At 51.6% G+C, this 68,105-nt stretch overlaps 3 protein-coding genes and 2 long non-coding RNA genes across 7 annotated transcripts; 2 read left to right on the plus strand and 3 right to left on the minus strand.

Moving 5' to 3' along the window:
• Positions 1–526: 526 nt before the first annotated feature.
• LOC131821867 (long-wave-sensitive opsin 1) lies at positions 527–12,734 on the plus strand. The gene is made up of 6 exons (XM_059158210.1): positions 527–638; positions 4,596–4,892; positions 7,285–7,453; positions 8,657–8,822; positions 9,775–10,014; positions 12,429–12,734. The coding sequence occupies exons 1-6, from the start codon at positions 527–529 to the stop codon at positions 12,537–12,539; spliced, it is 1,095 nt and encodes a 364-aa protein (XP_059014193.1). The 3' UTR covers positions 12,540–12,734.
• Positions 12,735–12,994: 260 nt separating this feature from the next.
• On the minus strand, positions 12,995–24,676 carry TEX28 (testis expressed 28). Its single transcript, XM_059158209.1, has 4 exons — positions 24,581–24,676; positions 20,338–21,092; positions 13,946–14,081; positions 12,995–13,351 (listed from the first exon to the last, which is right to left on the minus strand). The coding sequence occupies exons 1-4, from the start codon at positions 24,590–24,592 to the stop codon at positions 12,995–12,997; spliced, it is 1,260 nt and encodes a 419-aa protein (XP_059014192.1). The 5' UTR covers positions 24,593–24,676.
• A 5,404-nt stretch (positions 24,677–30,080) lies between these two features.
• On the plus strand, positions 30,081–56,112 carry TKTL1 (transketolase like 1). The gene is made up of 13 exons (XM_059157388.1): positions 30,081–30,294; positions 36,195–36,312; positions 39,960–40,057; positions 41,427–41,618; positions 41,702–41,829; positions 43,031–43,224; positions 47,257–47,421; positions 47,924–48,080; positions 49,190–49,320; positions 51,231–51,314; positions 53,804–53,900; positions 54,034–54,153; positions 55,555–56,112. Exons 1-13 carry the CDS (start codon positions 30,158–30,160, stop codon positions 55,725–55,727), a joined length of 1,794 nt encoding a protein of 597 aa, XP_059013371.1. The 5' UTR covers positions 30,081–30,157; the 3' UTR covers positions 55,728–56,112.
• On the minus strand, positions 46,893–51,232 carry LOC131821343 (uncharacterized). Its single transcript, XR_009349882.1, has 2 exons — positions 50,963–51,232; positions 46,893–48,119 (listed from the first exon to the last, which is right to left on the minus strand). It is a non-coding gene; the product is annotated as an uncharacterized LOC131821343 (long non-coding RNA).
• LOC131821342 (uncharacterized) lies at positions 55,522–58,225 on the minus strand. 3 transcript variants are annotated; one of them, XR_009349879.1, is made up of 3 exons: positions 58,095–58,222; positions 56,109–56,244; positions 55,522–55,658 (listed from the first exon to the last, which is right to left on the minus strand). It is a non-coding gene; the product is annotated as an uncharacterized LOC131821342 (long non-coding RNA). The 3 variants fall into 3 exon arrangements; XR_009349880.1 differs by having other exon boundaries at positions 55,525–55,661; positions 58,095–58,224; XR_009349881.1 differs by having other exon boundaries at positions 55,601–55,723; positions 58,095–58,225.
• Between the last annotated feature and the right edge of the window lie 9,880 nt (positions 58,226–68,105).

Here is a 68,105-nt window from a genome sequence, read left to right on the forward strand (position 1 = left end):
CAGCACAGCTTGCATCCACTTGAGTCCTCGAGATGGCCTGACCCTCAGGGGGCCCCCCTTCCAGGCCTCAGCACTGCACCTCCCAGGGCTCTGCGGCAAATCAGGCAGGGAAGGCAGGTCGAGGCTCTGGGCTGCTTCCTACCCCACGCCCCAATCTGGAGGTCTTGAAGCTTGAGTCCAGCTGACCTAAGAGCGAGTGCCAGACAGTAGGGAGGAAAGGGAGTGTGAACACGGGTGAGGGCCCACAGCAGCTCCCACAGCCACCTGCGCAAGCTGGGGGCTCCGAGTTGGGTTCCCAGAAAATCCTTCTGAGCCGCCCTTGCAGGCTCATCTTAGGAGCCAGGAGGCAAGGGGTGGGGGAGGAGGAGGTCTAAGTCCCAGGCCCAATTAAGAGATCAGGTGGGGAAGGGTTTGGGAGCTTTTAAGGTGAGGAAGCCTGGGCTGATCCCATGGGCGGGTATAAAGCGCCATGACCCCCAGGCAGCACCAGGGCTAGCAGGCACTGAGGACAGGGCTTTCTGGAGCCATGACCCAGCGGTGGGGCCCCCAAAGGCTTGCAGGTGGGCACCCGCAGCCCAGCTATGAGGACAGCACCCAGGCGAGCATCTTCACCTACACCAACAGCAATGTCACCCGAGGTGAGCGAGCAGGTGCTGTGAAGGCCGGGTCACACTGGCTGGAGCAGCCTTCCAGGGACACTGAGCCTTAGTGGCCACACAGAGGGCCACTGGCCACCCAGCCCCGTTGTGAGACTTCTCTTCCACACATCGTCCTCAGCCGAGATGGTCTTCTCGCTTAATCTTTATGATGACGTGAAATGGGGGGGGGGGGTGGGCCTTCTGATCATAAAAGGACACCACAATATGGAAGCGGCATTTTCAAACCACACAGACTTCCCAGACCTTTTGAGAATCCCTGTCCCAGGGACACCCTATTTCGCTGCGGTCCCAAGCTACTAACAAGCGCTCATTTCGTTCAGTTCTGGTGCGTCTGTCTGGATGCACTGCCCTGAGCTTCCTGGGGAAGAGGCTGGGTCTGCCTCGTTTTTGCATCTCCCGAAGCCAAAAGGAGGCAAACAGTGGGAGCGGGAGGCTGGGCAGCTGACCCGGAGGCGGGTGAGTGACTTCTCCAAGCTTAGGGTTCGAAGGGACAGCAGCAGTCATCTTGTCCAACAGTGCGCCCGGCGCCCGCAGCCTTTGGCTGCGCATTCTTGGGGAGGGGGCTCGCGTGGCTCCCAGGGCAGCTCTTCCGCTGCAGGGGCGGCATGAATTATGCCCCGGGAGTGGGCCAGTCCAAAAGCTTTGCATGCAAGCCCTGGAAAGAGCTGAGGACACCGGTGACCCCTAGCCCCTGGCCCCCCTTCCCCAGTCGCTCCTCCAAACCAAAGACCATCTGTTCCTTCGGGAATGTCTCACATGCCGTGGTGTCCAGAAGCCACACCAGCTCCTTGACAGCCAGGGTTCCCGGGCCAAACTAACTGAGACCCCCGGAGTTTGCTCTGACCCGATTGTCCACATCCTGTCATGTCCTCGGTGGACATGCAAACAGTGCTCTCCCCGGAGGACCCTAGGGCTTCACTGAGGCCTGAGGTTCCGTTTTGTCCTCCCCCCAAACTCAAGTACCAACTGAAGCGGAGGCCAGTGTGTAACACCCCCCACCCCGATTTCTGGAAGCAGGTCTGAGATATCACACCTTCAGCACCATTGTCACACCTAGAAAGTAACGTTGCCTTAGTATCATCCAATCTCCTAGTCGGTATTGAAAGAAAAGTCACACATTTTGTTCTCCCTTTGCCTGAGCCACGCTCAGATTGACCGCTCTGTTCTCATCCCCTTTGAATTTCAAGGCTCCCCTCTCCCTCCTTGTAACTGATTTGTCGAAGGAAGGGGGTCACTCGTCCCTGGGCTCGTCCACTTCAGACTTCGCCGGCGGTTCCCCACAGGTGGCTTTCCCCCACCTCGTTTGTCATTACATTGGTGCAAATTGGTAGTTGCTCGGAAGATCTGCTTGGAGGTCAGTTGGATCCGCTGGGTGTTTTGGCAACAGCTCTCCACTAGGACGGCGGCGGCCCTTTTCCTGGGGAGTTGGCAGCTGCTGTCATTTTGGTTCCTTTACCTCCCACGTGCATCCATAGCTATTTCCCTCTGGCAAAGAGGGAACAATGCCCTCATCGACTCTTGGGTTCCCCAGGGGCACAGTGTGTATAGCAAAGGCGAGAGAAATGCCCCTTCTTTCTTTTTATTGCTCCGATTCCAAAGTGATGATTTGGTTTCCCAGCAGAGCCAGCTGGGGTTGACCTCGGTGTCTCCTTTCCTCCCACTCGGAATCCTGTCCTCAAGGGCTTTGCCTGGAAGAATTAGAATATCATTTAATTACTCATTTGTTTGATCTCAAAGACACTCACAACGGTCTCAGAATAAGGACACCAACACTACCATCAACAATGTGATTACCCAAAACTTAGCTGTTGGACAGGTCTATTTATCTAGTGTCTTTCCAAGTCCTTTAGAATAATCTAATGTTCCAGTTCCAGTTCAAGTCCTTTAGAATACTCCCTTCCTATGTGATTATGCCTCTGAGTGGATATGCATTTAGTTTCTTTTGTTTTATTTTGGATTTTCTGGGATTGCTTTTAAAAAAAAAAAATGTTGTTTTTATTTTTATTTTTTAAGGATTTTATTTATTTATTTGACACAAAGAGGGAGGTCACAAGTAGGCAGAGAGAGACAGGGGGAAGCAGGCTCCCTGCTGAGCAGAGAGCCCGATGCGGGGCTCGATCCCACAACCCTGGGATCATGATCTGAGCCGAAGGCAGAGGCTTTAATCCACTGAGCCACCTGGGCACCTTAAAATTTAATGTTGTTTTTAAATTATGTAATAAAATACTTACAAGATTGCACATTAAAATCTAGAGAACAAGGTCTATTCAAGGAAATCTTGCTTCCTTGTCTGCTCCCCACACCTAATTCCCTCCCCGCAGAGTTTTCTTTAGAACCTGTTCTCCTGGTCAAAAAATTAAAAAAAAAAAAAAAAAGAACCTGTTCTCCTGTGAGTTCACTGTGATACCCATTTGTGTACGAAATTCTTTCTGTAGACGACCCTCCTCTGTCTTCCCACCTTCAGAGCCCTCCTCTCCCCTCCCCCACTGCACACTGCCCTGTCCCCTCTTGTCCCTGCCCTGCCCAATTTGGACTCCATGGGCTATCTGGGAAGGGTGCTCTGGCGGCCTCATTTTGAAATTATCCCCAAGCCAGAGTGTTCCAAACACCTCCTAGTTCCAGCTGCTGTTCTCAAACTGACCTGCTGTAGTTTCCGGGGACAGTGTGTTGGCAATTTGGTGGGGAATGGTCTCTGTTCCCCCGTCTATCAGCAACCCCATTGTTTCCCTCTGCTTCCTTCTGCACAGAGACTCGTACCACGCAGGCCTTTGGTACTCAGGGATCTGGTCCCAGGGAGCCATTGTTGCCGTGGGGTCCACTTGTGCTGGCGGGGGGAGCGAGATCTACCCCATTGCTCATAGCCAGGGGACCCAAGGAAGCCTTTTTCTTTTCTTTTTTTTACTAACATATAATGGATAGTTTGTTTCAGAGGTGCAGGTCTGGGATTCATCAGTCTTACACAATACACGGTGCTAAAACTGGTTTAAGTTGGGCTTTTGAAACACACCACGGAGTCGTCCTGGTAAACCTGGGGCTCCGCGTGGATGCTTTCCTAGGCGCTGCACGGCCCTGTTGGATGGTGGTGGGCACCAGCTTATAACCCCTTCCCCTATTCTGCCAAAAATGATGGTGGTGAAAAAGGTCCTTCCAAAACAGAGAGGTGCAGAGCTACTGTGTTGTAGTCAAGGGGAGCTAGCCCTTCTTTTCGATCGGTGTGCATTTCCTAGGGCCGCCTTGACCAAGGCCCCCACACCGAGTGGCTCAAACGAACAAAATCCCTTCCCTCACAGACCAGGGGGCCCGAAGTCCGAGATCCAGGTGTGGGCAGGCGTGGATCCTCCTGGCGGCTCTGAGGGACCGTCGGCTCTGGGCCTCTCCTCTAGTTTCTGGTGGTCACTGGCCATCAGTGGCGTTCCTGGGCTTGGGGAAACCTCACGTCGAGCTCTGTCCCCCTCCTCATGTGGCCTTCCCCTGCGTGCCCATCTCTGTATCCAAATGACCCCCTTTTAGAGGGACCCGGTCCCGTTGGCTCAGGGCCCCACCGTAACGACCTCATATAACTCGATGGCCTCTGGGTAGACCCTGTGTCCAGATAAGGTTACACTCGCACGTGCTGGCGGTCAGGACTCCGACATGTCTTTTTGGGGGGATACAATTCGACTCAAAACTCATTCATTCATTCTCCGAACACCGATTGTGTGCTGGCCCTGCGTGTGAGATGGAAAATGGGACGCGTGCATGGGTAGCTCTGATACCGGCTAGAAGGTCACAGAGGAGCGTGGAGACGGTGGTCCCGAGGGGCCAAGCTGCCTCTCAGCTCCCGGAGGACAAGCATCGCTCTGCCAAGGCAGAGAGGGCAGGGGAGGGCATAGCCGTGCCCCTGCCGTAATGCTGGTCCCCAGCTCCTGTCCCCACTCTGCACCTCCTGCCTTGCAGGCCCCTTCGAAGGCCCCAATTATCACATCGCTCCCAGGTGGGTGTACCACCTCACCAGCGCCTGGATGATCTTCGTGGTCTTTGCATCTGTTTTCACGAACGGGCTTGTGCTAGCAGCCACCATGAGGTTCAAGAAGTTGCGTCACCCCCTGAACTGGATCCTGGTGAACTTGGCAGTCGCTGACCTAGCAGAGACCATCATTGCCAGCACCATCAGCGTCGTGAACCAGATCTATGGCTACTTCGTGCTGGGCCACCCTCTGTGTGTCGTGGAGGGCTACACTGTCTCCTTGTGTGGTAAGCCAGGCTCGGGGTCCGCTCTGTGTAAAGGACACACTCATGCAGCAACCCCGGGGGTGTGCCCAGGGTACATATTTGAAGGGAGACGAACCTGCAGGGTGAACTGAGCTGGGATCATTATGGGGTGGGATGGTTCCCTTCCAGCAAGCAGGCCTCCCAAGTGCCTACCCTGAGACGGGCTTGTTTGTGCGGCTGGCATGGGAGGAGACAGCTACAGCTCCAGACAATCCCAGAATCGTGTGGGAGGGAAGGGCTCTGGTCACGGCAAACAGAACTTGTGCTCAGGTCAGAGACATGTGCCCTTTAGCTCACCTGTGCCAGCTTTCTCCAGGGAAGGAAGCACGTCCCATTCGAGCTCTTGGGATATTGGAACTAGATCCCAGATCCCCTTCCCCACCCCCAACGCTAACACCTCTGTGGGCCTTGGCTCTGTCCGGGTCGACATCCGACATCCGCAAAGAAGAGACCACGTGCTGGGCGCAAGAGTATAGGGACCCCGCTGGGAGGTCGTTCCAAGTCCTGGCAAGAGGGGTCGCTATCCCAGTTGTGATCACATGGCACCATCAGTTCTCTCAGAGGAGCTGGAGGAGACAATGGAGGGCCTGAATCTTAAGTCAGCCAGACAAGCAGGGAGCTGGGGCGAGACAGGAAGGAGAGCCCGGGGCCGCCGGCACGTGACAGAAGGAGGGGTGCGGAGGCTAGAGCGGGGGCTGGGCCTGCACACGTGGGGGTCCGGGCGGGGGGCTGCCATGAGGCCGGGTTTCTTTCTCTGGGGCCCACAAGGAACAGGAGGACAGGCAGGCCTGCTGAGGCTGAGATCCCCTCCGGGAGCTCTTGTGCCAGACCCCCATGAAAGAATGGAGGCCTGAGGGTTGCAGCTCGGTGCCCATCCAAGAAAACAGAGAGCCTAAGGGCCACGGGGCTTGGCACATGCAGCCCTGTGTCTCCGGGCCCCCGGCTGTCACACCAGCTCTTCTGTCTGAGAAGCTTCCCAGAACCATGGTCATCATTCCTGGGTCCTTGGTTCCCACATCCATCTTGGGTTTGCCTAATTGCTACATAAACTGATCTGCAGTCCGCATTCCGAGGAGGTGGAGATTAGAAGAGAAAACAAAGACACAGGACGGCAAGGGCCTGGGGAAGGGGGGGGGGGAGGGGTCCCTGGCCCCAGACTTGAATCCTTCACGCCGTGAATGCCACTGAATTAGGTTACCACACCACGCCTCCATTTTCCCATCTGTAAAATGGGGGCAGGACTTGGGGGCGAAGAGAAGCTCACAGTGCAGGGGTGGACGCTGTCCCCCTGTATCGAACTGCCTCTCATTACGGATGACAGCCCAGCACTCTCCCAAAGGTACAGACGGGGCTGCCCAGGGAAGGTGAAGCAGAGAAAAATCCATCCCCAGTTCCAAGTGCTCAGTGCACCTTTATCTCCACTTGGATCGGTCTCTGGTTCTGTCAGGAGTCCCCACTCGCTTCTGTCTCTGACTGAGGTCTGTTTTCGAGTCACAGAGGTGCCGAGGAGCCTGGGGACCCCTCCTCAGGAGAATGTTTACCAACGCGCGCAACAAGATGCATAGGATTACAAAGGAATCCAGTGATATTGAAATATAATCATCAAAGTATCAAATATTGATTAGTGGCATAGTCCTTCATTAAAATTATTAGCAAATGTATTATTTAGAAGTATGAATGATACCATTCTTTATTAAAGTACCAGATAACTGGATCTGGCCGGACAGCCCCTGCGATTGCCAAGTGGAAAGGAATGTAGTGATATTGGGAAATGTGTGCCGCCTCTGGAGAGTGACCAAGTCCCAGGCATTGCTGATGACGCGGTGCTAATAACGGAAGGAAATGCCCAGTGTCTGCTAGAGGTTGCCGCAAACAACGCTGTCTTTTTTCCTGCCCCAGTTCGTGGAGCCCTGAATGCTGCCCACAGACGTCCAGCGTGTAAGCAGGACAGAAGACACCATCTCCACCTGCCAGGTGGTGGGCAGTGGTGGGAGATCTGGGAGCCTAAACAAATGTGCAGAGTGGCAGAAAGGGCACAGGTCGCTGGACATGTCGTGTTTCCTTGCCCTTGGCCGGGACCACAGCACCTCAGTGCAGTCACGTGGGTGTGTCTGTGGCCATCGGGAGGGGCATCGGCGTCCGAAGAAGGGCTGGTGGCCAACGGGAAAAGAGCTAGGAAGCGGGGTGGCACTGGTCCGAGAGGGAAGAATGGGGAAAGGGAGGTGTCAGAGAAGTTGAGCAAGACACCCACTGCCCCCCGGACCCAAATACACTTCTGGGGAAAATTTGGTGTTGCAGGTAGGTGTCGGCTGGTCTGGATGGAAGGAGGGACTTTGGAGGCTCAAAGCCCTCATCTGCCTTCTGTCCCCTGCAGGGATCACGGGTCTCTGGTCCTTGGCCATCATTTCCTGGGAGAGGTGGATGGTAGTCTGCAAGCCCTTCGGCAACGTGAGGTTTGATGCCAAACTAGCCATCGCAGGCATTGCCTTTTCCTGGATCTGGGCTGCTGTGTGGACAGCCCCACCCATCTTTGGCTGGAGCAGGTGAGCTCGCTGGGAAGGCAGCTGCTTCAGGGCACAGGGTGAAGGACGGTGGGGGAGGGGCAGACTGCCGATTCCCTCTGGGAACTTGGGGCAAATTGCTTCCTGTTTCTGGGCCTCTGTGATCCCATGAGTAAAGCAAGGATGGACCCAGCTCTCCCTGGGACCCCTCTGAGGGTGCAGTGTCTACAAATGTATAAATCTGTCTGCCTGTGGTCTCAGAGGTTCTGGAAAGGTCTGTTTCCCCCAAGCGTGAACCGCTTGTGGGAGCACACAGAGAAAGGCAATGAGTTCGAGCCCTGGGAGGATCTGTAAGTAAAAGCAGGGCCCCTTAAACCACTCTGCCCCAGGCCTCTTCCTCAAACATTCCAAGGAGCCTCCCTTTCAGAGGCTTGCTTGGGTTGTCTGTATAGCTGGGCCTGTAGGTCATTGGTGTGTTGGCCGGGCCGTTTCTTTGGGGGCTCAGATGTTATGAGTACTTTACCACAATAAAAAAAAAGGGGGGGGGGTAGAGGTGCCTGGGTGGCTCAGTGGGTTAAAGCCTCTGCCTTCGGCTCAGGTCATGATCCCAGGGTCGTGGGATTGAGCCCCGCATGGGGCTCTCTGCTCAGCAGAGAGCCTGCTTCTCCCTCTCTCTCTGCCTGCTTCTCTGCCTACTTGTGATCTCTGTCAAATAAGTAAATAAAATCTTTAAAAAAAAAAAGAAGGGGTTATGAGACCTAGAACTGGACAAAGGTTTACCAAAATCCTACCCACAGGTTTCCTTTGGGGGCGATGAAGGTGCTGGAGAACTAGATAGAGGCGGTGATTCACAACACTGTGAATGTACCAGACACCACTGAACTGCTCGCTTCAAGAATGGTTCATTCATGTCATGTGAATTTGACCATAATTTTTGAAACCAAACAATCCAGGGGCGCCTGCCTGGCTCAGTCCGTTGAGCAGCCGACTCTCGGTTTTGGCTCAGGTCGTGGTCTCAGGCTCCCGGGATGGAACCCCGTGTTCCCCCTGCTATGAGCAGGGAGCTGCTTTAAGGATTCCATCTCCCTCTCCCTCTGCCCCTCCCCCCTCTCTAAAATAAATGGATGGAACTTTAAAAAAGCAAAACCCAGCCATCTTGCCACCCAGGTCGGTGGCGCGCCTGGCCTGAGGGGTTCCCAGGCCACCCTGCCTGCATCAGGACAGGCTGCCAGCCCTTCTCTGCAGGTACTGGCCCCATGGCCTGAAGACGTCGTGCGGCCCAGACGTGTTCAGTGGCAGCTCGTACCCAGGGGTGCAGTCCTACATGATCGTCCTGATGATCACGTGCTGTATCATCCCACTCAGCGTCATCATCCTCTGCTACCTCCAAGTGTGGCTGGCCATCCGCGCAGTAAGCCCCCAAACCCTCTAGGCTTCCCCGCACCCACCCCCCTGGCCTGGCAGGATCCTGAGGGCCAGAGAGCTTAGGGCTGGCACAGAGGATCACCCAGTCCTCTCTCCTGCCCTCAAACCACACAGGAGCCCTGCAGTTCCTTGGGAGCAGCCCCTGCAGCCCGGACTCCCTTATCCTTGCCCCTGCGAGATGGGCGGGAACAGCCCCCCTTCACGTGGGGTCCAATAAGGGAGCAGAGCTGCCTTTCCTCCCTGACCCAGGATGGTTCCCCTCTGGGGGGGGGGGAAGCCGGCCTTCCCCGGGGAGTCCCGTGCAGCCAGCTGTATCCACAAGCAAAACATGTATTCATAAGGTCTTTCTAGAGTGAAGGCCACAAGCTCCCTGCCTTCAGCCTGTGATGTGCCCCTGCCCCGCTTGCCCGCCCCCAGCCCCACTGGCAGGTGGGGATCAGAGGCAACCTAGCTGCCTCCCGCAGGAATCCAGCCATGGCTTGAACCGTGTTAGCTCTGGGCTGTGTCCTTGCCCACCGCAGGCAGTGTCCAGCCTCTGGGTCTCCTCACGCTCAGCCCGTCAGACCTGAGCACTGGAGGGGACACACTGGTAAGGGACCGCGTGAGGCTAAGAATGGCCTCCTTGGCTCCTTCCCAAACTCCTTTTGTGTGGCTTGGCCCTAATCCCCAGGGCCAGCTGTGTGCCGCCTCCAAGCCTCCCTCAAGGCCAGCCCTGTCCGGCCTAAGCCCGGCTGCGGCCTTCCTCAGGTGAGAGCTGGCTGCTGATCGGCACGGGGGGGGGGGGCCCATCGCCCTCTCTCCATCACTCCCCATCCCGGTGCTGACTCCTTGACTCACGGCCCAACAACAGCCACAGAGTCCCCGGGCTGCGGTGGGGGGATAGGAGCCCAGAGGGACTCCACTCCCCAGGTCCAGGCATGAATCTCTGTCTCCCCCAGGTGGCAAAGCAGCAAAAAGAATCTGAGTCCACCCAGAAGGCGGAGAAGGAGGTGACGCGCATGGTGGTGGTCATGATCTTTGCGTACTGTGTCTGCTGGGGGCCCTACACGTTCTTTGCATGCTTCGCCGCTGCCCATCCTGGCTACGCCTTCCACCCCTTGGTGGCTGCCCTGCCAGCCTACTTCGCCAAAAGTGCCACTATCTACAACCCCATAATCTATGTCTTTATGAACCGGCAGGTAAGTCACATCGTCGGCAGGACAAGCTAGAAATTGACTGCAGAAAAGCCCAGGGAGGGCCCCCACCTGGAATCATGTCTGGGGGACCCTGTTAATGACATCTAGGACAACAACCAGGGAAAGCTCAGCTAAGTCCCCGCTCTGGATTCTTCCAGGGTCTCGACCCAAGGGTGGCCGCCACAGGGCATCCTGTATGCTGCAACCGTCCCCTTCTGTTGGCCGTAGGGCCATCCTGGAGCTCGAACACGCAGGGAATGCCTGAATACGTTTACCCTGCCTGTGCCCGTTTTGCCTTTATAAGCACAACTCTCCTCTTGATTGTCATCTATCTGTCCGTCTTGAAAGCCTTCAAGAGGCCCTGCTTGGCTGTACTGACATGTGGCTTGGGTGACTTTATGGTTTAGTTCAGGGGAACATGCTGTGCCTGCCCAAGGCCTCGGCACACGGCGGCCACCAGGGGCTGGCACGTGGAGCCTCAGCAGTGAACCGCCCAGGACCCCTAGACCTCACGGTGGGTTACAGGGGACAACTGAGGCTCTGCGCCTTCTGAGTACGGTTTGCCCCATTCTTCCTTGAATCCATCAGATCTACTTCATTAAGGCACAGCTATGGGTGTGTGACTTGACGGTGACCAGAAAGGTCCATGGGCCAGAAACCACCCTCAAGGAGGTCTTGCATTCCACCAGACCCAACTCCCATTCCTCCCAAATGGCTCTTCTCTGTTCCTCCACTTCATGGTTGGGCCATGGCTCCACGCCCTCTGACCTGGCCCTGACTCCCTGTAGAGTTCATTGAGCACACACTCCTTGGGTCATGTTCAAATATTAAGTAGGACCAGTGCTGGAGTTGATTCCCCAGGACTCCACTGCTGGCCCCTCAATACCTCGAGTGTAGCTCTAGCCCTGACTCCTGTTTCCTGGCTTTCCCGAGGGTCTCTTGTTAAGTCTGGCTTTTGTTTATGAAAGCCTAGGCCATCTCGACTTGTACCGTGTTTGCTTGAGTCTTTCCGTCCTCCCCTTCCAGAACTCCCTCTCCTAGGCCAGACTTCTGCACTTCTGGACCCCTCCAGGCTTTCAAACTTTGCTTTCACCCTTTCCACATTGTCATCTCTTGCTGCTGCATTCAGAGAGAGTTTTCTGTAATGGTGCTCCATGGGACGGAGAACGTTCCTCTTTTTCTCCACTGCTGACCACCCCCCTGGGACACAGTCTGGCGCCGAGTGGGTACTCAGGAGGTGGATGTCGAATGAATTCCTCAGCTAAATGAATTCCGCTATTTGGCCCATTTCTTGTGTTATTGATTTCAGTAACTGTGTGTTTTCTTTGTGAGAGTTTTGATCTTGGAGGGAGCTGGAGGTAGCCAAGAATAAGCCTGGAATGTACAGGAGATGCCTCTGATCTGCATTCTCAAGGCACTGTGGTTAGCTCAGTGATGACATGAGACTTAATCTGAGAAATGAATACATTCCAGATCTCTTTATGGCCAAGCAGCAAAGATGGCGGCCCTCCTGATGCTGGAAGATTCTCATGGTTAAAGACATGAGATAGCGGCTAGACTGTTATCAGCCTAGTTCTGTGTGTCCTCAAAGCGGATGGAATGGAAACGAGATGACAATCGCATGCCTTTTCACTGAAATGGCTCCGAGTCTCTTCCCAGACATTCTGGAGGCAGGTCATCCTATGCAGGGGCCCCTTAGCTGGCATCATCGTTGGTTTCTGTACCAGCTTCCTGAGGCTCCCGTAACAAAGTGTCACACACTGGAGGGCTTAAACCAGCAGAACTCTTTTCTCACCCAGTTCTGAAGGCCGGAAGTCTGAGGTCAAGGTGTGGGCAAGGTTGGTTCCTTTTGAGGGCTCTGAGGGTGACCCTGGCTTCTGGCGGTGGCCAGTAACACTTGGTGCTCCTTGGCCTGTAGACAAGCCACCCTGATCTCTGCCTTCACCTCCACGTGACCTTCTCTCTGAGTCTGTGTCTAAATTCCCTTCTTCTAATGACGCTAGTCATTGGATTAGGGCCCACTTTACTCTAGCATGACCTCATGGTAATGTACATCTTAATCACATCTACAAGGATTCTATTTCCAAATAAGGTCATGTTCACAGGCTCTGGTTAGGACTCGAACATAGCTCTGGGACATGGGGAGCAGAGTCACAATCTGACCCGTGACAGTCACCGTCAGACTCTAAATTAAATGACTCAGATGAACGAACAGGCAGGAGTAGACCATCGCCACATGTAAGTGACAGCCTCGGGCTCCTCTACTCTCCGTACAGGGTTCGGAATAGTGGAAGAGAGGGTGTTCAGTCATCCAGGTGACCCTTATTGAACACCTTCCTCAGAATTCCCCAAGAATGACTTTTAGCAGAGTACATGGCTCTTTCTGCTCTGTTGAGTAACACTTTCTGTCCTGCCAGTTTCGAAACTGCATCTTGCAGCTTTTTGGGAAGAAGGTGGACGATAGCTCTGAACTCTCCAGCGCCTCCAAGACAGAGGCCTCGTCTGTGTCTTCAGTGTCACCTGCATGAGTGTCTCCCAGCCATGACAACAACAAGGTCTGCTCCCACCAGGAAACATAACCCCTGCCCCCACACCAGCACTTTCGCTGCCACCCCCTCCGCCACCCCTTCTTCTCTATCCCTGTGAAAGGAATGTAGTTTCTCTTTGCCAAAAGCAACAAAGTCATAGAGGCCACCACTGCAGCCTGGGGACACCGGAGCCTCTGAGGGTCTGGTCACTGGGTCACAAGAGGTCATGAGGGGGACGGAACTGCAGATCCCCAGTTCCCAGATCAGCCTCAGACACTTTAATATTTTCAAGACTTGTGTCTGCAGATGGTATTGAAGGGTCACGAGGAAGAGAAGGGCAAGGCAGGCGAGTGCTGATGGAATCAGAAAGGGGCAGCTGGGAAGTGGCTCTCTGGGTTGGGCTGGCTGGACGCCCTTGACACCCAGAAGGCGGTACGAGCCAGCAAACCCAGACTTTAAGTCCCGTCTGATAGAGGCTTGGAGTCCTTGGAAGACAGTCTCCATCTGGAGGGGACCCAGGCCTGCCAGTCTGCGGCAGGGAGGGCGTGCCACTTCTGCCAGGCCAGGGCCCCAAGACCGATGAGCATGAGTGTGGTGCACGTGCGCAGGCGAGAGGTCACCAGTGGCAGGGGACAGGCGCACACAGTGGAGACGAAGACCAGGAAGACGGCGGCCAGCGTGAGGAGCAGGCTCGCGCATCGCGACACAAACTTCTGGGGGCGGGTCCTGGAGCTCTCCATCATCTCCACTTGTGTGGCTCGTTGTAGCGTTTCAAGCTTAGATATGCGGTTCTTGAAAGTCTCCATGACCTCCTGCAGGTGACAAGAACGGCACCCCCACCCCATGAAGTGCAGTCACTCCCCTGAGTTCCTCAGGGGAGCACAGCAAACGTGGGCAAGCCGAAGACTTAGGAGGGAAGTCAAGAGCCTAGAGCTCTTCCATGCCAAGGGCCCTGTCCCTGCCCCGTAGCACCCGGTGTGGCTGAAGACTGAGAGGCTGGCCGGGCAGGAGCTCGCCAAGGACGGGAGTCCAGCTGAGGGTGCGGAAGACGGCGAGCCCAGTCGTCACAGGCGAGGGGAGCCCTACCCCGTGCTTGCTAACTCGGGCTCAAAAGCCACCCAGACGGAGCTCCCCGCACCAGAAGAAGCTGCCGTGACTCGCCAGCACCCCCCCCCCAGGTGGCCCCGAAGCACCCCCAAGTATGAGAACAGCAGAGCCCAAAGCCCCAGTCCAGCTCAGGGGCGCAGCGCGAGCCGAGAGACCGGATGCTGCCAGCGCGGACACACGTGCCAGTTGCGACTGGTCCGTCTCTCCTCAGTTTGCAGGGCTTATCACTCTGCTTCTCTCACCCCGACGTCCTTCTCCCTGGCCACTTCCTTAAAAGCCCTGCCCCTCGAGGTTCTCACCCATATCTCCTTGGCTCTCTCGTAGGACAGATAGGCCATTTTCTCCTCTGCGCTCGCCAGGCTCTGCCTGAGGCGGTAGATCTCATCCAGGCGCCCCTGCAGGTGCTGGTCCGCCTGCTCCTCCAGCAGCGCTTGTCTCGGAAGCAAAAGAGAAAGTAATCGTCGCATGCGCCCGGCCCACAGGCTGTGCTGGTGGTGAGCGGCCCTGAGTCAAGGCTGCAGCTGGGTTCCGACTGCTCGGTCATCCTCTGTCCTCCTCCAGGCCGTCCTCAGCACGCCGCGAATGCACAGCGGCCGCACGCACACGGACACACAGGTCTGTTTCGCAGACAGTTAGCATTCCGCAACAGCTGTCCAAAACCAGCCATAGACTAGAAGTTGGAGAATTAAAACTCTAAACTGTCCACGCCTGCTATTAAATTCTCTGTAAGCTCCCAGCACCAGTGTTTGGTAAGCAGTACTTATTCCAGAAAAGTCTGCAGCTTACAGGGATGGAGCAGTCACAAAAGACTACATATTGTATGATTCCATTGACATGAAATGTCCAGGGGCACCTGGGTGACTCAGTCAGTTAAGCATCCGCCTTTGGTTCTGGTCACGATCCCGGCGTCCTGAGATGGAGCCCCAAGTCGTGTTCCCTGCTCCGAGGGGAGTCTGCTTCGCCCTCTCCCTCTGACCCATCCCTGCTCATGCTCTCTCTCTAAAGAGATAAATAGATAAATCTAAAAAAAGAAAGAAAGAAAAAGAAAGAGATGTCCAGAATAGGCAAATCCATAGAGACAGAAACAGAGGAGCGGTTCCTGGTACTTGGTGGGGGGTGGGGGGTGGGGGGGAGTGACTGCTCATAACATCGGGTTTCTTTTTGGAGTGATGAGAATATTCTGTATTGAGAGAATGTGATGGTTGCACAGCTCTGTGAATATACTAAAAACCACTGATTGTAAATGGGTGAATTTTATGGGATGGGAATTATATTTCAATAAAGCCGTTATTAAAACAAAAACAGGAACACCTGGTGGCTCAGTCGATTAAGTGTCTGCCCTTGGCTCAGGTCATGATCCCAGGGTCCTGGATTCGAGTCCCACATTGGCTCCCCTCATTGGACTCCTTGCTCAGCAGTGATCCTGCTTCTCCCTCTCCCTCTGCCTGCTGGTCCCCCTGCTTGTGCGCACACTATCTGACAAATAAATAAATAAGATCTTAAAACAAAACAAAGAACTGTTGCATAACTTAGTAAATTTACTAATGATCATTGAAACATACAGTTAAAATGCTACATTTTATTGCATGTAACTTATACCTCAGTAAACCTCTTAAAAACCATGAACAGAACGTCACTAACCAGTATGTATTCAACCAGCCATGTATGTAAGTTGTAAAGCACCAATACACGCGTGGGAAGATGCGGGCCCACTGAGGACGGCAAGGTGGGCAGAAGGGGGCTGGGGTTGGGAAGGATTAGGGGCGCTGTGACAGCTTCACGCGAACTTTGTAATTACTTCTTAATAAAATCACATGTGAAGCACATATGGTAAATGCGAAGATTTAAGAGGCCCGCAGGTGGCTACATAGTCTTGATCATGTTATCCTCTACATTTTCCCCGGGTTTGGAATTTTTCATAGTTTATAAAACACTTTAAGGTTCTTCATTTGGGCACCAGGAAGGATGGGCTGGAGGCCAGAGGCCATGTGGCTTTTAGTGACGTCTTTTAGGGAAGAGCCAAAGACAGAAAGGCTGTCCCATGGGTGTGGAGTGAGAGGTGACGCTGCCGAAGCAGACAGGTGCCGGAGAGCCCTGGGGACACAGAAGGGCTGAGGCGTGGTGCCCAGTCAGATCACAGGGCTCCGGCACTCACAGGGCATAACCAGGGGTGCTGTCCCACAGACAGGAAATACGAGGCAAGGAGGTCAGTTTCGTCCTGCTTCAAGCACTTGACCGACACCCAAACGGAGTCATCGCCCAGGCACGTAATGAGCCGAACAATCAGGTAATATTCCATTGGGCTCTGCCCTACTCCTTATGGAGAAGAGACAATGCCCACGGATGGGGAGGCAGTACGGTGCCCCCTTGAAAGGACATTCTGCATACCCGTCTCTCCATTTACGTGAAGGATTCAGACACAAGAGCGTTCAAGTACATGTTCATGAATATACTCTTCACGGTTATGAAGTCACTGAAGTCAATGAATAGATTCTTCATTAACATATTTATACAAACTGACAAATATATTCTTCAGTGCGTTCTGGAATAGATTATTGAATGAGAAAATGTTGAGTCATGACAGTACTCTAGTAGTCTCCCCTTGCTTCCGGCCCCCAGCCTCCTTGGCTGTGGCACTGCTGACGCTCCTCTCCGTCCCTCCGTTAGTCAAGGACCTCTCGCTCTCCCACTCATACAGCTGCAGAGGCAAATGGACCACTCTAGAAAATGCCCTTCCAGGGGTGCTCGGGTGGCACAGTCAGTTAAGCATCCAGTTCTTGGCTTTGGCTCAGCTCGTGGTCTCAGAGTCATCGGATCAAGCCGTACAAGGTCCCGCACCAGGCTCGGCGCTCAGCACAGAGTCAGCTGTAGTTTCTCTCCTTCCCCCTACCCCTCCCCTCCACGTGCTTGCTCTCTCTCTCTGAAATAAATAAGTAAGTCTTTTTTAAAAAGAGAGAGAAAACACTCTTACAAAGACAAAATGACAACCAGCCAACAAAAATGCCCTCCAATCTTCCCAAACTGTGAAACCTTCCCTCGCCAACACGGAATGTCCTAAAGCTTATCACTGTTGAAGAAGCGTATTGTTCTCGATCATTCCTGAAAACTGGTCTTCAGTGCACTGAGCTTGAAGCTAGTGGCTTGCAACTTGAAGAAGTCTGAGATGGAGAAAGTGATGTAGGAGGGATCAAGCCCTATGGGCGGGGTGGGGGTGATGCGGTAGGGACAGAATCGGTCCTCCGGAGCAAACGTGCAGTCACACGCATGCCTACAGGAGGGAAGCAGAGGGAGCTTCTACACACAGAGGAGAGGCCCACAGGAAGACAGAACAGAGAGAGATGTGAAGATCGGAGTAATGTGACCACAATCTAAGGAGCCCGGCAGCCACCAGAAGCTGATGCAAGAACGTTCGTGGCGGCTTTATTCATCACAGCCCCAGCCTGGGGGGCTCAGTCGGTTGGGCGACCGCCTTTGGCTCAGGTCGTGATTCCAGCCTCCCAGGATCAAGTCCCACATCGGGCTCCCAGCTCAGCCAGGGGTCTGCTTCTCCCCCTGCCTTGCTCCCCTCTCATGCTTTCTCTGTCTTTCTCAAATAAATAAATAAAATATTAAAAAAGAAAAAGTTCCAACCAGCAGCAGGTGAATGTGTAAACTAACTGTGGTGCATCCATACAAGGGAACAGTGCTAAGCAAGAAAGAGGTAACTACTTCTCCATGCAACTCCGATGAATTTCAAAACTCTTTCACCAGTGCAAGAAAACAGACAGGGGTATACACTGTATGATTCCAATTACACGAAATACCCAGAAAAGCCAAGTGCAGAAAGACAGAAAGCACATTGGTGGTGACTGGGGGTTGGGGCAAAGTGGATGGGGAACGATGGGGTCTCTCTTCAGAGTGATGACAATGTGCTGGAACCAAATAGAGGCGGTGCTTGCACAGTACTGTGAATGTCCAAAATGCCACAGAATTGTCCACTTGAAGATGGAGGAGTTTGTTTTCTGAAAGTCTTCTCAATTCAGAAATAAAAAAGCAAGCCCTCTTGAAAGCAAATTCAGCTGTGAGAAGTGTCATAGGACTTTTCAGCTTGAAATCTCATCTTGTGACACACCAGAGGAGACATGACAATTACAGGGGTCTGAGCGGTGCCCACACCAGTGTGTCTACAAGGTGACGCTTCAGTGACTTCAACACATACGGCATGACCGCATCTAGCTCACAAAGAAGTTTTTTAAAAAGATTTGAAGGACGAGGGCGCCTGGGTGGCTCAGTGGGTTAAGCCGCTGCCTTCGGCTCAGGTCATGATCTCAGAGTCCTGGGATCGAGTCCCGCATCGGGCTCTCTGCTCGGCGGAGAGCCTGCTTCCCTCTCTCTCTCTCTGCCTGCCTCTCCATCTACTTGTGATTTCTCTCTGTCAAATAAATAAATAAAATCTTTAAAAAAAAAAAAAAAAAAAAAAAAAAGATTTGAAGGACGGGGCGCTTGGGTGGCTCAGTGGGTTAAGCCTCTGCCTTTGGCTCGGGTCGTGATCTCAGGGTCCTGGAATCGAGCCCAGAATCGGGCTCTCTGCTCAGCAGGGAGCCTGATTCCCCCTTTCTCTCTGCCTGCGCTTGACCTACTTGTGATCTCTGTCTGTCAAATAAATAAATAAAATCTTTTAAAAAAAGATTTGAAGGAGATGTATGTTTTGAAAATGGCATTGAGGGGCACCTGGGTGGCTCAGTGGGTTAAGCCGCTGCCTTCGGCTCAGGTCATGATCTCAGGGTCCTGGGATCGAGTCCTGCATCGGGCTCTCTGCTTAGCAGGGAGCCTGCTTCCCCCTCTCTCTCTCTGCCTGCCTCTCCATCTACTTGTGATTTCTCTCTGTCAAATAAATAAATAAAAATCTTTAAAATAAAAATGGCATTGAATTCCTGCACCCCCTTCACCTAGATCAGGAAGCCATGTGGCTGGGACATGTTGACATGCACTCAGGCTTGTGCCTCTCCAAAACTCCATTTCCCCATTGGTAAAGTGGGTGACTGAATGGTACAGGGAACAGGGGTACTTGCTCCCTGCTGTCACTGCTGTTATGTGAAGTCGTCTCCCACCCATTCTCTCCCTGTCTCCTGGTAAATCTGAGTCACACAGACCTGCTTCATCGCTTCTCGTGTATATTAATCAAGGTAGGCTGATTGCTGTAGCCAACAAGCTACTTCACACTCCTGTCACAGTCCAGTGGCAGTGGGGGCACTGTTCCAGAAGTGCAAGCTTGTAGAATTCATTGGGAATCCGGGAGTGGTAGGTGACCCTGCTGCCCCTCACTGCTGCTGGATTCTGATTTGCTAAGGGGTTATGAGCTTCCAAGAACAAAGCAGTCCTGTTGGCCAAGGCAGGATGGAAACTTACGGGGATTTGTGTAACTGCCACTGAGCTCTAGTCTTGCTTTGTATAAAGCTTGGAAATGAATGGTATTTTGGCAAAGGGGCATTAAGAGTCTCGACATTTAAGATTTGGTTGCCGTGTCCTACAAAAATCACATCCAAAAGAGATCTATAATTCTGATTCGTTATCTTATTTGACAGCGGGTTGCCCCGTAATACTTGTTTAAAGATTTATTTATTATTAGAGAGAGAGAGAGCATGAGCAGGAGGATCAGAGGGAGAGGGAGAGAGACTCTCAAACCGGCTCCTTGCTGATCACTGAGCCCATCGTGGGGCTCCATCCCACGACCCCAAGATCATGACATGACCAGAAACCAAGAGTCAGATGCTTAACCGATGGTGCCACCCACCCAAGCGCACAACCCCTGTCATAGTTTGTAGTTGTCCTTTCTAGATTTGTCAAGCAGTGTTAACGCAGGTAATGTTTTCCTGAGAAAACATTAGAGGACCGATTCCCAAGTTTCTTTCCGTGCACCACCCCCCCAACACACACACACAGAAGTACTAAGGGACTGTGAAGTTCTTACTTTACTGAGAATCTTGGTTCGTAAGTGAATCCCTCCCTCCACGGCCAGGCTGTTGGGAGGGTTAGAGCGAGCACAAGCAGCCCATGCCACAGACTGTGGACGTCAGGGGAGACTGTGGCGCCACTGAAGGCTGGCAGGACCCTCCAAGAGGTCCAGGTAGGCATGGGATGGGTCCTTCGAGAGACCGAGTATGCCTTTTTCTCCCTATTTGTGGGACCTAGTCTGGTCTTAGATGAAAATGAAGTTGACCCACCACACAGTGGGGAGAAAGCATTCCCCAGAAGACAAACATTTTCAGAATAAATATCCTATATGGGATCTTTGGCCCCAACTCAGCTACGAGCACAGGTGAAGGGACCGGGACTGGTGGGGCACCTGCTTCCCCTGCTCTATTATAGCAGGCGCCAGACCGCTCCCTGAAGGGCAGCGGGCATCTGCTGTGCTCCCCACCACCGCACCGTTGCGGAGCCCCCAGCTTCTGGGACCACCGAGCAGGACCCTGAGCTGGAACCACGCTGGCAGCAGATGATGCAGGCCCGAGTGCAACAGCGGGCCGGGATGAGCCCTCCCCACTGTGGGGGCATCCCACTGCCCAAAGAAATACTCACTGGCTTCGCCCCCCTTCCCCTCCCGTGACCCTCCAAGTTCACATCCTCGCTGCCCTTCACTCTCCTGCACACAGTCCTGGGAGGAGCGCTGTTCCCAGAGCTGGGGCAGCAGAGGGGAGGATCTCCCGCTCACCTGCATTTCTCTTCCCGAAGGGACACTAGAGACGCCTGCAGGTCCGTCCCATGCTTCTCCTTCAGGCTCTGATAGGACACCTGGAGGCTGAGGTGGAGCTCCCTGGCTGCCTTCAGGTCTTCCTTCATCTTCTGCAATAACAAGTTGCGCCGCTGGGCCACACACTTTGTCTCGGAGGGCTTCCCTGGCTGCGAGGCTCGGAAGTCACTCTCCAGGGGCACGTGTCTGACAACGTCAGACAGTTTGGTGGACAGGCCGTCTGGCCTGCTCGGCTTGGGAGGCTCAGAAAACGGGGTCTTCTCTCTGGGCTGCTTGCACTCGTCCAGGCTGCTCTTTGCCTTCAGCGCGAAGCCCCTGGGCCTGCGGCCTTCCTGCAGCTCCTGCAGCTGCTGGTGGCAATGGCGGAGCCTTCGCTCGATCTGGGCAATGGTGGCAGAGGCACGCTGGTTCACCCTCTCGAAGGCCTGCCGGATGTGGGGGGCCTGGTGCCGGTCGGCTTTGGACACCAGCTTGAGGTAGCCCATGGTGTTTTCATCCCGGCTGGCCTTCTCCACTCTCAGCTGCTCGGAGAGGTAGAGAATGCGGTGCCTGACACTGTCCTGTAAGTTCCGGGCCAGCTCCCCAGTTGGGAGACTGCAATGGCCGCTGGGGCCATCCTCGGCGGATGACAGGGACCTGCACGAGGGAATGCTGGAGGCAATGTTGGAGGGGACGTTGGAGGGAATGGTGGCACTTGAGCTCTTGCTGTCTTCCTCCTGCATTGGGAAACAAGAAATCATTAACAGGTACTTCTTTGAGCTACAAATAGTAGGACAGGACATGGAATTGCCTCATGCTAAAAATACTTAGGCGTAAGCACAGATACTCACATATGCAGGATTTGTGCATTCAAGATGGGCCCAGCACAGATGAGGAGGTCAAGTTCAACTTCCAGGCACCTCTCCCCTTCTTTTCAGCACCTGACTTTTTTTTCTTAGATGTCACAACCCTCAGATCAAGAGTCGCATACTCCTCCAACTGACCCAACACCCAACTTTTTGCTCTATGAGTGTACCTCACTAGAACCCCCAGAATCTTCCTTGGCTAGAATCTTCCATGGCTAAAATCTTCCCTCCATATTTGTCCTATCTGTTCTTGGACTTCCTTTCTTCCAAGAAATACCAACTGTATTGGTATAAATCTCATTTTGTAAAGAACTATTCTGGTAAAGTATGGAATAAGCTTGCTCCCATCAACCCATACGGTTTCTTATATTGCTATTGCCAGGCAGATAGAAGAGGTAGGTAAGGAGATTTGCATCCTGACAGGCTCTTTTCTTCATTTAGTCATTCATTCAACACGTGATTCCCGAGCACCCACAACATGGTACAGAAGCCAGAAATGTTCCTTGCTCATATAGAGCTGGTGGTGAAGTGTGAAAATGTCTATTGTGATGCCTATGAATGAGTCTCTTGCATGGACAAATTAATAAACCACTCAGAGGGTCAGTTATCTCATCTCTAAAATAAAAATGCTTATAGCAGCATAGCTGGAACACAATGGACCAGGGAAGAATGAATGGTGATGAGCCAGGAAATGTAGGTGAAGTCAGAACGGGTGAAGGGGCGCCTGGCTGGCTCAGTCAGTGGAACGTATAACTCCTGATCTTGGGCTTGGGAGTTCAAGCCCCACATTGGGGGTAGAGATTATTTTAAAGTAAAATCTTTTATTTTTCTGCCAATGCTTGTAAACATTTACTAAAAAATAACTGTCTTTGTAAAGATTTTTATTTATTTATTTGAAAGAAAGAAAGCCAGTGAGAGGAGGAGCAGAGGGAGAAGCTCTCCCCACTGAACAGGGAGTCTGACATGGGGCTCAATCCCAGTACCCTGATATCGTGACCTGAGCTGGAGGCAGACACCCAACTGACTGAGCCACCCAGGCACCCCCGAAAAATAACCATTAAAAAAAAAAAAACTAGCAGGAAGTGGTATTGTTTTATATTTTTAAAAAAATCTTTTTAAAAAGCCTCTGTTCTGTTTCTACTTTTTTAAAAAAGATTTTATTTATTTGACAGAGAGAGAGATCACAAGTAGGCAGAAAGGCAGGCGGGGGTGGGGGTGGGGAAGCAGGCTCCCTGCTGAGCAGAGAGCCCAATGCGGGGCTCAAACCCAGAATCCTGAGATCGTGACCTGAGCCAAAGGTAGAGGCTTAACCCACTGAATCACCCAGGTGCCCCTGTTTCTATTTTTTAACTGTAAAAGCCTTCATAAACATTTTCAATCTGCAAAGGATTTCCTGGTGGTAAATCATGGGTGATTATATGATAATACATAGCTTGGTTCTGTCTATTTTATTGTATGCAAATTACACCTTGATTTAAAAAATGTCATACCATTATGCATCTAGTAGACTGGCAAAATTTAGACTAATAATAATAAATGTTGGCAAGGATATGGAACAACGGGACCTCTAAATCACTCCAGGTGGGACAGTAATTGGTACAAGTACTTTGGAAAAGCACTAGTAAATTGTAACATTGAAGACATGCATACCAAATGGCCCAGAAATTGCATTAATAGGTATAGCCTTGAGAAACAGGTAGACTAATTTCCCCAATAACCAACGACTAGAAACAACCCATCTGCCCATCAATAGTGAAATGTGAAAGTGAACTGTAAAATGCTCAACAATATACTACTATACAACAATGAAAATGAACTACAGCCTTGAAAACATGAACGAACAAGCATGATGTGTTGAACAAAAAAAGCTAAACACAAAAAAATCCTTACTCTCTATGGTTTCATTCACACAAAGTTCAAAAGCAGGCAAAACAAAATGATGTTGTTTAGGGACAGTAGACAACAAAACTATAAAGAAAAGTGTGAACATGGATAGCATAAACCTCAGTATAGTGACTCCCACTAAACTGGGAGAAGGGGAATTGATTGAAAGAGACATGTGGAGGCCAAGGTGCTTGACCCTAGTAATAGATACAAGCAAGTTCACCTTATCATTATTTCCTAAAATGTATGTTGATGTTTTCTGTGCCTTTATATACATATGCCAAATCTCACATTTTTAAAAGTTTTTAAATAGTTGGGACACCTGGGTGGCTCAGTGGGTTAAGCGTCTGCCTTCCACTCAGGTCTTGTTCCCAGGATCTTAAGATCGAGCCCCACACTGGGCTCCCTACTCAGCTGGAACCCTGCTTCTCCCTCCCCCACTATCCCTGCTTGTGTTCTCTCTCCATATATATATCAAATAAAAAAATAAATAAACTAAATTTTAAAAATAAAAGTTTTTAATGGTCAACAGATGGATGTATAGTGCATTAGAAATAGCTGAGGAGAGAATTAGAAAAATGCAAAACAGGGACACCTGGGTGCCTCAGGCAGTTAAGCAGCCAATTCTTGATTCTGGGTCCAGTCATGACCTCAGGTTTGAGAGATCAAGCCCTGTGTCAGGCTTTGCATTCAGCATGGAGTCTGCTTGAGGTCCTCTCTCTCCCTCCCTCTCTGCCTGTCCCCCTGCATGCTCTCACTCTGAAAGAAATAAATAAAATCTAAAAAAAGAAAGTATCCAGAATGTAACACAGAGGGGACAAAGAAATAGAAAATTTGAAAAACAGAAGACATGGAAGATAGAATGAGAAAATCTAACAAAATGAGAGAATGGCAAGATTTTAAGAGATAATCAGGGCCACCTGGGTGACTCAGCAGGTTAAGCATCTGCCTTCAGCTCAGGTCATGATCTCAGGGTCCTGGGATCAAGCCCTATATCGGGGTCTCTGCTCAGTGGGGAACCTGCTTCCCCCTCTCTCTCTGCCTGCCTCTCTGCCTACTTGCCATCTCTGTCTGTCAGATAAAAAAATAAAATCTTTAAAAAAATAAAAAGAGAGATAATCACAAAGAACTTTCCAGGACTGATGAAAGACAGAACTCCACAAATTCAGGAAGCCAAATAAACCCCAAACAGGAAAACAGAAGTAAACCCACACCTAGACACACGACTTTAAAAACAGCCAGATTTGGGGCGCCTGGGTGGCTCAGTGGGTTAAGCCTCTGCCTTCGGCTCAGATCATGATCTTAGGGTCCTGGGCTTTCTGCTCGGTGGGGAGCCTGCTTCCTCCTCTCTCTCTCTCTCTCTCTCTGCCCGCCTCTCTGCCTACTTGTGCTCTCTCTGTCAAAAAAATAAATAAAATCTTTAATAAATAAATAAATTAATTAATTAAAACAGCCAGATTTTAAAACCTGATTACCTTTAAAACCATGACCTTCAGACTGAAAGCTGACTTCTTAGCGGCATCAATGAAATCCAGAAAAGAGTTGAGTAATATCTTCAATATGCTGAGAGAATAGCTGTCAGAGAGAAAAAAATAGGTCATATTCAAATAATCAGAAGTCATTGTCTTCAGACTTTTCAGCAAAGCACTGAGGAACAAGAAAACAAGTAATGCCTCTGAATTTGCAGGGCAGGGGATGATTTTCCAACCTAGAATTCTACACCCAAACTGCCTACTGTAAGATTAGACTCAAGACATGAAATAACTGAAATCCTTTACTTCACCCGCATTCTTTCTCTGGAAGCTATTAGAGAAGGAGCACCACCAAAACAAGAGAGGGACCTAAGAACAAGGTAGAGATGTGATCTATAATACAGGTCAAAAGGATGATGGAATGATGGAAGGGATGCCCAGGCTGGCAGCTGGACGGCAAGTCAAAAAGCTCCAGGAAAGGGGCACCTGGGTGGCTCAGTCGGTTAAGCATCTAATTCTTGGTTTCAGCTCAGGTTATGATCTCGGGGTCCTGGTATCGAGCCCCGCGTCCAGCTCCACACTCAGCAAGGAATCTGCTTGTCCTGCTCCTTCTACTCCTCCTCCCCACCTCTGTCTCATAAATAAGGAAAATCTTTTTTTAAAAAAGCTCCAGGAGAGGGGCGCCTGGGTGTCTCAGTTGGTTAAGCCTCTGCCCTCAGCTCAGGTCATGGTCCCAGGGTCCTGGGATCGAGCCCCACATCAGGCTCTCTGCTTGGCAGGGAGCCTGCTTCCTCCTCTCTCTCTGCCTGCCTCTCTGCTTACTTGTGATCTCTATCTGTCAAATAAATAAATAAAATCTTTTAAAAAATTTTTAAAAGGACTCCAGGAGAGAGCACTCCAAGGAAATGAAGTGCATGGAATGCTGGGCATCTTTGGCCAGCTAGAGAGAAGACATAAAGAGCTGGAGGAATTGCTAGTCAATGAGAAGTAGTAGAAAAAAAGCAATGTGGTGGGAGGGGACAAGTATTAAGTCTAAGGTAAACAAAACATTGGGAGAGAAAATAAAAGTCATCAAAGTGATGGCTCAATTACAACTAGTGTTTCCATGGACTTGATAATGTGAACACCAATGATCTAACCTAGATTACCTGTACACCATAATGGAAGGATTTGGAAGGGGGGTGTGGGAGAGAGATATATTATCATCATCTTCTTTTTTTAAAAGATTTTATTTATTTATTTTGATAGGGACACAGCAAGAAAGGGAATACAAGCAGAGGGGGTGGGAGAGGGAGAAGCAGGCTCCCCACTGAGCAGGGAGCCCCGATGTGGGGCTTGATCCCAGGACCCTTAACAACTGAACCACCCAGGCGCCCCAGGATTGACATTTTTTGCAATAAACTTCGTAGAACCATTTAACTCTTCAAGCTGAAGGTTAGACAGCCATGGCTTTATTTTGTACAGGTGTAAGTTAAGAATGGTTTTTACATTTTTATTTTTTATAAAGTTTTAAAAAAGATTTATTTATCTTTATAGAGAAAGAGATAGCGCTCCTGATTGAGCACAAGCACAGGCAAGCAGGCAGCGGGGGAGGGGCAGAGGGAGAAAGATAATCTTAAACCAACTCCGCACAGAGCTCAGAGCCCCACTCAGGCATGCCAGTGCCCTGAGACCACAACCCAGGATGAAATCAAGAGTCAGCCGCTCAACCAACTGAGTCACCCAAGCCCACCAATTTTTGCATTTTTAAATTGTTGAAAAAAATCAGAAGAGTATTTTGTGACATGTGAAAATTATAGGAGATTCAAATTTCAGTGACCATAAACGAAGTGTGATCGGCACACAGCTAAACTTGTTCATTTATGTGTTGTCTGTGGCTGCTTTTGTGCCACAAAACTGCACAAAGGAGACCACACGGCCTCAAAGACTTACTATGTGGCCATTTATAGAAAAAGCCGGTTGAGCCCTGATTTAAACTATGTTCATATAGGGGCACCTGGGTGGCTCAGTTGGTTAAGTGTCTGCCTTCAGCTCAGGTCATGATCCTCCTGGAGTCAAGTCCCACATCTGGCTCCTTGCTCAGCCAGGAGCCTGCTTTCCCCTTTCCCTCTGCCTGTCTTTCTCCCTGCTTTCTGCACTCTTTTTCTCCCTCAGTCAAAGAAATAAATAAAAGCTTTTTAAAAAAAGGAAGTAGGGGACACCTGGCTGGCTCAGTCTGTACAGCTCACAACTCTTGATCTCAGAGTTTTAAGTTCAATACACACATTGGGTGTAGTAATTTCTTACAAATAAAATATTAAAAAAAATAAAATATAGGGCACCTGGGAGCCTCAGTGGGTTAAGCCTCTGCCTTCAGCTCAGGTCATGATCCCAGGGTCCTGGGATTGAGCCCTGCATCTGGCTCTCTGATCAGCAGGGAGCCTGCTTCCTCCTCTCTCTCTGCCAGCCTCTCTGCCTACTTGTGTTCTCTGTCTGTCAGATAAATAAATAAAATATTAAGAAAAATAAATAAATAAATAAATAAATAAATAAAATATTAAGAAAAAAAAAAAGACTGGCTCTATTGTGGGGGCGCCTGGGTGGCTCAGTGGGTTAAAACCTCTGCCTTTGGCTCAGGTCATGATCCCAGGACCCTGGGATCAAGTCCAGCATCAGGCTCCCTGCTCAGCGGGGAGCTTGCTTCCCCCTCTCTCTCTGCCTGCCTCTCTGCCTACTTGTGATCTCTGTCTGTCAAATAAATAAACAAATAACAAATCTTTAAAAAAATAAAATAAAAACTAAAGACTGGTTTTACTGTGGAGTTTAGATATAGATAGAGGTATCATTAACTACTCAGAATTGAGAGAATACATTGGTGGAAAATTAACCACTGGGGAAAAAAGCCACGTACAAAATATCCAAATAACCAAAAAGAGAAAAACAATTGCACTCTATTAATCCCAAAAAAGGAAGGAAAGGAGGCACAGAAAGAAACAAGATATTAGGGCAAATAAAAAATATAAAATAGGATGCCAATTAGATGTGATTATCAATGACTCTGTACCATGGTCTTGAAGAAAACACTTAATACCATAAATATGTTAGTCTCTACACATCAACCTATAAATTCAATGAAATCCCAATTAAAAACCCAATAGAAGTGTCTTATGAATCTTTAAATTAACTGCTTCCAAAATTAATTTGAAAGAGAAAATGTAAAATAATAGCTAAGACATTTTTGAAAAAGAATAATAAATATAGTGTTGGGACAATTGGCTATTTAAAAAAAATAAGTTATGTTGAGCACCTGTATATGCTGAAAGGAGACCACACTGCCTCAAAGACTTACTATGTGGCTATTTATAGAAAAAGCTGGTTGAGCCCTGATTTAAATAAAGAACGAAGCATAAAAATGAAACAACAAAAACATTAGAAAAACATAATAATGCTTTTACAATCTTTTCATGAAGAGGACATTTCTAAACAAGACCGAAACCAAAGATCCATAGATAAAAAGATTTATATATTTTACTTCATTAAAACAAGCTTTCAGGGGCTCCTGGGTGGCTCAGTCAGCTAAACATTGGCCTTGGGCTCAAACCACAATCCCAGGGTCCTCAGATCGAGCCCCTTGGCAGGCTTCTCTTTCTGCCTGCTCTTCCCCCTTTTTGTGTGGTCTATCTGTCAAATAAAATCTTTTTTAAAGAATAAGGTTTCTCTTAACATTTAAAAAATTTTTTTTAACTTATTTTTGTGTGTGTGAGAAAGAGAGTGCCCACGAGTGCACACGAGGGCAGGGGACAGAGGGAAAGAGGGAAAGGAAGAAGCCAGACTCTGGCTCGATCCCAGAATCCTGGGATCATAACCTGAACCCAAGGCAGATGCCTAATCAACTAAGCCACCCAGGCCCCCCTCGCTTAAGTTTTTTAAAAAGCCACAGGTTGAAGGGAGCCTGGGTGGCTCAGTCAGTTAAGCGTCTTCTTTCAGTTTGGGTCATAATTTTGGGGTCCTGGGATCAGCCCTGCGTGGGGCTCTGTGATCAGCAGGAGTTTGCTTGTCCCTCTTCCTTGCCCCTCCCCCCACCGCCATCCTTCTCTCCTCTCAAATAAATAAATAAAGTATTTTTAAGTTAAAAATAAATAAGAAATAAAAATCAACAGTTTGGGAGAAAAGATTTGCAATTATCTCTCATAGAGAACAGGCTAGTCAACACAGTATATAGAAAATTCCTACAAATTAGAAAGCTACAACAATCCAATATGAAAACAGTAAAGGATAGTAATAGACAATTCAGGAACGAGAAACTACTGATGGCAATAAACACAGCAAAAATGTGCGACTGCAAAGATATCGGGCAAACAGGAATCAAGGCAGTAACTGAATACTGTTTTCTCATCCAGAGAATGCCACACGTTAAAAAAGACTAATGACAGCCGGTGTTGATGAGGATGCGGGAAAATGAGCACTCACATATGCTGCAGTAGGAGCACACATGGCTTTCGTGGAGCGATTAGGCAATATCAAATGAAATTTTCAGCGCATGTGCCCTTTACACAAGCAAGACTGCGGGAGCGTATCCGCATTCACTGGCACTTAAGGGCTCTCAGTAGCTCGGCAGTTTTGAATTAAGATGCTCCCCAGTATCTGAACTTGGGATATAGTGTTGAGGGGGTGGTGTCATTCACTGGGGGAAGTCATTCAAGTTCTTTTAAGATTGTCTCAAAGTCAGAAGGACCAGCTCTCCAAGACTACATTGGGACGTTGAGGAGATGGGGCTCCCAGACGTCAAGTTGCCTCAGGAAAGCTGCAGGGTAGCTGGCGTTGGGCTAACGCCACCTCAAGGATCACAAGGAGCTTGCAGCTTGCCGTACAGAAGGTTCTAGAAAGAGAAAAAGAGGTAGCGGAAATAGACAATGCTGTTTCAGAACAGCATGCCTCATCGCCTGAGAAGCCTAACTGGGGCAAGGCTGGTTTGGAGGGTGGGGGTCGGGGGCCAACAAAAGGTAAAATTCTAGGGTGGCTTATTCTTTAAAAAATATTGTGATAAAATGCGTAAAACAGGACTTCACTTATTGTAACACTTTAAAGTGCGTGAAAAAGTCCTCTTTGATACATTCACCATGAGCGGAACGACCACAACATATAGTTCCAGAATAGTTTTACCACTCAAAAGTAGACCCTGGACCACCCTCCCCCCACACACACACCACAGAGGCAGTCCTCTTTGAATTGACAGCACAAAGAAATATAAAAAGAAATTAAATTATTTCGATCAATGTCCCACAGGCAAAAGATAAGTGTTCAAAATCCACCTCGCGGAGGAAGCGTCGAAGCACCTCGCGGAAGGAGCGTCGAAGCACCTCGCGGAAGGAGCGTCGAAGCACCTCGCGGAGGGAGCATCGAAGCGCCTCTCCTGGGCCTCTCGCAGCATCGTGCGGAGGGAGCTGTGCGCGGAGGGAGCTGTGCGCGGAGGGAGCTGTGCGCGGAGGGATCTGCACAGCACCGCACGAGGGAGCCGCACTACACCCCGCAGGAGCCATAAAGCGCAGCCTCACACAGCCAGCGTCATTCGCTCGTCAGACACCGACCGCGGCAGTAGCGATGGCGGATGCTAAGCCGAGCACCGCGACGGCCGCCGAGGAAGCCAAGCCTGACGCGAAGACTGTGCAGGTGCTGCGGGACATGGCCAATCGCCTGCGCATCCACTCCATCAGGGCCACGTGCACTTCGAGCTCTGGGTAAGGTTTCCTCATCCCAATTCCTCGTGGCTTCAAGCGGCCAGTCTGGTGGCGACAGGAAACCTGAGGTGAAGGGAGCCCTGGGGGGCTGGGCGGGCTCAGTCGTAGAAGCCCCGTTTGGGACCGTGGGGTGCCGAGGCCGCGCCGCCCGTGGCGAGGGTGGCGGCCCCGACTCTCAGGGCCTCCGGCATGTAGCAGGGAGGAGCCCAGAACACGGCGTGGCCTAGCGGGGATGAGTCCCGGGGAGCGCGGCCAGGCTGGCGCTGGCAGGGGGAGCGGGTGGGGGGTCGTCCTCGATGCCGTTCCGATGCCGCCTGGGGGCCGGAACAGAAGCAAGGGAGGGGCGAGGGAGAATTGGCGAAAGCGAGGCTTTTCGGTCAGCTAGCATTTTGTGAGGACTTCGGCGTCGGTGTGTTTCACGGATGTTGGCTTTGTGCGGGGTGCTTGTGTGGCTGTAGTTCAGGGCCGTGCTGGCCTCAGAGGGAGGCGGATGTCCTCTCGGCTTTGTTTGGAAACGTCTGAGGAGGATTGATGTTAATTCCCTAGCTATTTGGTAGGATTCGCTGGCGAAGCCATCAGGTCGAGAGTTTCCTTCGGCAGAGGCGTTTTTGGTTACATAATCGATATCTTTATTAGTTATGGGTTTATTTGGAATTTATTTTTAGGGTCTCTGACTCAGTGGGTAGAGCATTTGATTCTTGATCCTCAGGGTCATGAGTTAGAGCCCATATTGGGCACGGACAGTATTTTACAAAAATTTCTATTTCTTCTTTGTTCCACCTTACTGAATTCTGTTTCTAGAAACTTCTTAGTTTTTTTTTTTACATATCTCTGAAGGTTTTTTAAAAAGATTTTGAGAGTGCGCGGCGCCCGATAGGGGGAGGGGAAGAGGGAGAAGCACGAGGCCAGGAAGGCGGAGAAGCACGAATGCAGGAGGCGGGAAAGGCGAAGAAGCACGAAAGCAGGAGGAGGGAAGGGCGGAGAAGCACGAGTGCACGAAGGGGAAGGGGCAGGCGGAAAAGCACCGAGTGCGAGAGGCGGGAAGGGCGGAGAAACACGAGTGCGAGAGGCGGGAAGGGCGGAGAAACACGAGTGCACGAAGGGGAAGGGGCAGGCGGAGAAGCACGAGTGCAGGAGGCGGGAAGGGCGGAGAAACACGAGTGCACGAAGGGGAAGGGGCAGGCGGAAAAGCACGAGTGCGAGAGGCGGGAAGGGCGGAGAAACACGAGTGCGAGAGGCGGGAAGGGCGGAGAAACACGAGTGCACGAAGGGGAAGGGGCAGGCGGAGAAGCACGAGTGCAGGAGGCGGGAAGGGCGGAGAAACACGAGTGCACGAAGTGGAAGGAGCAGGCGGAAAAGCACGAGTGCGAGAGGCGGGAAGGGCGGAGAAACACGAGTGCGAGAGGCGGGAAGGGCGGAGAAACACGAGTGCACGAAGGGGAAGGGGCAGGCGGAGAAGCACGAGTGCAGGAGGCGGGAAGGGCGGAGAAACACGAGTGCACGAAGGGGAAGGGGCAGGCGGAAAAGCACGAGTGCGAGAGGCGGGAAGGGCGGAGAAACACGAGTGCGAGAGGCGGGAAGGGCGGAGAAACACGAGTGCACGAAGGGGAAGGGGCAGGCGGAGAAGCACGAGTGCAGGAGGCGGGAAGGGCGGAGAAACACGAGTGCACGAAGTGGAAGGAGCAGGCGGAAAAGCACGAGTGCAGGAGGCGGGAAGGGCGGAGAAACACGAGTGCACGAAGTGGAAGGAGCAGGCGGAAAAGCACGAGTGCAGGAGGCGGGAAGGGCGGAGAAACACGAGTGCACGAAGTGGAAGGAGCAGGCGGAAAAGCACGAGTGCAGGAGGCGGGAAGGGCGGAGAAACACGAGTGCACGAAGGGGAAGGGGCAGGCGGAGAAGCACGAGTGCAGGAGGCGGGAAGGGCGGAGAAACACGAGTGCACGAAGGGGAAGGGGCAGGCGGAAAAGCACGAGTGCGAGAGGCGGGAAGGGCGGAGAAACACGAGTGCGAGAGGCGGGAAGGGCGGAGAAACACGAGTGCACGAAGGGGAAGGGGCAGGCGGAGAAGCACGAGTGCAGGAGGCGGGAAGGGCGGAGAAACACGAGTGCACGAAGTGGAAGGGGCAGGCGGAAAAGCACGAGTGCGAGAGGCGGGAAGGGCGGAGAAACACGAGTGCGAGAGGCGGGAAGGGCGGAGAAACACGAGTGCACGAAGGGGAAGGGGCAGGCGGAGAAGCACGAGTGCAGGAGGCGGGAAGGGCGGAGAAACACGAGTGCACGAAGGGGAAGGGGCAGGCGGAAAAGCACGAGTGCGAGAGGCGGGAAGGGCGGAGAAACACGAGTGCGAGAGGCGGGAAGGGCGGAGAAACACGAGTGCACGAAGGGGAAGGGGCAGGCGGAGAAGCACGAGTGCACGAAGTGGAAGGAGCAGGCGGAAAAGCACGAGTGCAGGAGGCGGGAAGGGCGGAGAAACACGAGTGCACGAAGTGGAAGGAGCAGGCGGAAAAGCACGAGTGCAGGAGGCGGGAAGGGCGGAGAAACACGAGTGCACGAAGTGGAAGGAGCAGGCGGAAAAGCACGAGTGCAGGAGGCGGGAAGGGCGGAGAAACACGAGTGCACGAAGTGGAAGGAGCAGGCGGAAAAGCACGAGTGCAGGAGGCGGGAAGGGCGGAGAAACACGAGTGCACGAAGTGGAAGGAGCAGGCGGAGAAGCACGAGTGCGAGAGGCGGGAAGGGCGGAGAAACACGAGTGCACGAAGGGGAAGGGGCAGGCGGAGAAACACGAGTGCACGAAGGGGAAGGGGCAGGCGGAGAAACACGAGTGCACGAAGGGGAAGGGGCAGGCGGAGAAACACGAGTGCACGAAGGGGAAGGGGCAGGCGGAGAAACACGAGTGCACGAAGGGGAAGGGGCAGGCGGAAAAGCACGAGTGCAAGAGGCGGGAAGGGCGGAGAAGCACGAGTGCACGAAGGGGAAGGGGCAGGCGGAGAAGCACGAGTACAGGAGGCGGGAAAGGCCAAGAAGCACGAAGGCAGGGGGAGGGGAGGGGAGAGAAGCAGGAGCGCAGGAGATGGGAAGGGCGGAGAAGCACGAGTGCAGGAGGTGGGAGGGGCGGAGAAGCACGAAGGGAGGAGGAGGGGAGGGTGGAGAAGCATGAGTGTATGAAGTGGAAGGGGCAGGCAGAGAAGCACGAGTGCAGGAGGGTCGGTGGGAGGCACAGCAGATAGAGAAGCTGACTCCTCGCTGAGCAGGGAGGCGGATTGTGGGGCTTGATCTCAGGACCCTGGGATTGTGAACTGAGTTATTTAGGTGCCCTGAAACAAGTTGTACTTTAATTGATTTATTGGCGTAGTTTTTCATGGTACCGCATAGTCCTTTTTATTTTTGTACAATGGTAATACTGTCTTTTCATTTCTGAAATAAAATCTGTAATTTCACTGGACGCTTAGGTGGCTCATTAACTGTTTTCCATTCAGGTCATGATCCCAGGGGCCAGGAATTGAGTCCCACGTTGGCCTCCTTGCTCAGCAGGGAGGCTCTTTCTCCCTCTCCCACTGCCTGCCCTTCCCCCTGCTTGTGCATGCTCGTCCTTGCACTTGCTCTGTCAAATAAATAGTTTTTTTTAATTAGTAATTTCAAATCTGATTTAGTACATATTTTTGAAAGATATTTATTTATTTATTTACTTGACAGAGATCACAAGTAGGTGCGGGGGGGGGGGTGGGGGGGTGGAGCAGGCTTCCTGCTGAGCAGAGAGCTTGATGCAGGGCTCACTCCCAGGACACTGAGATCATGACCTGAGCCAAAGGCAGAAGCTCAACCCACTGAGCCACCCAGGCGCCCCCGCTTTAGTACATTTAAAAACTAAATTTTTTTGGTTTTAGTCTAGCAGAAAGATTTGTTAATTTGTTGGTTTCAAAGAACCAACCTTTGTTTTTGTTTTTCTTGTGGTTTTCTTGGTCTCTCTGTTCTAACCTTTATTATTCTATCTGGTGTCTTTGGGTTTACTTTTTCTGGTTCTTAGGTTGTAAAGTTAGGGGTTTGACTTGAGATCTTACTTTTTTAATGTAAGCACTCACAACTGTCAATTTCTTAGCACTGCTTTTGCTGTATTCCATGAAATTTGGTACGCTGTGTTTCTATTTCCATTTTTCTTTAAGTACTTTCTAATTTCTCTTGTTTTCTTCTTTGACCCATTGGTTAAGAGTGCAGTGCTTAATTTCCACAAATGTGTGCATTTTCCAATTTTCTTTTATTGATTTCTAATTTCTGTATTAGTGGAATAGAATTTTCTGCATGGTATCTTTTTTAAAATCTTGTTTTCCACCCTGAGCTTTGATATTAAAAGTACAGTTTACATGAGTTAAAGACCTGCATGTTTTGGGATTTTCTTTTACACTTCTTGCTTTTTTCATCTTCAAAATTAATAGTGGTTTGGCTTTGTACAAGATTTTTCTAGTAATTTTTATTCATTTGAATTTTAAAGATACCTAACAATTTTTAAAACCTTACCCACTTAGGGGCGCCTGGGTGGCTCAGTGAGTTACGTGGCTGCCTTCGGCTCAGATCATGATCCCAATGGCCTTGGATCAAGCCCTGCATCAGGCTTCCTGCTCCACAGAGAGCCTGATTCTCCCTCTCCCTTTGCCTGCCACTCTGCCTGTTTGTATTCTTTCTCTGTCAAATGAACAAAATCTTTTTATTTATTTTTTTAAGATTTTTATTTATTTGACAGAGAGATCACAAGCAGGCAGAGGCAGGCAGAGAGAGAGGGGAAAGCAGGCTCCCCGCTGAGCAGAGAACCCAATGCGGGACTCAGTCCCAGGACCCTGAGATCATGACCGGAGCTGAAGACAGAGGTTTAACCTACTGAGCCACCCAGGCACCCCATGAACAAAATCGTTTGAAAAGAACAAAAACAAAACCTTATCCACTTAGGGAATACCTGCAAGGCAAAAGGTTTAAGTCTCCATTTTCTAATAGTGAACTTTGAAAGAAGAGATTGTTAACATACGTGAGCTGGACCTGGGATCTCATCCCACATCGGCCTCCTTGCACGGCAGGCAGTCTGCTTCTCCCTCTCTTTCTGCCTGTCACTCCTCTTGCTTGTGTTCTCTCTCCCAGCCACCTCCCACCCCCCCCCCCCCGGCCCGGTCTCTCTCTGACAATAAAGTCTTTTTTTAGAAAGTATTTTTGTTTGATGTAGTCCCACTTGTTTTTTATTGCGTTCCTTGTATTTTAGTTATCCTATCCCCCAAAAAAGTCAGTATGAGGACCCATGTCCAGGTTTTTTCCTGCTTTCTTCTAGGCATCTGATGGTTTCTGGTCTTACATTTAAGTCTTAATTTATTTCAAGTTAATTTCTGTGAGTGGTGTAAGGTAGGATTTCTATTTTTATGTTTCCACATGTGACTATCCAGTTTTCCCAGCACCATTTATTGAAGAGACTGCTCTTTCTCCATTGAGTATTCTTGGCTCCTTTATCAAATATTAGTTTTTCATGTACGCATGGGTTTATTTCTGCTTCATGGTGTTTTTACTTAATGATATCACAGATAAACTCAAATAGATTAAAGAATACTCAAGTGCTTACGGAGTCAGTAGGTGAACTTGCCCCAAGTATACAGGTGCTCCATTGATAGAGGGGGGTAGTCTTGAAGATCTTTCTCTCCACGGGGAGAGGTTATGAGGTTACTGGGCCTTACAGCATCCTTAAAAGTCATGAACTTGGGAGGCAGTCGCCCTGAATCCCTTTTCCTTGACTGGATTCTTCGATGCCTAGGAGAAATGACTGCTGCTTCCAGTCTGAGGAGTCTCTGTACTAAAAGGTCTCCTCCTGTACCGTGTCCCTGGTGAGTCACTTACCTGTGAGAAATGACCTGTGCTGTGTCTGTCTTTAAGCCACCCCACATCATGCAGCAGTGCTGCCGAGATCATGTCCGTGCTGTTCTTCCACATCATGAGATACAAACAGGAGGATCCAGAGAATGCAGACAATGATCGTTTCATCCTCTCCAAGGTAAGCCAGCACAGGAGCCCAGGGCCTGTTCAGATGCTTACTTTTTAAAAATCATTTTAAAAGCTACTGTATGGCAACAAGGCCTGAAATGGGCTCTGTTTATATTTTTGGTTCTTCCTTCTTTGCCTCATGTCTTAGTCCGTTTAGTCTGCTATAACAAAATAACCACAGATTGGGTGGCTTATAAACAATAGAAATTTATTTCTAATAGTTTTTGGAGGCTGAAAGCCCAAGGTCAGGGTCACATGGTAACATTCTGGTGAGGGTCTTCTTCCTGGTTGCAGATTTATTATTATATTCTCACATAGCAAAAGGGGAAGTAATCTATCTAGGGCCTCTCTTTTATAAGGGTTCTAATTCTGTGGGGTTCTGCCCTTGTGACATAATCACAATCACACCCAAAGCTCCCCTACCTCCTAATACCATCACCTTGGGCTTTGGGTTTTCAACATACAGGTTTTGGGGGGCACAGATATTCAGACCATAGCATCTCACAAAGATCTAAAAAGTGTTCCAGCAAGGATTACAGTGGTGGGAAGGATGACTTAATGGCAACTGGCTCCACTTCTTTTCCATCTTTGGTGCCCTGCCTTATCCCACCTAGCACCAAAGCCCCCCTTGACCTATCATGCTCTAATACTTTGCCACCTGGATAGAGGTGGGCAGCAGTGGATCTGACTTACTTGAGCCTCAAGGAAAATTGAGCTTAATTTGGGGAGAGATCATCCACTTGTCAATTATGTTTATTTTCCCTATCTGTGGATCTGATCTGATAGTATGGGGGTCTTTCTCATTACACTAAGTATAATACCAGGTACTTCGTGATTTGGGGGAACGGGAAAGAGCAGTAATTTAAAAGCAAGGTCAACCTAGCAGAACATGCAGTTCTTTTGATGCTATCTGAAAGTTTGCTGTGTCCTAAGCAAAATGTTTAAAATTCAATTGGTACAGCACCATGTACAAACAGAAACCCCATATGTGGGCAGTGGGAATTAGTTTAAAGAATAAAGACAGGTGTTTAGGTGGCTCAGTCAGTTGAGTGTCTGACTCTTGATCTCAACTCAGGTCTTGATCTCATGGTCGTGAGTTCAAACCTGATAATCGGCTCCACACTGGACATGGAGCCTACTTAAAAAAGAATAAAGTCAGAAGATGGGTGTGAGTGGAGTATCTGGGGTCATAATTTTGGCCATGTCTTGGGGTCTGAAACGTAATCTCAAATGAGGTTTGGCAAAAAAATAAACTAAAATTTGTGAGTGTGTGTGTAGAAAGATGATGATGAAGCAAAAATGGCCCATTGGCAGTGAATCAAGGTGAAGAGTATATGGACTTCATTGTGTTATTCTCAAAACTTTTCTATAAGCTTGACCTTCCTTCACAATAAAATGCAAACAAATGAAGATGTACAAACACAGTATGAACATTCAGATTCCTGGTTTAAAAAGTCAGATGGCTAGAGTATCACATAACTGCTGCTATCGTGTTCACAGTCATTGGCCTGAGCAGTGAAGAGGCTGTCTGGTGTGCAGTAGCAGGCTGGGCACGGTGTAGCTGTCAGAATGTAAATGCTCATCAGATTGAAGAAACAGAATTAGGAGGAAGGGGAAAGCATATAGCGTAGTCCACCTTGGCATTGGCTGAGAATGGACTAAGTGGACTTGCTACAGCAAAGGAGCTGAGGTCCTCACAGCTGGTGCTCCTGGGGCATGAACGTGCAGTGCAGACAACTGTGGTAGGCCCACCGTTATGGCCTAGCAGTATCAGGATTGCTGGCTGTGAATCACTGTGGAAGCTTGCGGGGAGGGTCTTGTGTTTCCGCCAATCCCCACCACTAGGCCTTTGCTTTTGTTTTATTTTTTTTTTTTTTTAAGATTTTATTTATTTATTTGAGAGAGAGACAGTGAGAGAGAGCATGAGCAAGGAGAAGGTCAGAGGGAGATGCAGACTCCGCATGGAGCTAGGAGCCCGATGTGGGACTCGATCCCAGGACTCCGGGATCATGACCTGAGCCGAAGGCAGTCGTCCAACCAACTGAGCCACCCAGGCGTCCCTGCTTTTGTTTTAATGGCTGTGGTTTTCTTCAGTCAAGCAGGCAGGGTAGAAACCAAAAAAAAAGGCCTTTTAAAAACTTGTTCTTCAAGCATACTTTGTGCCAGAACAAAGGTGAGAAATCCCACCTGAGGAGGAAGTCTTTCTGAGTGCACACAGTACCTCATATGCGTTTTTATTCTAGCTCTTGTCCCCCCTAAAGTTTGAGTGTATCCCTCTACACCCAGCATAAGGATTCTTACGGAAGAAAAGGGAGCCCATGTGGGAGTACTTTCATGGTGCCAGGTATGGTGCAGGTGCCTGCCAGTTTTCTCAATCAGTCCTATAGCCCCCTGCTGCCTGACAGGGGTTCTTCATTGTACCCAAAAAATGAAGAAGCCTTGAAGAAGTGGGCTACCTGTCCGCTTTAAAGCCAGAGAGAAGCAGAGTGGGTCTGAGTGCAGAGCCCAGACTCAGTCCAAGGGCACACAGACAACTGGGGGCCAGACCTTATGGGAGTAACACTAGGAACCATCGGGTGGAAGACAGAGCTTCAGTGGGAGGGTTCTGCTGGGCTAAGGATACAGAACAGAGAGGGAGTCTCTAGGGGCACAAAGCATGTGAAGAAAAGCTGGAGAAGATTAAGAACCCCGGGAGGAGCCGGAGAGATAGGGTGGAGCAGGACGGGGAGGGATGAGACTAACAAGTCCCCTTGGCCCGTCTTTGGTAGCAACAACCACCTAATGATTTGCTTGAATGGAGCTGACTCTTGCATTGTGAGAAGGGTGAAACAAGAAACCTAGATAATCAGCAGGTCAGATGGAGGCGGAGTGGACAGGCTGGTGCAGGAACTTGGGCTCTGATTGGCAGGAGTTGGAGAGACCTTGGACCAGTCTCCGCAGGGTGGTGGGCAGAAAAGGTCTAACAGGCTCCCCCTGGTGGCTGTGTTGAGAATAGCTCTGGGGGGGGGGGAGTTTGGAGGTCACTGCAGTGACAAAGTCAAAAGATGTGGCCAGTTCAAGGTGGTGGCAGGGGAAGCACTGAATAAGTTCAGTGTTTCTTTGGAAGCTTGGGACCTTTGGCACCGCCCTGTGGCACCCAGAGGGTATTTTCTGCATGAGCTAAAGATAGCTTGTGCGTAGGCACAGGAGGAGGGGAGAGGAAGAGTAGTGGTGTAGTGATTCATTTCTGACATTTCTAGATGACCACTTCTGAAATCTCATTTGACCTGAGGTTTTACAAACCAGGGAAATTGCAATCTTCTTCAGTGTTTTTGGTTTCTATTTAAGAACCCACATTCTCCAAAAAGATTGAACATCTGGTTTGTTCATGATTAGATAAAAGACCTTATGAAAAATGGCAAGGCTCGTGCTTACGTTTTCTGCTTTGCTCCTGGGCTCTGTTGAAGCTACTGTGTGTAGAGAAATTGTCAGTCTGGATGTCCTCACAGGTCCAGTTGACTTGGATTTACAGTGACCCCCCCCCCCGTCTTGGTGATGTTGATCTGAGACTTGGGGTGCCTGTAAGTGTAGGAAAGAGTTAGATACCCTAAAGTGTGGAAGGGGCCATTCCAAAGAACAGCCTGTGCGTCTAGGTTCATTTGATCCCTTCTCTTACAGAGGCTGTCGTTTGTTGATGTGGCAACTGGATGGCTCGGGCAAGGACTGGGGGCCGCTTGCGGGATGGCATATACTGGCAAGTACTTTGACAAAGCAAGGTGAGGCACTTACCCAGCAACTGCTTACCTGGCTCCACCCCATTCCTCAGGCACCTTGGCTTTATTTATGGCTTACTAGTTTGGGAAGTTAATAATTGTTTTGAAAGTTCAGACTACCAAATGTTCAAGCAGAAAAGAAATCATGTTTCTGTAAACTGTTCTAGCTTCTCTGGTTAGGTTCTGCAGTATAGAAACTGGTTTACTTCTATTATTTTCCAAGAATGATCGCTTTCTGTTTTTCATCTCTCCGTGAGCTTCATTATACAGTGACTAGCTGGTGCACTTGCACAGGGGACACATACGGTAATAATCAAAGGGCTCAGGCGCCTGGTGGCCCAGTGGGTTTGGGTTAAGCCTCTGCCTTTGGCTCAGGTCATGATCTCATGATCCTGGTCATGATCTCAGGGTCCTGGGATCGAGCCCTACATCAGGCTCTCTGCTCAGTGGGGAGCCTGCTCCCCCTGACCCCTGCTTGCCTGTGTGCCTGCTTGTGATCTCTCTCTCTGTCAAATAAATAAATAAAAATCTTTTAAAGAAATAATAAAAATTTTTTTTAAATAATCAAAAGAGTTCTTTTTCTACAGGGCCTCTTTCATCTCTCATGACTGCCTCTATTAGTCCCTATTCTGTGGTTTAATCAATTTTTTTAAATTTTGAAGCATTTTTGTGGGGCATGGTATTGGTATTTTATTGGTATTAACATTTTTTGTGTTTTTGTTGAGGGGAAAATTTACTATTTACAACAGAATATACGCTCCTGAAGCAGACTGTTTTGATTGTTACGATTATCGTAAATAAATTTGTAAGAACAGAAATAGAAGACGGTAATGCTTAAAATGAAGCTTACTGAGAAATTATATATAAAATGTCATTTTGGGTGTTTAAGGGGACTGTTTACTCCCCATCCCCTCTTGTTTGTGGATCGCAGAGAAGTGGCGGAAAGATGTTAGAATGAGAAAACTTGCCAAAGTTGAAGTCCATCATATGAGGTCCAAATTTTTTTTTAAGATTTTTATTTATTTATTTGACAGGCAGAGGTCACAAGTAGGCAGAGAGGCAGGCAGAGAGGCAGGCAGATAGAGAGGAAGGGAAGCAGGCTCCCTGGTGAGCAGAGAGCCCGATGTGGGACTCGATCCCAGGACCCTGAGATCATGACCCAAGCCGAAGGCAGCGGCTTAACCCACTGAGCCACCCAGGTGCCCTGGTCCAAATTATTAAAGCTGTGTTTCCGTAACTGTCCAGTTTGGACAGAATTGACAATGTGAAGCAACTATTTGTTCCTTTGTTTCCCTCCATGATATCTATTTGCCTGAGTGACCCAGAAGATCGCTGAGCACAGTCTTTCTTAACATTTCTTGACTTGCCCCAGCTACCGCGTGTTCTGCCTCATGGGAGATGGCGAGTCCTCTGAAGGCTCCGTCTGGGAGGCGTTGGCTTTTGCTTCCCACTACAATCTGGACAATCTTGTGGCCGTCTTCGACGTGAACCGCCTGGGCCACAGTGGCGCCCTGCCCCTCGAGCATTGCATAGAAGTCTATCAGAAGCGCTGTGAAGCCTTTGGGTAACTGTGTCCTATTTTATGCCACCTTCTTTCTGCCCAGTCCCCCATTCACCTTGTAACCTGGCCTTCTCCTGGGTTGGCAGGTGGAATACTTACGTGGTGGACGGCCGCGATGTGGAGGCGCTGTGCCAGGTGTTCTGGCAGGCAAGTCAGGTGAAGAACAAGCCCACTGCTGTGGTTGCCAAGACCTTCAAGGGCCGGGGCATTCCAAGTAAGCAAATGTTTCTTTTCTGCTCAGGGTTATTAAAAACATCTGTGTGCATAGCAATGTGGCAGAAGGAGGCTCATGATGGCAAGGCAGGCCAACTGGCTTAGTGTTCAGTGATGATACCTGTAATATGTGCTGGAGGCTCTTGCTTCCCTTGGCCCTTATAGGTAGCAGGACTGATTAGGGTCAGAGGGGAAGCCCAGACGCCCAGTGCAAGAGCAATGATTTTTTGTATGCCGGAGGGAGTGGCTAGGAGGGCGTCCATCAGAGAACTGGTAGAGAGTGATCCACACAGAAGTGCAGTGTGAGAAAGAGTGCTACTGTGCACATAAACAGACAAGCCAATAAGGGCCTGCATATGTGCAGGCACCATCGCCTGTGCCCATGCTGTCTTGGAGGACACACAGGGAACTAGAGAAGCAGCACCTGTGGAACTGAGGGTCAGGGAAGGAAGGGCATTTTGAAAGTCTTAAATTCTTGCAGATTTCAAAGCCGACACCTGAACTTACTCAAGTATAAAGACTTGCAAAGGGTGTGTGGTTGCTCCGTGTTTTCATCAGTGCTTTAGAATAAAACTGTTCTGTGACTCCCCTAAGACACAGTCTTAACTATGGTTCCCCAGTTCAGTGAATGATCACTGAACCAATTTGCTCCTGGGAGAATTCTGGGTATTCTCTTTGCCTTCACCTCTCCCCTATGGGCCCCTACATGGAAATCCGGCCTGTCATCAGTTCTAATGGCTTCTGCTCCTACAGTAAGTGTATCTCAGTCCTGTTCCCTGCTATGTCCTATGCTCAGACCTGTCTTTCACTCCTTAATTATAGTCTCCCCAGGCCAGTCTCCACGTGACCACTGTGGCAATCTTTATACATTTAAGAACTGACCAGTCACCTCCCCTCTCCCAATTCTTCTGTGTTTTCCTGTCTTGCTTCTGACAAAACCCAAACTCTTCATACCCACAGGATCTTCCAAGGTCCGCCCTGCCTGTCTCTCCAGCCTCATCTCCCGACTCTCTTCCCTCCATTCACCAGTATGTGGGCCAGAGGCCTCCCTCGAGAGCTGCTGGGATGTTTCAGGCTGTCCTGTGGGGCTGCAGTAACAGCTCAGGCTCCCTTTTTGTCAGGTTTTTGCTCCTGTGAGTCTGTGGTGCACAGACACTCAATTACTTATACTTAAGGAATGAATGTCTTTTATTGGGTTGCAGGTGTTGAAGACGCAGAAAATTGGCATGGAAAGCCAATGCCAAAGGAAAGAGCTGATGCAATTATCAAACTAATTGAGAGCCAGATACAGACTAACAAGAATCTTGACCCAAAACCCCCTATTGAAGACTCGCCTCAAGTTAACATCACGGATATAGAGATGAGCTCTCCGCCTGCTTACAAAGTCGGCGAGCAGGTAGGCAAACTATATTGTTCTCACTTTTTTAAAATACATGACCGGACTCTTCATGTATTCTCATCTCCGTGGATGAACCAGTTATTAGATTGCATTACATATAACTTAAAGGTTATAAGTAATAGAGGTGGTTTTAGTATCTTTTACTATTTTTTAAAATTTATTTGATAGCGAGATCACAAGCAGGCAGGGAGGCAAGCAGAGAGAGAGGGGGAAGCAGGCTCCCCGCTGAGCAGAGCGCCTGATGTGGGGCTCGATTCCAGGACCTTGAGACCATGACCTGAGCCGAAGGCAGAGGCCTAACCCACCGAGCCACCCAGGCGCCCCATCTTTTATTATTTTTTTAAAGATTTTACTTATTTTTGAGAGAGCGCAAGCAATCATGAATGGGAGGGAGGGGGCAGAGGAAGAAGCAGACTCCCCACTGAGCAGAGCAGGGAGGCCAATGCAGGGAGCCCAGTATGGGACTCGATCCCAGGACCCCAGGATCATGACCTGAGCCAAAGGCAGACGGTCAATGGACTGAGCCACCCAGGTGCTCTTTTAGTATATCTGATATTTAATTCTTTCATTTCAAACTTAGGTCTGAATTTTCTTACTAGAAAATGTACTAGTACCTAGTACTTAATAATACTAGGTATTTACTAGTACCTAGTACTGCACAGCTTTTGCTTGCAAAATTCAGTTTGTGGTCTTGGCAGTCTTATGAGCTTGAAACTGCCACTGTTTTGTGTCTGGTCTAAGGGTGGGGACCTGGCTGGTCCAAGTTTGTTTTTTTTTTAAGATTTTTATTTATTTATTTGATAGATCACAAGTAGGCAGAGAGAGGAAGGGACGCAGGCTCCCCACTGAGCAGAGAGCCTGACGTGGGGCTCCATCCCAGGACCCTGGGATCATGACCTGAGCCGAAGGCAGAGGCTTAACCCACTGAGCCACCCAGGCACCCCTGGGTCAAGTTTTTAAATTTACTCCCTAGATTAACAGAAGTAGGTCAATTAATCAAAGAGGAATGCAAAAAGGAAACAAATTAGGCATGAAACCCTGACCATAAAGCCTTTTGCCATGTTTTTATATCCTGCCTTTTGGTATAATACAAAAATAGGCAGTGTCTTCAGGACCTAAGGAAACAAGGTGATGAGCCCAAGAGGAAGGAAATATTTTCTAATCCTTTTTTCTTTTCTTTCTTTATTTGGAGACATTTATAGTGTTGCTTGTGTTTTCTTGGTCTGGTAATATGGGTTAAAACAAATGAATTTTGACAACTCAAGAAATTAGAAAGCAAATTAAAAAGCAGAAGAAAGGTGTTGATCAGGAAAAAACACATATTAATGAAGGACACTTTGGCAACACTTTAACTGTTCACACACTTCGAACCAATAGTACAACTCACAGGAATTTATCCTACAGAAGTATGCAGATGTGTCTCTAAAATAAATGTCGTTGGTTGGAACTAGAGGGTATTATGCTCAGTGAAATAAGTCAATCAGAGATTGACTATTAACTATGATCTCACAGATAAGTGGAATTTGAGAGTCAAGGCAGAGGATCGTAGGAAAAGAGAGGAAAAAATGAAACGAGGAAACCAGAGAGACCCTTAATCCCAGGAAACAAACTGAGGGTTGTTGGAGTGGAGGGGGGTAGGAGGGATGGGGTGGCTCGGGGATGGACATTGGGGAGGGCATGTGCTATGATGAGCGCTGTGCGGGGGAAAAAAAAGAATGAAGATTGCAGCTTTGAATGCTGATGAAACGGAAATGACCCAGCTGGAATAGAAGCTAAGAATTTGCCCAAATTACTAAAATTTTTTTAAAAATTTATTTATTAGAGCATGAGCAGGGAGGAGCAAAAGGAGAGGAAGGGGAGAGGCAGACTCCCTGCTAAACAGGGAACACCCCCCCATCGTGACCCTGAGCCATAAGCAGACACATAACTGATTGAGCCACCCAGATGCCCTATTATTAAAATTTTTTTAAAGTTGTAAAGCAGGGGCACTTGGGTGGCTCAGTAGGGTAAGCCTCTGCCTTCAGCTCAGGTCGTGATCCCAGGATCCTGGAATCGAGCCCCGCATCGGGCTTAGTGGGAAGCCTGCTTCTCCCTCTCACACTCCCCCTGCTTGTGTTCCCTCTCTCGCTGTGTCTCTCTCTGTCAAATAAATAAATAAAATCTTTAAAGTAAAGTAAAGCACCGTAGAGTATAATTCTCTTTTTGTGTAGAAAATCTTAAAAGGAGGCATCATAGAGGCACCTGGGTGGTCAACAGATATTTGTTCATAGACCATTCCCAACAAGATGCTGCACAGACTCATTTCTGTCAACCTCTGGACAGGGTACTGGATGGCTAGGGGACAAGAGATCAGGGAGAAGATGGTCACTTTGCTCCATAGCCTTTCAGAACTTGAATTTTGTACTGTCTACATGAATTGTTTATTTTTAAAAATAGGGACACCTGGGTGGCTCAATTTGTTAAGCATCTGACTCCTGGTTTCGGCTCAGATCATGATCTCAGAGATGTGAGATCAAGCCCCACATCAGGTTCTGAGCTGGGCATGGAGCCTACTAGAGATTTTCTCTCTCTCTTTCCCTCTGCCCTTCCTGCCCCTCCAAAAAACATTAAGTGTTCAGACGAATGAAAAAAAAAAAAAAAGACAAGCAAACTTTGTTTTTTTAAATAATAGCTTTATTGGGGTGCCTGGGTGGCTCAGTGGGTTAAGCCTCTGCCTTTGGCTCAGGTCATGATCCCAGAATCCTGGAATCGAGCCCCACATCAGGCTTTCTGCTCAACAGGGAGCCCTCCTCCCCCTCTCTCTCTGCCTGCCTCTCTGCCTACTTGTGATCTCTGTCAAATAAATAAAATCTTTTAAAAAAATAATAGCTTTATTGAGAAATAACTCCCTATATTACAATCATTCATTTGAAGTGTATAGTTTAATGGTTTTAAGCATATAAACAGAATCCTGAAACTATCACCACACTGAATCTTAGAGCATTTCCATCATCCCTGGAAGAACCTCCCCCCACCAGGGTGCCTGGGTGGCTCAGTCTATTAAGCATCTGCCTTGGGCTCAGGTCATGATCCTGGGATCCAATCCCGAATTGGGCTCCCTGCTCAGTGGGGAGCCTGCTACTCCCTCTCCCTCTGACCGTCTCCCCCCAAATCGTGCTTGCTTGCTCTCTCAGATAAATTAAAAAAAAAAAAAAACTCACACTCATTAGCAGTCATTGTCCATTCCATCCAGGCCCAGAAAGTACTCATCTACATTTTGTTTCTGTAGTTGCTTGTTCTGGATATTTCCTATAAAGAGTGTCATACAATATGTTAACTTTTTGTCTGATTTCTTTGTCTTAGCACAGTGTTCTCAAGGTCTATCCTTGTGGCATGTACAGTGTTCTATGAATATACCATACATTTTGTTTACCTTTTCAATCCTTGATGGATGTTTGTGTTGTTTTTACCTTTTGGCTGTTGTGAATACTGCTGCTTTGAACATTTGTGTGCAAGTTTTTGCTGAGATACATTTTTCTCTTGGGTATATACTTGGGAGTAGAACTGCTGGGTCACGTGGTAATTCTCTGTTTAACATTTTGAGGAAGTGCCAACCTTGATTTCTAATAGAAAAATGCAATAATGTGACAATGTCCCCTAAATCAATTCATAAATCCAGTCCAATGTCAAATAATATGCTAATGGAATTTTTTATTACTGGTATCATGATTCTAAAGTTTTACATTTTATTTTTTTGCAGTTAGCCTTACCAGTTTTATAGTTTAAAAAGTCAACAGGCATTTGCATTTGGTGACATTTAAGTTTTTTGGTAAACTATATGAATGGGGCAGAAGAATAAGTTTACTTTTGAGAATTGATACCCAGTGAGTCAAGTATGGATTTAAGATGGGCTAGCAACCCATTTTTAAAACCCTAAAGAAGATTATTGGTAAATCACCAATTTGTTTCTAAGACAGAAGACAACTGGTAATCCACAAAACTTCACCTTCCTTCTAAATTTGCTCTAAGAAACTCCACTGACTTTTCCAGATAGCTACTCGGAGAGCATGTGGTTTGGCTCTGGCCAAGCTGGGCCATGCAAATGATAGAGTCATTGTGCTGGATGGTGACACCAAGAACTCCACCTTCTCAGACATATTCAAGAGAGAACACCCTGAGCGCTTCATTGAATGTTTCATCGCCGAGCAGAACATGGTGCGTGTGCTGTGGGTGTCCCTCTTGGGTCTTCTCACTGACAGTGGCCTGCTGGGCACAGGAGGCAAGCCCCATATTATGGTTCTTCTTTCCACTTAAAAAAGCAAAGGAACTAGAGAAAAAATGTCTCTGAGGAAACAAGTAGAGAGTAGCCAGGCAATTTGTGGGGTGCCTTATGGGACCACTAGGAAGGGCATAGTAGACAGAACCATCTCCAGGTATACTGAGGGCAGCAGGCCAAGAGTCACAGCCATGACACCAAGGATCTAGGTCCGAAGTATCCCAAGCTTGTCAGCAGCTGTAGGTGCTAGGAAGATCTGTCAGCACAGAGGCAGCATTCCCTCCTGCTACCCGTTGCTTGGAGCCAAGCAGGGACCCCCTTTAGATGGGTGTCCACAGCCAGCTAGCCATGTCCCTGCCTCCGCCAGCCCGCACATTCATTCATGGTGCTTCTCTGGCAGCCGTTCCAGGGCTGTTCTGATTTGTCTCCTTTGCATTGCAGGTGAGCGTGGCACTGGGATGTGCCACCCGTGGTCGGACCGTTGCTTTTGCTAGCACCTTTGCTGCCTTCTTGACCCGAGCATTTGATCAAATTCGCATGGGAGCCATCTCTCAAATCAACATCAATCTTATTGGGTCCCACTGTGGGGTATCCGTTGGTATGTGTTCTCAGTACCCTCCTCTTGATAGCCTTTTTCCTTTACAAAGAAAGATTAGCATGTGAGTGGTTGACCTGTCAATGTACTTGGGGGTTCCATAATGTTTGATTATTTCTGATCTGTCTTTTTTCCTGCCATGTTGTATTTTAAAAGTTCCAGACACTCTGGGTTACTTTTGAGAGGAATTCTTGGTGTTACCGTAAAGTGCCCACTCTTTCAGTCATTGAGAAACAACGATCAGACTTTCTTTCTGCTCTTAGTGTGGTGCCCTTTGTCTAAGCGGGGACAAGCAGCATGAGTCCAGGAAGTGAGGAGCACAGATCGCCAGGGCTTTCTGCCTAGGCTGAGCTGTCTGGTCAGATGGAAATGGAAGCCTTGAAGAGTGGGATACAGAGGAGTGGGGCTGAGGGAAATCCAGCTCTGGGGCATTAACCTGGCAGGATAGGCTAGATGGAAGCAAGGAGAAACAGGGGGTCGGAAAAGGATTGAGATTTGGTATGTATTAGCAGTAGATAGAAAGTGAGGGTTACTCCGTGAGAGTCTGAAGAAAGAGGTCAACATGGCTGACAGGTGGAGGAGTGCAAAATTGCACCAAAAGGTTTTTTTTTTAATGGTCTCCAGTAATTTCTTGCTTGAGAGACATCAGGAGATTGTGTTCATGAATGACAAAAATGACAAGAAAGATGAGGTGCCTGGTGTGCCTGTGGTGGCGTAGGTCCTCAGGGTAGATGTGACAGTTCGTGTACACTGCTAGAATGCTGGAGGGGAACAGTGCACTTTGGGAGTCCTCTCTGGGACTTCCTGGGAGAAGTCTCTCAATGGGCCAGATGGCATGTGCACAGTGGGGGGAGAGTGAGGCCCGCAGCTTTTCAGGACTGAGCCAGGCCCAGAGTCTTTGCCTGGGGCCAGGTGTGTCTAAGTACTAAAATCAGTCAGCTAAGTGACACAGTGGCTCTAGGTCCAACCAGAGGAGCTAGGGTCCTGAGGTTAGATAGTTGTCCCAGGCAAGGCACCGTGCACAGTAATAGTCCTTTCTTAGCTGCAAGAGCTAGGCTGTTGTGGCGTACGTTGGACTTTCTTTTTGCACAGCTATGGCTTTGCTTTCTCAGGTGAAGATGGGCCCTCCCAGATGGCCCTGGAGGATCTGGCCATGTTCCGATCCATTCCCAACTGCACTGTTTTCTATCCAAGTGACGCCACCTCCACGGAGCATGCTATTCTCCTGGCGGCCAATACCAAGGTATTTTTAAGGGGACATTGGTTCAGGCAGAAAATGCTTTTGGGGTGTGATACTAGTTTGCTACTGATTGTTGGGTTTCTCCCATTTTTATCAGCATACAGATAATAGATATTCATTATGGAAGTTAACATTGGAGGATAAAAAAAAAAAAAGAAAACAAGCAATTGGGGGTTCCTGGGGGACTCAGTGGGTTAAAGCCTCTGCCTTATGGCTCAGGTCATGGTCTCAGGGTCCTGGGATCGAGCCCCGCATCAGTCTCTTTGCTCAGCAGGGAGCCTGCTTCCTCCTCTCTCTCTCTCTGCCTGCCTCTCTGCCTACTCTCTCTCTGTCAAATGAATAAAATCTTAAACAAAAAAGAACAATTATTCAAAAGTGATGACACACATAAAACATGAACACAGTCATGTTGTGAAAGTGCAAAACAACGCCAGACAGCATCTGATGGCCCATACGGGCAGGGCTCAGCATGAGAAATGAGGGTGCTCTGGAGGCTCCAAGAAGTGGGGGACTGTCAGCAATGTCACAGGAGTAGGCTCCAGCAGGAAGCTGTCAAATGCTGCTCTTAGATACATCTCATGCTGTCACTACCTTGTGACAACTGGAAAGCTGAAGAGTGGCCAGTGTCTCCACTGCAAACAAACCTCAGAGTCCTCAGACCTGGTCTGCCCTCTGAACATCTTAGAAGGGCATGAGTGTGGATTCTGCCCCACTTGTTCCTCCTCAAGTTTCACACAAGGACAGCAGACACACTCACCCTCATTCCTGTCTAGAACCCAGCTGCAGGGACGACTAGAGACCAGAGTCTGCACTTTCTCATGTGTTCCAACTGATGGTCACCAGACTCCCATCCTTACCCATCCTCGCACCTACCCATGGCCCTGCAGAGACAGCCCTGGCATGGGTAGGATAGATTATGCAAGTTCCTAAGCATTTCCAGCTCATTAGAGGCCTAGGATTCTTTGGCCTTTTTTTTTTTTTTTTTTAAACCTAAGTGGGCTCACACTGTGTGTATTGTTCTGTACTTTTTTACTTACTACATCCTGGAAGTTGCTTCATGACTGTGCATATATAGAGTGATCTCCTCTGTGTGCTGCAAGTTTCCATTTCTCGAAAGTTCATAAGAGGCAAAGGCGTGGTGATAGAAATTAGTGGTTGTTTTTCAGGTGGGGAGAGTGGAGAGAGACATGAGGAAACTTTCTGGCAGGTGCAAATGTTATTCATACTCGGGTGATGGTTACATGGTATATGCCTTTGTCAGAATTCGTGGAGTACGGCACTTAAGTAAACTATATCTTGGTAAAAACACTGAATAGAATTGATTTATGATGTGAAGGGATAAACAGAACAAGTATTTCTAAATTAATATGTCCTTTTATAGTATTATAGAAACTCTTCAGACACTTGAGTATTCATTTATGCGGTATGTGTTCAAGAGTATGCTTACTTACATTTTCTCATTGGTAAAATATTCTTTTTATATTCTAGTGTGTAGGGTATTTCTAAGAATGAAGTATTACTTACAAGTTGTGGTAAAAATGAGTTGCTTAACTTAGCTTTCTGTTAAACGTGAGTCCGTGCTATGGCCTGAATTTGTGTTCTGTGAAGACCGAATAAGTCTGCGTATTTAAGAAAGCTTTCCTACCATTGAATGTGACAGCACAGAGAGTTTGTCGCTGGCGGCATCTGCCTGGGTCCTGCGTAGGTTTTTGCCTGGCGTGGTAGTAATCTGATCCGATGACGCTGACCTGTTTGCCCGTGGTTGTAGACGCTTATTCTTTACTCCAAAACGTTTGCTTCGTTTTTAGTAAAAAGAACTGTTTAAGCTTCTTTCTTCTCCCCTTTTTAAAACAGGTTTATTAGTTGACATTTAGTTTGATATTTTTTAATGTGGCTCTGGTGTTACGCCCTAGGGGATGTGCTATGTCCGGACCAGCCGACCAGAAACCGCGGTTATTTACGACCCGCAAGAAAGCTTTGCAATCGGACAGGCCAAGGTAAGGCCTTAAAAGCTCTCCAGTGTCTTCCAGTGTCCCTTCATGTGGAGACAAGTGGTCTGAAGCTAGCACTAGCTATCCCCACAGTGAAGGCTTGATCTGTTCTTCATTTTTGTTTGTTTGTTTTAATTGACCTTTGCCTGCTTTTGCTCAGAAAGGAACATTCTACCACTGTCAGTGGAGGTAAAGTTTTGTCTTCTCCAGATGAATTTCCTTTTTTTTTTTTTAACTTGTAAGGATAAAGTGGTTAAAACTTAAAGGTACTTGAGTTTTTTGGGTGTAAAAAACAAATAATAGAAACAACTTCAAATTAATAGTAGATGTATTAGATTGGGATTTTACAGATCCAAGTCAAGAATAAAAGGGAAATGAATGGGGTGCCTGGGTGGCTCAGCAGGTTGAACCTCTGCCTTCAGCTCAGGTCATGGTCTCAGGGTCCTGGGAGATAGAGCCCCGCATTAGGCTCTCTACTTGGCAGGGAGCCTGCTTCCCCCTCTCTCTGCCTCCCTCTCTGCTTACTTGTGATCTCTGTCAAATACATAAATAAAATCTTTTTTAAAAAGGAACATGAATGCATTGCCCACGGGCCTGATAAAGGCGCTAGCGTCACTGCTCATTCCCGATCTTCTGTGTTCTCACAGGAGCCCTAGAAGCACAGACTTAGCAGCAGCCCTGAGTTGTAGATGAGAGAGAAGGTGAGCAGCTTAGTCAGGATACACAGTCGTGAGCCGCAAGACCAAAACTCAGACCCAGGCATTGACCTGGCCTCTGTCGGGACCACGAGTGCAGAAAACCAGTGGAGTCTGTGGCAAAAATAAGTGGCTCTGCTCCACCACTTGGAGTGGAGGGCTTACAGGTGTTTGGGCATGTTTCCTTCCTGCCTTTTTGAAGGCTGAGCAGGGAGCCTGATATGGAGTTTGATCCCAGGATGCTGGGGTCATGACCCACGCTGAAGGCAGATGCTTAAGGACTGAACCACCCAGGCACCCCAGTAGCCAGAAGTCATTGTTTCTAGTGCTCAGAATGACTGAGCAGTGATTGGCTTTAGGGCCACAAAAAGCAGGTATATGCAGAACAGTCCATGATGTGCTACTCAGTTGCTGGGCATTATTGAATGAGAAAGCGGCAGTACTCACCTCCAGTGTTAGCTACAGCTTTTGCTGCTCCCCATCCATACTCCCACACTGAAACTCAAGGCCCTCTGTTTGCCTCTGAGGTTGGAGGTGTGGGTGGGCGTCTCAGAGACATCATGTGATTTGCAGAGCTTTTTCAAAGCCTGTCTTCTCTTCTCCCTAGTAGTTGCCCCATCCTGACAAAATGGAGTCCGTTTCCAAATGGTAAAGGATGGGAGTGAGAATGTGTCTCATAACGTGCATGGCATGCATGGGTAATTTGAGAGCTAGGATTTGCAAAGAGGACTTGGGGGGGAGTGTGCATGTTTATATGTATATATATGAAAAGGCTAGGACATTCTCAAAGAATGGGGTGGCTTAGAAGCCCTGAATATTTGTACTGTCAGCAGTGGTTCTTAAGCTACAAGGAAACCTATACAAAGGGCTGAAATGAGTAATTTCAGATGCCTTTGGTTGGGTGGCTTTGGAGTAAATAAAACTCTGAAAAAAGGCTAGGGCCCTATCTTCACTTACAGAAGAGCAAGCGGTTCAGAGTGTGGGCTTTGATGTCAGACAGGCCTGGCTGCTAGTCTCTAAGCTGGGCGAGTTCCTCCCACTCTGAGATTCATTCTTGCCAGCCACAGAATTAGCCCCCAGTGCACTGGCCTTAAAAAGGGCGCTTGGGCATGCAAGGTCCTTGGCACAGAGCATGTTGCAAATGCCCCCAAATGATCCCCCATTAACTTGTTCATTGTCAGAGTCCAGTCTGTGTAGATGCCCCAACAAAATGTCCCAAGTTGTCCAGGGGTGGTGCCTTTCTAGACCTTCTGCGCTGAGTCTGTGGTCTGCAGCTCGTGGCCCGTACGACCTGCTTCTGTCCTACTGCCTTTCAGATCCCAGTTTGAAATCTGCCCTCTTTGCTAAAGGGTATTCTCTAAGAACTTGGTGATTAGGCACCATAAATCATGAAGCATGATAGATGAATTTGTAAAAATGAGCATGAAGGAAGACTTATCAAAAAGGATGTCCTTGGGTGCCTGGGTGGCTCAGTGGGTTAAGCCGCTGCCTTCAGCTCAGGTCATGATCTCAGGGTCCTGGGATCGAGTTCCGCATCGGGCTCTCTGCTCAGCAGGGAGCCTGCTTCCTCCTCTCTCTCTCTCTGCCTGCCTCTCTGCCTACTTGTGATCTCTCTCTGTCAAATAAATAAAATCTTTAAAAAGGATGTCCTTGTTTAGTGTACTGATTCAGCTTTTTTAATACAGTGAATTATTAAGTGAAATCGGTAGGACTGAGGAAGAGCAGCCTAGTAGTAGTCTCTCTGAGATGCGCTCTGCACACAGTAACTACAGCTTTTTTGCTCTTGGGGCATAATACCAGGTCGTCCGCCACAGTGTCAATGACAAAGTCACAGTGATCGGAGCTGGAGTTACTCTGCACGAAGCCTTAGCAGCTGCCGAAGATCTTTCTAAGCAAGGTCAGTTGGTTTTTGCTGGACATTGATGTTTAAGCTGGGGAGAGGTAGGACTTGGGCTGCCTCATGTGCCCCACTTAGACTTTTTTTCCTAAGTCCCGTTTCACATGCAAAGCTGGCTATTGCTCTTCTCCAGATATTTCTATCCGTGTCATCGACCTGTTTACCATTAAGCCCCTGGATGTTCCCACCATTGTCTCTAATGCCAGAGCCACAGGCGGCCGTATTATCACAGTGGAGGACCACTACCCAGAAGGTACGTGCAGGCCTTGAGGGTCATTGTGAAAGTGGGCTTTGGCAGGATGTGTTTTTGATTTCCATGACTGGAAGCATGACATGCCCCAGGTGTCACCCAGTCAGGCGCTCCTCCAACAACTGTTATTACTGCTCTTTGCAAGCGCATTGTTATTGGGGTCTCTTACCCACCTACACGTGTTCCTCAGGGCGGAGCCATCCCCATACTCAAGTTGTGTGACCCCAGGACAGTGCCGTGCCTGGTGCCGAGTGGCTCAGTGGCAGACAGAGGAGTGTCTGATGGCATTGTGGGTAGGGAGGGGTCTTAAAAATCTTGACAGTTGTGCTTGAGTTTTGAATGGTTAATTTGCTCCCCTCCCAAAAGGGGAATAGTGCCTTGCAAGCAGAGAACACAGCAAATGCAGAAAAACTGTGTGAGCCTGGGAGAGGGGGCTGGGAAGGTTAGGTGAGGCATATGAGGGTGTGGGGAGTTCCGTGTGGTCGTGTGTCATGGGCCCAAGAGCACAACTGTGATCCACAGTGATTTTCTAGGAGCACTCTCGGTGCGTTCACAGCTGAGGTTATTGTAGGGAAAGGACACACACTGGGGCCCACGAGGACAGAAGGCACAGGAGAACCTGTGGAGAAGCCCACCCCTGTGGCTCCTTCCCTCCCTTCGGTGAGGGGCCTGCTGAGTGCTTTCCCTTCTCCAGTAGTGAGAAACTACATCACTGGAGACCCAAGGAACCCACTCAAGACCTCAGCATTCAGGTTTTATTGGGTGCTGATCACACGGGCTCCCCTGCCACACACCAAACCTCCTGACTTCCAGAGGAAAACATGCGCTCCCAGGGCCCTGCACCAGCCCATTGCCCAGGTGTCCACCAAGCGCTAGCCTTGCAAGCAGCCCTGCTGAAGCTAGCAGCTTCAGGCCTGCCTGGTCGTTCTTTTCCGTATGGTTGATTGGTTGTTTTAATCATTTTGGGGTTCCCGACAGCTTTAAGAACCTGAGCTTGTAGCCCCCTATGTCTGTGGAGCCCCAGCTGAGAGAGCTCCTGCTGTAATGTGGCTGGGAGCAATTTGGAGACTCACAGGTTTTATGGGGTTTTTAAAAAAGATTTATTTATTTGGGGGGAGGAGAGAGGGAGAAGTAGACTCCCTGCTGACCAGAGACACCCCAGGACCCTAAGATCATGACCTGAGCCAAAGGCAGATGCTTCACCAACTGAGCCACCCAGGCGCCCCCAGAGACCCACAGTTTTGAATGAGAACTCCTCTGGCTAGTCAGGGCTGTTCCATGAGTCAGTGGCTAGCGAAAAATATTTTTCCCTAGGAACCAGCAAATTCAAAGGACTCTATACTTGGGGCTTTAAGGCTGACTAGCCGCTACCAACACAGAGCCTGCTGTCCTTTGTTTCCCCAGGCGGCATCGGGGAGGCTGTCTGTGCGGCTGTCTCCATGGAGCCCGACATCCTGGTCCATCAGCTGGCAGTGCCCGCAGTGCCTCGGAGTGGGAAGCCGAGTGAGCTGCTGGACATATACGGCGTCAGTGCTAGACACATCATAGTGGCCGTGAAGTGTATGTTGATGAACTAAAATACATTAGTTGGCATTAGACATAGAAGACTGGCTTCTCTACCTTATGTTTATGCTCCGTTGGCAGACTATCATTTAAATCTATACTGTTTTGTTACTAAAAAGTAAAGCAAGTTGTAACTACCTTCTGTTAAACCGTAACTACTTATACAAGTGTAACTCATCTTTGACTCAGGAGAGTGTGTTATAAGCTTACACATAAGATGACAAAAGAACCACGTAAAAGTTTGCTGATAAGATAACTGGGAACTGGGCTGGGGATCAACTTAGGATCAGTTTCTCGAATGTGTATGTTCTCCTTGTAAGTGAAGGGCAACTTGCACTGTAGATGCTCGCACAGGTCCCCTGCCCCCCCCCACCGGGGCGCTGCTGCCATCGTACCTGCCGCTCCCTGGGGACCGTGGGGTTTCGCTGCACTGGAACCTCCTCTGGTGTTTGCCTTCATCTCCCCTTGACGGTGCAGAGCCTATAGAGCGGCAGTGAAAGCTCTCCGGATGTCCCGTGTTGCTCGCAGTGACTGTTGTGTGAAAAGAGGACACAACTAGTTCCAGTCTCCACACTGCACACTTTGTGAGGTCTCAGAAATGTCTCATTTGCCCAGTGACCAAACTGTTAGCTCAATTATATTCAAATAAGCATACCAGTTAATGTTAATAAAAACATTTAAAAAAAAACCAGCTGCTTTATTTTATTTGTGCTTCGTGTGGGATTTGGTTTCTCCTTGATGAAATTCTAGTTAAGGAAAGAGTTTCTGTCTAAACCAGGAAAGAGAGTCCCATTCCCCACAGCAGAAGATGCGGGGGAAGGGTATTGGTCGGGAGGCGGATGGCTGGAGCGGACAAGCGGGTGTCTGATAGTCGTGGTCCTAATTTTGATTGCCCTCATTCAGTGGTTGTCAGGAGTCCGTTCTAGAGCATGTGGGGAGAGCTGCCCCGGCCCTTGGGAGCCCTTGGGGCCTGCTGGCTCTGCCCCTGCGCTTTTAAATCACTGAACTGGTTTCCTGGCCTGTGCTTGTTTCATAAGATGGCAGAACCAGCAGCTTCAATGTAAGACAGCTGATAGATAAAATACAGCCTTATACAAAAACAGTAAAAAGATCAAATGGATTTTTTTTGTGTGAAAAAAAAAAAAAAGTAACGGTTGATATAGGGTCACTGTAGAAAATACAAATAAAGGAAATTTTGACCTCAATTACCTGACCCTCTCAACTCCACACAATGCCATAGTTTCTAGGATGTGTATCGAGTTGAATGAACAACTCTCCCCAGGTCATTTTGTGGACATTTGCCTCCAGATAGAAACTCTGAACCCCTTGGTAGTGGCTCCCACTCCCCTTCCCAGCCCCTGGCAACCGCTCATGTATTTTCCATCTCTAGATTTGCCTCTTCTGGACACTCAGCAGGAGGGGCATGGCACGGGGTGTGGCTTCATGCAGGCCTTTGAGGTTCCCGCAGGCAAGTGTTGGGAGCGCCCTCGGGCCTTCGCACGCTTTTCACCTCTCCTCTTGTGAATGATGCTGCCCACGCTCCCACGCAAGCTTGTGGGTGTGAATTTGCAGCTCTCTTGTGTGTGAAGCGAGGAGTGGAGCTGTGGCCCCGCAGTTTCTGTTGACTACTCTGTATGCCTGTGAGAGCGAGCGGGTCTACGAGGAGCGGCAGCCCCCGACCGAAGGCGTCCCGACGGCTGTGAGGCACCGAGTGCTCGCCAGGAGAGCCACTGGGCTTGGAGCCAGATGCTTGGCCTGGCGTGAGCACGACCCCTGCCTGGGCTCGGGTGTGAAATGCCACATCCCGTGAGATCGACAAGGACAGAACAGTAAATATGACCCAGGATGAAAGTGCCCTTCCAAAAGCCTAAATTCGGGCCCCGACCGTGCTGGGCTGAGCCTGATCACAGAGAAGGAAACGGACTTGGGGCAGCTACAGCTGCTGCGCACAAAGCAGCCGGAGCGCCGGGAGGAAGGAAGCAGCGGTGGGAAGGCGCAGGTGCTGACCTACGTCGGACTGGGGGCGGGGACCCTTTTGCCTCAGTTTGTTCCATCTTGCCAAAGGGATGACGCTGATGATGGTGATAATCCCTCACAGGACTGTGGCGGGATTTTGGAGGACCCATGAAAATGTCCCCACTGACGGCTTCTTCCTGGTGTGCTCCTACTCCCCAGGCCCAGCCTGAGCGCGCGCCCACAACCCCCCAGCCCTCCCCCACCCCCACCCCCCGCCCCGTGCTCCAGCCCCTTTGGGGCCTCATCCCGGGCTTGGCAGTGAATATGCCCAGGCTTGCCCGGCCTGGCCAGCCCCCTGTGCAGCACAGGCTGCTCGCAGCCCACCTCCAGACCGCCTGTGCCCTACCGGGACTCCCTCTACCCACCATTTGACACCGCCTCACTCCTGCCGTGCCCGCCCTCCCGGCAGGCCCCGCGGCCCCCTCAGTACCGGCCAGTCTGAAAGCCGGCGGCAGCCGGGCCACGTCGCTGGGTTTTGTCCCGTCACTCATTGGGCACCAGCCAATCAGCGTCGCCTGCGCCAGGCTGGTGCGGGAGGTGGGCAACGCCCCGAGCGAAGAGCAAGCGCAGTGGCTTAGGTGTAGCCCCCTTGCTGCGAGGGGCCACAACGGCCCCAGTGCCCAGGGACCAGTCGGAGCACTGCACTGCCCTTAACCTTGGGCAGACCAGCGATGGACAGAGGTATGACCAGAGAGAAAGAGACACTGCTGGTGGCAGGGTGACGGCCTTAGAGGGGCAAGGGCGCGGGGCTGCGGAGGGTGGAGATGGGTGGAGAAGCAAGTTGGGTGGTGGCACAGGTGTGTGTCCCAGGCCCTCGTGCACTACCAAGTGCAAGGAAAATGATACACGACGCAGCGCCCTCTTCAGCTCAGGCCTCTGGAGCAAAAGGGGTCGGGAGGGGCCTTCTCTGGGGGAGCAGCGCGCCCACCGGCGCGCCGGCCCAGCTGCGGCCAAGAGACAGGTAGCTTCGCCCTCCGCGGAGCAGCCAGCCAGCCGCACTTGGGATCAGAAAAGCAGTGGCCTGGAATTTCAGAATCCTAAAAAGAACGCACGGTGATTCCCTACCCTGTGAGGAGGACGCACAGAGAGTTACAGAACCCTCAAGGGAGGGACCCAGAAGCGCACCCGGGGAAGGAAGGGCGGAGATGCACAGCCCTGGCTCTGCATTCCTGCCCTCCTGCAGCATGCTGGCGCTCCGAGGGACTGATGTCACCCCTTTGTCAGCTTCAGCTGAGGCCCACCAGAGGCCCCAGTTTCAGGCGTGGCGGTCCCACTCCTCCGACCACCGCCTTATCTCTCACAGGAGAAACACGACCTGGGAACTCCGCTGACCTTGGGATTCTGTAACCCCCACAACTAAATGTTGTTTGATTTTCGGCCCTGCCCACCCTGGCAGGCAGAGGCACTAAGGGAATTTGTATAGGGCCCTCGTGAAAGTTCTCTGGTTGTCATACGGGTGGCGTGAGCCGAGCCCAGAGGGAAGGAACCCGGACTCGAACTCGTCCTTCCTTCTCGGCGCGTTCTCAGGTGCACTGGGGGATCGTCGCGCACCCCCATCTACATGAACGTCCTCGCCACCGCAGTGGCCGCTGGGGTTCCCCGCATCGCTTGCTGCCGGGGTTGGCCCTTCATCCCGGTGAGCCGCAGGTGAGGGCCTGGCGACCCACAAGGCCCCTGCCAGCCACGGGGGCCTCACGTCCCGCTTCCCACTGGCCGGGAGGGAGCCCCGCACTGCGGCCCGAGGGCTGACCAGACCGGCCCCCACATTCCGGCCCGGCAGTCTGTCTTCCCGGACCCCTCCCCGTCCGGATCCTGCACCCGTCGGGCATGAGTCAGGCTACGGGAAACAGACAGGGTTTCCCAACAGAGGGGACCGACTGGGAGGCGTCGGTCACTCAGGGACTGGACGACTGGAGTCACAGAGGTAATGCGGGAGGAAGCTGCCGCCCCCAGAACAGGGGCACAGGGGGAAGAAGAGGTTGGCGTCCGGGGAGCCTAGAAGCCAGGATGGGGGCGCCTTGAAGAGCCAGAGCCTGGAGCCCTGAGGAGGGGCTGCTGCAGTTTCCCAGGGAAGGAGGAGCCCCACCACCCAGCAAGAGGGGAACCCGGGCAGGAGGTCATTTCAGAGGCTCCGGCTTCTGGGTCACTAACCCCTTCCTCAGCGGCACCCGTCTGGGGTTCAACCCATCTGTTGGGACTTTTATTTCAATGACGGTGTTTCTTCTACTTTTAAAGTTCTTTTTCAGGGACGCCTGGGTGGCTCAGTCGGTGGGGCGGCTGCCTTCGGCTGGGGTTGGGATCCCGGCGTCCTGGGATCAAGCCCCTCATTGGGCTCCAGCCCCCGCATTGGGCTCCAGCCCCCGCATGGGCTCCAGCCCCCGCATGGGCTCCTTGTTCGGCAGGGAGCCTGCTTCTCCCTCTGCCTCCGCCGGCCGCTCTGTCTGCCTGTGCTTGCTCGCGCTCTCTCTCTGACAAATCAATCAATCAATCATCTTTTTTTTTTTTTTTTTAAAGAAAGGCTCTCTTTCAAATCTGCCTGGACACTTTTCTTGTTTTTATGTTTTTACTATTATTTTTTAAAGGTTGTATTGATTACTTGAGAGAGAGGGAGGGAGAGAAAGCACGAGGCCGGAGGGTCAGAGGGAAAAGCAGACTCCCCGCTGAGCCTGGAGTCCCAGTGGGGGACTCCATCCCGGTCCGGGGACTCGATCCCAGGATTCCGGGATCATGACCTGAGCCGAAGGCAGGCGCCCAACCACCTGAGCCGCCCAGACACCCCCAGAGCGCTGGTTTCAGGCGGGATCTCCGTTCCGCTCTCTCACTTCCCGAAAGCCCTTCCTCCCAGCACCCAGGAAACCCAACCCGGCAGCTCCCCGACACAGCCCCGGCCCGTCCCTGAGTCCCTGATCCCTCCTCTGTTCTCATGGGCTCTGCTTCCTCCGGGATTTCTCTTGCTTACCTGTGGGCCACCTATGCATCTCAACAGCGTTAACTAATTTTCTCATTATGGATTCCCTCGTCTTTCTCTCCAACTGGCCTGGCATCCCTGGGTGGCAGCAGCAGGGGGCCGAATGGCACCGCCCCGCCCACCCCGGCCCAGGCTTGGCTGATTGGCACCGAGCCTGTGGCCAGCTGTCCAGGACCCCGGGGATTGGACCAGCGGGTCCACCTGCCAGGCTCGGGCGAGGAGGAGTTGGCAACGGGGACTCATAAATTCTGCCCTGAGTCTCCGCACTGTCCTCACGCTTGGCAGGAGGCCTTTGTGCCCAAGACACGCAACCCAGAAATGAGCAACTGAGACTTGAATACATTTGGTTATCTAGAAATGTGCAACGTCGGGGCGCCTGGCCAGCTCGGCTGGTAGGGCGTGTGGCTCTTGATCTCGGGCCGCCAGTCCCAGGCCCACGTTGGGTGTAGAGGTCGCTTAAAAACGAAACCTGTTTTATTTTTGTTGTTGTTGTTTGTTTGTTTGTTTTTTAAAGATTTTATTTATTTATTTGACAGAGAGAGATCACGAGTAGGCAGAGAGGCAGGCAGAGAGAGAGAGAGAGGAGGAAGCAGGCTCCTGCTGAGCAGAGAGCCTGATGCGGGACTTGATCCCAGGACGCCGAGATCATGACCTGAGCCGAAGGCAGCGGCTTAACCCACTGAGCCACCCAGGCGACCTGTTGTTTGTTTTTTAAAGATGTTATTTATTTATTTGTCAGAGGGAGTGAGCACAGGCAGACAGAGTGGCAGGCAGAGGCAGAGGGAGAAGCAGGCTCCCTGCTGAGCAAGGAGCCCGATGTGGGACTCGATCCCAGGATCCCGGGATCATGACCTGAGCCGAAGGCAGCCGCTCAACGAACTGAGCCACCCAGGCGTCCCAAAAATAAAACCTGTTTTTAAAAAATGGGCAGCTTCTTGACAGCCCAAACCAACAAGCCTAGTCTTTCAAGGCCAAAGCCACGCGGAGGGAAAATATTCGCGACATCCATAGCAACGAACGGACAGCCCTAGCGGAGGAGGAGCGCGCCTCTTTGCGGGAAGCGGTCACTTTGTGTCTGGCAGTGCGTTGAACGCCGGTAGGTCTCCATCAGGCGGTTCCACTTCCAGGTGGTTATAACCTAGAGGGAGACTGGCGCCGGTTCACAGCAGGCTGTTGCGGCGCCAAGATGCAGTGCGGAGAGCGAGCGAGGACAGGCCAGAGTCCCGGCAGCCGGGGATCCGTTCCGGAAAGCACGGTGCGTCTGTGCTCTCCGATGCCGTGCGGCCGGAGAAGGCACGTACACATTTGTCTACTGACATGGCCGGTTTTCCAAGACGTGTTGCTACGGAAAAGAAGTGGAAAAGGAAACACAGTGGAATCAACGTGTAGTGTGTAAAATCGAATAAGGACGTTGGAGATTGCAGCAGCAGAATACAGTGAGAAGAGAGAGACAATTGTTAACAATGTGGCTCAAACTAATGTCGCTTTGGAAACATTTTCAATCACGTGCTGTACAAACATGCAGGGTGGTCAGGGAAAATGGTCCAGCCGCCCTGGAAGGCGATTCCGCAGGTCCTTTCAGAGCGAAGCACCCTCCCGAAGCGCCCGGCGGGCTCAGTCGGGAGAGTGTGGGACTCTGCACCTCGGGATCGTGGGTCTGAGCCCCGCACTGGGTGTAGACGCTTCGGCGCCCGTCTGCACGGGACCCAGCGACCGTACCCGTGGGCACTTATGCCAAAGAGACAGAAACTTGGGATCCCACGAACACCTGTGTGCGAGTGGTCGTAGCAGGTGTGTCCGTGGAGGCCTGAAACGGGGAACAAGCCAGGTGTCCCTCGGCAGGTGAACGCTTGAGCCTGACCGGTGGATCCACACGGAGGACCGGAGCCAGCGGCAGGAAGGAGGAGCTAACTGTGGATTCATGCAGCGGCCTGCGCGGATCGCCAGGGCATTACGGGGGGGGGGGGCGAGGAGGACCCCACCGCAGGCTCCCCACCCCGGCCGCGCACCGCATGGTTCCGTGTACCTAGCAGTGTCCACATGACGGAATTCTAGACAAGAATACAACGCTGGGGACCGTAACGGGGGCCGTGGGTTGGGAGGAGAGGCGAGGAGGCTGTGCTCACGTCAGGTCAACAGGAGGGGTCCTGTCACGTGAATCTCCACGCGCGAGGCAGTCACGTGAATCTCCACGCGCGAGGAACCTGCAGAGCCAGCGCGCCTGCGCACACACATGGACGCAACTCACACGGCGCGGCTCTCAGATGGCACCAAGGCCGCTTGGCGGTGTGCGATGGCAGGAGGCGTGCAACCTGCCAACCCTCGGGGAACTGCGGCAGGCATCCTGGGGTCTCTCACGTCCCCGCGCGTCACTTCTTCAAGATACAAGCTCAGGGGCGCCTGGGGGGCTCGGAGGGCTAAGCTTCTGCCTTCGGCTCAAGTCAGGATCTCAGGGTCCTGGGATCGGGCTCTCAGCTCAGCGGGGAGCCTGCTTCTCTCTCTCTGCCTGCCTCTCTGCCTACTTGTGACTTCTCTGTCAAATAAATAAATAAAATCTTTTTTAAAAAATCAATTTATACGGTGCATGGGTGGCTCAGAGGGTTAAGCCTCTGCCTTCCGCTCGGGTCACGATCCCAGGATCGAGCCCCGCATCGGGCTCTCTGCTCAGCGGGGAGCCTGCTTCCCACCCCCCCACCCCGCCCCCGCCTGCCTCTCTGCCTACTTGTGATCTCGGTCTGTCAAATAATTAAATAAAATCCTTTAAAAAAAAAAAAAAAGATACAAGCTCACACCAAAAGCACGCAAGCAGGGCTCCGCGTGGACAGGCAGGAGGACGTGCGCGGCTCTGCACAGAAAGCCCCTACCGTCCTTCCCCCGACCCCGGCCTCCCGCCCCTGGGGATGGCCGTCCAGCTGTCGGGCAGTTCCCAGGGCCCGACCGCGAGGAAGGCAGCGGTGGGAGCTGAGCCCCGCCGGGCGCGCAGGCGAACGGCCTGTATGGATTGGGCAGACGAAGTGTCCGTCAGGCCGCAGGGGCTGGGGTTCGTCGGGGACCTGGGGGGCGGGCCCCGTCAGGAGCCGAGCTTCCTCATTGACTAAGCCAGCCGGAAAAGGGGCGGGAAGCCGGCGCCGCGCCTCCTGAGGGGCGGAGCTTCCTGTGGGCGCGCCAAGGGATGAGAGAAGACGGAGCCGGGGGTGGCCGGGGCGGGGCCCAACAGGCCTGGACGACGCCCAAGCCTTCTCGACACCGCCCTCCGCCCCCCCGCCCCTCCGGGTCCTGGAGGCCCCGTTTCCCGAGACCTGGGGGGGCCTACTCATTCTTCCGCGGGGAGGCGGAGGAGGAGCCTCTATGGAGTGCAGGCCCCGGGCGGCCGTGGGGCGCGGGAATGGGGAAAGCGCGGCTCCGCGGGCTTCTCTCCCGCTGCGCCCTGCAGGGCGCCCCCCGCCCAGCGCTGTCCTGAGAGTGTCTGGCCCCTAGGCCGCCACGGCCAGTGTACTGGGGACCCCAGGGTCCTAGTGAGGAGGGAGGGGGCGGGGGGAGGAGGAAGGGGGGCGACTATCCCCCGCTCCCCCCCAACCCCGCCCCGGGATGACAGAGCGCCCTGTCACTCCGTCTCCAACCCCTCCCAGTCCTGGCCTTTGAGAGCTGCCCTGCTGTCCGCTCCTGGGCACTTCCACCCTCCCAGGGCCCAGACTGTGGTCCTGCCTCCCCCAACATCCACTCCCCCGCCCCCCCGCCCCCCCCCCCCCCGCTCCTTGCGAGCCCCGCGCACTGTGTTCCAGGGCCCCTGAGCGTGTCTGTGTCAGGGACGGTTCGCTGTCAAACATAGATCCCAAGATCCCAGCACCCCACCCCACCCGCACACACAGGCCTAGTATCCAGGAAAACGTGGGCAGAGCTGGGGCCTCTACCCGGGAAGGTGGTGTTCGTCAGAGGTCTCTGTCCACTCTTCTGGGCGTGCGGACAGCAGAAAAGTAACAAAGTCTTTCCACGTCACTCGTCCGGTGTGGCCCCCCTGGGAGGGAAAGCCGCTCCAGCACACCCGTGCTCCAGGACCACCCGTGGTGGGGACCATCGGCGGTGCCTGCGGGCCTCTCACCTGGGGGGGTCAGTCAAGGTGAGCCCGGCCGACCAAGCTGGAGCTCGCGGCTTCTCTCAGAGCGAGCGGGCGCGACCAGGTGGTTCTCACGCTGGAGGGCTGCACAGGGACAATCACCCTGGGGGTTTGTTCAAACTCGGGTCACTGGGCCCCACCCCAGAGTCTCTGATCTGCCAGATCTGAGGTGGGGCCAGAGAAAGGGTGCCTCTGACAAGCTCCTGGCTGCCTCGGCTGCTGCTGCCTCTGCTGCTGCTGCCTCTGCGGGTCTGAGACAAGCCCACCCCCCCACCCCCCGCCTCACCTCTACCCTACCCCACCCCCACCCCCACCCCCACCCCACCCACCGCCCGGCCCTCCCGGTGGTGAGAAGCCGTGCTCTGGAGGCCCGAGACTCCTAGGGGTGTGCGTGCCTGCCCTCCCTGGGGCTGGCTCCTTTGCAGGGTCCCCACGGGTCTGGCAAATGTCAGGAGGGTGCTAGCCCTCGAGGGACCAGGGACTGCCCTCAAGTGGCAGTCACCCTTTCCTGCCTAGGTGGTGTGGAGGGCACCGTCCACAGCCCAGGCACGGGAAGAGCGTCAGCTTTGTCCAGGTGCTCGGGAATTCCCAGACTGGGGCTCGTGACGTGTGGACGCGTGGGAGAGAGGAGGGGCGATGAGCCCCGGGGCTGGGAGTGGGGATGGACAGAACTCTCTGATGAGGCAGAGGAAAGACCCAAACGCTGGGCTCGGGGATGGGAAAGGAACATGGGCCCTGAGATCCAGAATGAGGATTTGGGTGGCGGGCGGGGGAGAGTGGCGGGGGACTTGGAGACCACACGGGGGGGCTCTCCGCCCGAAAACGGCCCTGACCGTTGTCTGGTCTGTGCATGCGGTCGGCCCTTGAGCTGGTGGGAGGCCGCTGCCTCTCTTCACCCAGGGGCTCTCCCAGCTCCTCGGTGAAGCTGCCCAGACCCGCTCAATGCCCAGCACCACTGCCCGCCCACCTAGGCCGGTCTTGCTGGTTGGTGTTTGCTTGGCAACGTGGTGGCCTCTTGTCTAGTTGGAGCCGCAGGTGAAGTGCGAGGCCAGTCACTGGCCACCGTGTGTCCCCAGAAGGAGCAACCCTGGGACCCCAGCACCTGAGCGTGTCCTGGCCGTGAGACTATGTGGAGGAGCTTCTGGCTTTGGTTCTCCCGCTCGCCTCCTCCACGTTCTGCAGCCGCTGGCTCGTCAGGCTTTTCCCCCGTGGACTGCTTCAGGCCTTGTTCATGGGACGAGCCCTGAGTCACACCTTGCTGCTGTTTCTTTCCCCCACCGTGTCACTTGTCCCCTGACTTTGTAGTTTGGGGCGTGTGTTTGGTCAGGCAGACAGTTTTGGGTTTTGTGTCATCGGACTTTCCAGGCTTTTCCTTGTTTTTTTTTTTTTTTTTTAAGTCGCTTTATTTGCGAGAGGAGCACGCATGCACGCCCCTGTGGGGAGGGGCGGGGGGGGGGCGAGGGAGAGAGTGGATCGTCAAGCAGACCCCTCCCCGCAGGGGCTCCATCCCAGGACCCTGAGATCAGAACCTGAGCCGAAACCGAGAGTCGCCAGTGGGATGCTCAACCGACAGAGCCTCCCCAGGCGCCCCGGCTTTTCCGTCTTTGCAGGGTTGCGAACAGAACCCGCGGAAAGCCCCAGAAAGCAAGCAGGATACGTGGCAGAGCTGCTGTGGGGCCCCGCAGAACCCAAGGAGCGTGCGCACTGCCCTTTGCTCGGGGTTGCTGCGGGCAACCAGCCCCGGAGGCAGTCGGGGGGGCTCGGGGGCAGGAAGGGCTTTCCCATCCCAGAATCCCAGCAGCCCTGTCAGCACCCCCGCCCAGGCCCGGGAGCTGGGAGGCCCCCACCCAGGCCCCACCCAGGCAGGAGGCTCCAGACCTTCTCCGCTGGGCCCAGTGGCTCCTACTGCCCCGCCGCCCCCAGTCCTCCCTGCCTTCCCCAGGGGCAGGGGCAGCTTGCCCTGCTTGAGGCACGTGGGGGGTCACCTCTCTGCACGCAGGCGCAGTCCCTGCTCTTCTCCGCACTCCCCTCTCCTCCCCTGTGCTCCAGCCTCCACGGAGCAGCTGGCAAGCAGGTCGGGGCGGGGAGCGGAGAGGAGAGGGGCAGGCCCCTCTGCGGGGGTGCAGGCCCACAGGCCCCTCTTCCTCCCCGACGGACAGTGCCAGGTAGCCCCGTGTGCGTGCTGGGCTCTGCTGGCTCAGGGGGTGGCAGGTGCCAGGTGGCCTGTGGCGGGATGGGCGGTGGAGGCGCGGCGGTCGGTCTGGCCAAGGAGCTCCGGCTGTGGCCTCGGGAGCCCAAGGGCGTCTCCTTTCCCCGGAGAAGGGAGAAGCGCCCGCCCCATCCTTCCTGGCCGGGACTCAGAGATGACTTCCCGGTGACGACAGGCTCGGACTCGCTCGGGTAGCTCCAAATTTGTCACACAGGTTCTGGGGGCGGCGCTCTGCCCGTTGGCTGTCGCCGCTGGCCGGTGCCGGGGAGGGCCCTTGGTGGCAGCTCCTGGCACCGTCTCGGGCCGCCCTGTGCTTTTTGGACCCGGGGACAGTGGGTCTCGGGGGAGCCTGGCTCTGTGTCTCCCCGGAGCAGAAGCCGAGAGACTGGGGCGTGGCCTGCCGGGCCTTGGCTCGGCGGGGACTGTGGGGTCGTGGGGTCGTGGTTCCTGGGGCCATCCCTCCGCCGGGGTGTTGGGCCGTGTGGTCCTGGAGATGGCTCCCCTGGAGACACGCAGACCCGGGGGAGCCCCACACTCCCGGCGACACGTGACCAGTGCCTTCACCAGTCCCCTGGCCTGCGCCTGAGCTGAGCCACCCTCCTGTCCCTCGGCCCTGGGCAGGAGGAACAACCAGGAGGGCCCGGCTTCCCTGTAGCCTTCCCTCTGGGGCCCCGCGCCCAGGAGGGCTCCCGAGGGCCCCACGGGTGCCGAGTCTCCCCTGCCCCAGCTGTGCAGGGGCTCCTCCTAGTGGCCGCTCTGCAGGTGGGCGCCCTCGCTGGCCGCGGATCCTGTCCCTGCCCACCTGCCCCCGCCCCAGCTTCGCTGCCCAAACCAGGCCCTCACCCTCTCTGACCGGCCTGTCCTCAGCAGATGTGCCCACCCGAGGACAGCCCCCAACCCCACCCACTGTGCCGTGCTTTCCTCAGCCCTCCTGCCCTGCCCGTGGCCTCAGGCAGGGCCGGCTCGGGGACCCCTGGGAAGACAGCCCCCCGCCCCCGAGGGGTGGAGGTGGCCAAGCCAGCCCCTGAGCAGCGGGACAGCGGGACGGCCTGCCCCCCCGCCCCCGCTGGGTAGTGCCGTCCCCT

Source organism: Mustela lutreola, chromosome X (genome assembly GCF_030435805.1).
Source record: "Mustela lutreola isolate mMusLut2 chromosome X, mMusLut2.pri, whole genome shotgun sequence".
NCBI classification, from domain to species: domain Eukaryota; kingdom Metazoa; phylum Chordata; class Mammalia; order Carnivora; family Mustelidae; genus Mustela; species Mustela lutreola.

What these genes read in the sequence shown, in the direction of transcription:
- LOC131821867 (XM_059158210.1), top strand. Translation starts at nt 527, where the DNA reads ATGACCCAGCGGTGGGGCCCCCAAAGGCTTGCAGGTGGGCACCCGCAG. An exon ending in CCCATCTTTGGCTGGAGCAG is followed by an intron (nt 7,454 to 8,656) that starts GTGAGCTCGCTG and finishes CCTTCTCTGCAG; the next exon opens with GTACTGGCCCCATGGCCTGA. An exon ending in ATGTCTTTATGAACCGGCAG is followed by an intron (nt 10,015 to 12,428) that starts GTAAGTCACATC and finishes CTGTCCTGCCAG; the next exon opens with TTTCGAAACTGCATCTTGCA.
- TEX28 (XM_059158209.1), bottom strand. An exon ending in CTTCGGGAAGAGAAATGCAG is followed by an intron (nt 14,082 to 20,337) that starts GTGAGCGGGAGA and finishes TTTGCTTCCGAG; the next exon opens with ACAAGCGCTGCTGGAGGAGC. An exon ending in AGAGAGCCAAGGAGATATGG is followed by an intron (nt 13,352 to 13,945) that starts GTGAGAACCTCG and finishes TGTCACCTGCAG; the next exon opens with GAGGTCATGGAGACTTTCAA.
- TKTL1 (XM_059157388.1), top strand. Translation starts at nt 30,158, where the DNA reads ATGGCGGATGCTAAGCCGAGCACCGCGACGGCCGCCGAGGAAGCCAAG. An exon ending in CAAGGGCCGGGGCATTCCAA is followed by an intron (nt 41,830 to 43,030) that starts GTAAGCAAATGT and finishes ATTGGGTTGCAG; the next exon opens with GTGTTGAAGACGCAGAAAAT. An exon ending in TTGCAATCGGACAGGCCAAG is followed by an intron (nt 51,315 to 53,803) that starts GTAAGGCCTTAA and finishes GCATAATACCAG; the next exon opens with GTCGTCCGCCACAGTGTCAA.